Source organism: Nuphar pumila, chromosome 7, assembly GCF_984573655.1.
Source record: "Nuphar pumila chromosome 7, dmNupPumi1.hap1.1, whole genome shotgun sequence".
NCBI classification, from domain to species: Eukaryota; Viridiplantae; Streptophyta; class Magnoliopsida; order Nymphaeales; family Nymphaeaceae; genus Nuphar; species Nuphar pumila.
In genome coordinates, this window is record NC_143255.1 from 124,024,629 (window position 1) to 124,096,717 (window position 72,089).

The following is a 72,089-nucleotide window of genomic DNA, read 5'->3' on the forward strand; positions in this document are numbered from 1 at the left end:
TTGTGTTGGGAAGTTGCAGGTTCAAAACCCAATGGTATAATTGTATAACTGGTATGGTCTGCCCAACCCCAGCTTGCCTTTCAATATATATATATATATATATATATATATATATATATATATATATATATATATATATATATATATATATATATATATATATATGGGTGGGACAATGTTAGACTTCGGTTAATAACGAAAATGTCCTTACATGATCCATGATGCACAAAGGATTCGGGTTTGGTGGCAATCGGATCCGAACCTGGCGGTTTTACTTTCGGTAAGGGGAAGGTGGGAAAACATGAAAACATCCTCGATAGTGGTCGAACTCAGAGTCAAAATCTGACATTTTTCAGATATGGACACTCAAATAAGTTGGAAGATTTTGATTGCGTATTTGGATTCAATTCAAAATTGCTTAAGAAATTTGTTTCTTAGAATGGATTCAGATCAGTATTTTATGTTTTAAGCCTTCTTCTATCATAAACCCATGGGGTTTGGTGCAGTGGAAGGGGCGTTGTACACTAGATCTGTGGTCAGGATTTCATTCCCATTAAGGGAAGGCGAAGATAAGCAAGTGAGAAGCGTATAATACTGGGAGCACGTTTCTCACAAATACAAAACTGAGTTTTTTCACGTTAAACGTGATGCTTCCCGCTTTAAAAGCGAGCTTTCTCTCCTGAGAAAACGTTTTCCCGTGGTAACTATGGTCCACCACCTTCTCACCGACCCACACACACGTGCCAGCTTGCATTAGCTTTTTTTTTTTTTTTTGAAGAGTGGGCCCCCAAAAAGGTGCCAGCAAAGGCGTTCCTTCCTCGTGGCTTCATCATATCATACCACGTGGAACTATCTAGGTCGCCCACGAGACGACGTGCAAAGCAAAAAAAAATCATCCGAAACTACCCTCCAACTCTTCAGCCAATCAAACATTGCCACGTTTCACGTGGGCCAAACATTTTAAAAAATCGAAAAAAAAAACTTAAGAAAAAAAAAAGGTCAGAAGTCGCCGTCAACCAACTCGCCCCTGATGAGCTGTCAAATACCTCCAGCTCATGCCACGTGGCAAAGTGGCTCGCTATTTCCACTTAAATCTCGACACGTGTTCAACGCACCGCCCAATTCGTGGCCCCACTTGTTGGTTTCTGACGACCTACGTGTCCCCTGGCATACGACTACGACCTAATCCACTCGAAGACGTGTCAATGACGGGGGGAGACGTGTCATGTTTATGACACGTATCATACTAACCCCATCCCGATCGACGAGTCCCGATATGCCACGTCGTCGCAACGCCAGACTTTCAATTTATCTCTATAAAATCAAGATATTTTTTAAAACATCGCTGATAGATAGAGTCCTCTTCCCACCCTAACTCTATAATTAGCTGCATTATTAAAGGACTAATCTTAATTAACAACGCAATCTTCAACGTGGCGCTCTTCCTTTTACACCCACACAACCACGTGGCACGTCTCGGCTTTTTAGATACGGTTACTGATAAATTCGTCTCGTGTCACTTGTCACCTTTCCTGTTCTTTTCTTTTTTTCCCAAATTCATTTTTCTTCTGTTCTTGTGGACAGACAGACCATGGTGGTGGTGGTGGAAGATGAACAAAAGCGTTGATTTTTTTTCCTCCATATTTTGTCTCCGATTTTTTTTGTCCTTTTTTACTTTTAAGGTTTTAGGGTTGGAGATGGGGGAGACCGTTGGGGAAGAAGAAGAAGCGGTGGAGCTGAGACTGGGGCTGTCGATCGGTGGCGGCTTCACGAGATCGGCGGCGGCAGAGGAGGAGGGAAAGGACGCGGCGCCGGATTCCTGCGGCGGCGGCGTGTACGGAATGAACAGGGAGGAGGCGGAGGAGTTGCTGGAGCAGCGGCGGAGGAAGGAGATGCACGCGCTCCGGCGGCAGGCGGCCCGGCGGAAGCGCGAGGAGAAGCGCGGCCTCCTCAAGCCAAGGGACGCCAAGAGGGCCAGAGGCGAAGGCGCGGTGGCGGAGGAGGAAGATCGACGGGATTCCGCTGCGGCGGTGGCCGGAGACGACAAGAAGAGCGAGGCGGGGAACGGCGGCTTCCCTCCGATTCCGTTCATGCAGTATGTGGTTCAGAACGGGGACAAGGTTCAGTATATTCCGGTGACCCCCGGCGGAGCTTTTCCTTATGTGGTGCCTTACTGGCCTGCTTCAGCTTCGCCTCCTATTCTTGCCCGCGATTCAGCGGCCGGCCGGAGCGCGAACGCCGCACTGTTTCAGCCGGTCCCCTGCAGATCGTTTCCGTCGGAAGAGGCTGCTAATAAGCACCCGAGGCCGCAGTCGTCGCCTGGTTCGGGTTGGAGCAGTTCGTCCCCCGTTTCCGGAGGTGAATTTTGGGGATTCCTTCGATTTCGCGTCGATTTCTTCCATGATTTTAAGGGAAAAAAAACTCAAACTTCTTTTTCTTGTTTCTTTCTTTTCTCCTATGGCAGGAGGTAGCAGCAGCGAGTCGAGAAGCCGGAGCCAATCGAGCCATCCTCCATCGGAGCAATGCAGGCAGGGGAGCGTTTCATCTCAGGCCCAAACCGAACCCATCGACAAGGCCGAGGGAAACGCCGCCACTACGGCGAAATCGAAGCGACCACCTGCCGCAGCGGCGGAGAACGACGAAAGATTTGCTTCTGGTGGTAGCGAGAAGGCGTGTGCGACAGCAATGCCGGCGGAGAACGACGAAAGGGTTGCTTCTGGTGGTGGCGAGAAGGCGGGTGTGGCAGCAATGCCGGCGGCGGTGGAGAAGGGGACGAAGACGCCGAGCCTGCCGCAGATGCCCTGCGTATCGACCACGGGGGATGGGCCGAACGGAAAGACGATCACTGGGTTCCTGTATAGGTACACCAAGAGCGAGGTTAGCATCATGTGCACCTGCCATGGGACGTCGTTCTCGCCGGCCGAGTTCATCAAGCACGCCGGCGGCACCGATACCGACCACCCCCTGCGCCACATAATCGTGGTTCCCTCCTCTGCCGGGTGACTTTACTCTGTTTTTCTCTTCTTTCTCCTTTTTTGGTTTCTTGTTTCTACTTCTTTTGCTCAGCAATAGTTATCTTATGGTTGGGAGCTCTCTCTCTCTCTCTCTCTCTCTCTCTCTCTCTCTCTCTCTCTCTCTCTCTCTCTCTCTCTCTCGGTGTGTGGATTTGGGGGAAGGGAGTGTTGTCTCGGTGGGGGTCGTTCGGTCTTGGTGTTTTTTAGGCGGGATATAAACAACTGTAAATAAATGGTAATTTCCCGAGTTTATGGTTTAGTTTTTTTGGTGTAATAGTTTATTCTTTTTTAGTTTTTAGTGATTGTGGTGCTCTTTTCTTGGGATAGGATTGAGTGACATTAAGTTTCTCTATCATCAACATTCAACAATATCCAGTTTTAGATTGGTTTACTAAGGATACAATTTGATGGTTTTGGTTGGGCTTCTTTGTGACTATCATCCTGATAGGTGGCAAGGATTTGTTATAGTTCTGCTGCCATTGTTAAGAGCTTCTGGTCTTGGTTTTGCTTTTACAATTTCATTAAACAGGTGTTCAGCAGACACAAGAGCACTGTCAGGAGTTCTTCTTTCATGGTGGGTTGTCTTCGGGCGAGTAAAAGTTAGTTCACCGTATCATGAAAAGGCCCAGTTTTAGTTTTCACTGGTTTCCTCTTTTCTCTTGTGGCCTTCCTAATGCAGCAAGGCCATGAAAGGACTGACGGTGATTATCACCGGAAAGTTGGACGGGAAATTATACGGAGATTTCGCTGACTGACGTTAATTAGTACCCTTGTCAGTGAGGAAGATTAGTTTTAGATCTCTTTGGTAAATTTATGCTTCTTCATAATGGAGAAGAGTAGGCTACTTTTTAGCCCTATCTTCTTTTTCGTTTCTGCTAACACGAAAACCCCACTAGAAGCTCTCTCTTACGTGGGTTGTGTTCATAGGGCTTCAGTTATCCGATATCCAATTGATGATGATGATGATGATGATGATGATGATGATGATGATGTTAGAGAGAGAGAGAGAGAGAGTTAATCTTGCACATCTTTTAATCCACAGTCTTCTCACTTATTACATTAACCTTTCATGTCTTTTAATCCACAATCTTCTCACGTATCATATCAAATACGCAACACAGATAGAGAGAGGGGTCTTTGTTAACGTTGCACATCTTTTAATACCTAATCCTATCGCATTTTAACATCAATCTGTATGAGAGAGAAAGAGTGAACACCTTGCTAACTTTGCACATCTTTTGATTCATGTTCTTCCTACACTTGCACCAAAATACCATCTTGAATGCTCCCATTGTTCACACCAAAAATACCTTCATCAATGAAAGAGAGAGAGCCTTGTTAACTGTGCACAATGACCACCTACTAACTCAGTCATGTGCACGATGGCCACATAGCCTTAGGGCGTCTATTCACAAGATCATGTTGCACTTGGTTGAACGAGTGTCCTAAAGTGCGATGAACTTACAGAGAGAGAGAGAGAGAGAGATTTAATAAGGGTGAATTTTACATTAGTCGATCATTACCGATGATTAAACTAAGACAGATACGGTGGCTAGGCCTTTGGGTGACTGAAAAGAAAATTAAGCATTTGAATTATGAGATTTTTTGGCGATGAATTTGAATTACTTCAGATAAATGGGTATGTTTTCGTAAATAATCTAATATTATGAAAAGACAGGAGGTTCGTTGGTGTACTAGAGCAGCAAAATTGACGTGCTACCATGTATCACACATGATGCAAGAATGGAAAAGTTGACATAAACCATAATGTCACATGATATCAAGCAAGCTTAACTAGCTTGTATTACATGTCTGGAATCCTAAATAACGTCTATAAAGAAGAATCATCAGTTTGAGTTAGAGCAATCATGATATATACATAATACATTGATGCAACTTTTGTTGGTAGCATTTATTCTAAGATGTCTTTGGTGAAGCATGTAAGGTGTGCAGCAATTAACAGAGTATAGAAGGACATATAGGGAAAAAAAATTGCCACCTCTTTGCACCTGGCAGCAAGTAACTCCTGGGCTGCTGCTTCAAAAGCAACTTGGTGGTCAGACAACCATTTTCATTATCATCTCCAGATGCAGCAGCAGAGCTACGGCCTACAGTGAACCTTGATGGATATGGAGTGATGTACCGCATGGTGCAAGAGTGCTTGTCTAGTCACACAATGCCTGTCATAAATGGTTCACTGCAACCCTGTCTAAGTAGGACCCCTATAAATATTTAAAGTCATGCTGATAATAGAAATTAATGAAGCTGCAATGTTGGGCACTTTTTGCTGTACTTATGTTAGGCTTTGGTTAATAACCCCATAGCTATCTAATACACCTCCTTTCTTAACACAGGCAATAGTTCAAAGCGGTAAAAACAGGCATGAAATTTGCCAATTAACCACAATGTCATGTATATTGCCAATATTTTGAAAAGTACTTCATTTTGTTCAATATTTTCAAAAGTCGATCTAGTACCTAGGGATTTTGATATTTTCAAAAACTCCTTGCTATTTTTTAAAGAACCAGAGTTTATTGAGATATTAATGTGATTAAGCACTTTATTTATCTTTTTGTTATATTGTTAAGTTGTCAGGCAGCAAACAATGATTTTGTGAGGTTAGGCATTTATTTTATGAGCATATTGTATGACAAAAAATTATATGTTTCTTGAAATGCCCTACAAATTTTCAAAACCACAAATGTTCAACTTCGTTATGATCATTTTACCGTTTGCACGAGCAAACTTCAAGTTAGGTTCGAGCAATATGTCACTATGCTCCCAAGAAATATGCAATTTTTTCTCAAATATGTGAATTTCCTACTAAATATGTGGTTTTCTCTCAAATATATGAATTCCTTTCTAAATATGTGATTTTTTTAAAATATACAATATTTCTAAATATGCAATTTTCTTTCTAAATATGTGATTTTTTTTCAAATATGTGAATTTATTCTTAAATATTACACAAGTGAATCTCTTGAGGTTAGCATGATATGTCGTTATACTCTTCTGAAATATATGATTTTTTTCTTAAATATGAAAATGGGATATGCAATTCTTTTTTAAATATGTAATTTTTCTCTCAAATATGTTAAATATGTGATTTTTTTCTCAAATATGTAATTTTTTTTTTAATATTTGATTTTCCTCACAAATATGTAGATTTTCTCCTAAATATGTGTTATTTCTCCTAAGGATAAATGAATAAAAAACAAATAAGATGCAAACAAAGTCTTCTCACACAAAATGTAAGCCTAATTTGTTGTAAGTTATCAAATTTTCTTAGAAAAGTCCACCAGTTGGTATATTTTCCAACAAGTGATTCTAGTTATATCTCCTAAGCTAAAGCAAGTAAATAAAACATCAAATTCTATATAGGGTATCTACCTATAATACAAGAAATAATCACAAAAAATACTATATTTTTTTAGCAAGGATTTTGAAGAAAAGATAAAAGTGGTTTTCATGAGAAACTAACTTATATACGATTTTGAACTAAGAAAAAGAAAGATTTTGAAAAAACTCCAAAAAAAAATTCAAATAGCCTTTTCAACGGTATCTTACACGTTAAAAAGCAGCAAACGGGCATTGAGATACAACCTCAACAATATTCTTAAAATAAAAGAAAAACAAGTGTTAGGGTACTTGTTCCAATTGTTTTAAGTTATTTTCAAGCCATCAACTTCAAAAATCTAGAAAAACAATAAAAATAACATTAAAAATCAAAAAGTCAGTTTTCCAAGGCCACCAAAGATCGACGAGAAATGACTTTTGAAAGACAGACATTCTGATTGTTAATGTCTACGGAACAAATTTGTCTCGCATTTTTTACTCAGAAATAAAGACCATGCAAGAAAAATTTTATCCAACTTTTAAGAAAATTTGATAAATTCCAACAAGTTAAGCTTACATTTTGTGTAAGACCTTGTTTGCATCACAATTGCTTTTTCTTTATTTATCCTTAAAAAAATTATATATTTGAAAAAAAAACATTTAAGAAGAAATTAGCATATTTAGTTTAAATCATATAATTAAGAATATTGCATATTTATGAAAAAATTCACACATTTTGAAAGAAAATCGCAGATTTAGGAAAAAATTTGCATGTGGAGAAAAAATCATATTTAAGAAGAAATTCACAAATTTGAGAAAAAATCATATATTTAAGCATATTGCATATTTAAGAGAAAATTTATATATTTAAAAAAATCACATATTTAAGAAGAAATTCACATATTTATAAAAAATATATATATATTTAAGAAAAATTTTGCATATTTATGAAAAAATTCACATATTTAAGAAAAAATTCACATATTTGAGAGAAAATTCACATATTTTTGAAGGGTAAAATGATCCTAAAAAGTCAGACTTGCGAATTTGGACATAAGGAATTTCAAAAATTATAAGACATTTTGAAAAACATGTCATTTTTGTCGTACAGTATGGTCATGTCATTTTTCATTTATTTTAAGGCTTGGGCCTCAAGGGCTTCTCATTGCAGAAATTTCCTTGGTGGTCAATAGGAATTGGATATGCAATGACTTGTTCCCCGGAAAACCAAGATTTTTCAAAGTACCCTGGGATTTTTCCTTTGCCGATATTTTATGAAGAGAGATTGTGACAATGATTCAAAGCCATAGATTAAGACGAATTTAATAAAATATTAAATGCTTAAGAATGCTTGTCTGTACAAGGTGCTGGTATATCTTTTGCATTCTACAAAGATCCTAGAGGTTGGGTATTCTGTCCTGCCTCCCGTGGAGCATTGTTCTAGGAATCCATTACAAGCTTGAAAGCATTCATCATATAAAAATGACAGGGTATAGAAAGGCCAGAATATCCAGTGTGATTTCCAAACAAAGGGAAGAAGAAAGTTATAGCTATGAAGAAAGCCCAACAATCAAACTTCACACATATTGGTGCGATCTCTATGAGACACTGTGACAGAGACTACCCACCTTCCTCTTCTTTTTGCTTTACAAAGCTAGTTTGTTTTTCCTTGGTATTTTGGACCATGCAGGATAGCATTAACATATGCAGGCATAGGCAAAAATAAGAACTGCAGCAACAAGAAAACAGCACCCAAAGGGAAACTATAGAAAACAATACAAGAGAAAAAAGAAAATTCACAGCAATTGGCTCTATCCCCTCAATGACAGAAATTTTGCTTTAAATTCCCAGTCTTTTTAGGGTGTCAATGCAGTCTTTGAACCCAACATAGTAGCAGAAGATCCAATATACAAAATCGCTGTCACTTTGTAATCTGGAGCTAGGAGGCCTCCTCTATCACCAGGTTTTCGAGTCCATCGCTAATAATTTAGTGGAAGGGAGCAAACAAAACCTCTCACAGGAAGTGGCCTTTCCTTTTGCTCGCTCGTAGGGGCCACCGACATGCCTTCAGCCAATCCTTATGTAATCTGATCTCAGGCGCATTCTAGCTAAGCACTTCACTTTATATCTTGATGCCACATTACAAAAGGAACCAGAACAAGGTAGGAACCTTTACAGGGCACTGGAGCGTCCATCTAGGGCAGACAACTTATCATGGAAAAGTTTATTTGAACATCTCCATAGTCTTTGAGCAAGTTCTTTATTATATGACAGTGCAGATGACTCAATTGTCCTACCATTTCCACCGAAGAAATACTGCCCCGAAGCATCCTACTTGACGAAAATGTTGCAGATCCATCAGCGTATATTAATGACCAACATGCAATAGGATCACAATTGGTTAATTTAAAATTAGATAGCATCTACAAAATAGGGCCCTCCAAAACACGAAATGAAGTCATTTCTACAGTATGCTATGATGCATGTTACCTCGTCCATGCAGGAATTCTAAGATGTCTTCCAGAAAGACATTTAAGCTCTGTTTGGGACCCGGATTTGAGAGGGAACTGGGGATCTACCGAATCCTCTATAATACCAGATTTGGGAGATGAGAGGCCAACTCACCCTTCCTGACTTCCCCTCACCCCTCATCTTCCTCCCAACCCAGGCTCCCATACAGAGCCTTAATAGTGTGTTGATGATGTCAGTGGGGTGCAACACTAGTTTAATCTGCCCAAAGGGAGGTATCCTTACCCTCATTAAAATGGACTATCCACAAATTATTCCTGGATTATCTTAAAATGAAGAGAAACTGGGCCAGATGTTATGGCTAGACTAATAGAGTTAGCGACTAGAGACACTACCTTAATCAAGGGTCGGGGGATATACGCTAGATACCCATTAATAATATTATATCCAAGAAATAGCAGCAGGATTAAAAAAAATCTTGCATCAAACTTTTCAGTCCAGCAAACAATGATTATGGCTTGTGATCAGAATCAGAAAATGATGGTTAATTATGACCTATGCATAGCAAATATTTCAGCTCGTTGATATCATACTGCTTAACACAGTCATGATTTATAATGCACATCTCAAAAAAAACAATGCCAAACTTACAGGAGGTGCCAGAGCTGCATCAATAATGGAGCTGATCCCCATTTCAGGCGACTGCAGAAGGCCAGCAAATTCTAGGACTCTGTAAGCCATTTGAGAAATGTGTAACGGAACTTCACGCATGATGCCAGTTTTCACTACTCCAGGATCTGCAGCCCTAACAAATGAGCCCATTAAAAGCCTTCAATTAGTGGGTTGTGATGTGAACCTTAATAATTACCAAACAGAAATTATATGAAAGAACTAGACCAAGAATAGAGAAGTTTGTGAAAACATACGTTACTGAGACATGATGTGATGGATCGGAGAGGCAAAGTTGCCGATGAAGCTCATAAGAGAACATAAGCAAGCATACTGAGAGTTTACAGCAAGAGTTAACATTAGTCATCATGCATGGATATATTTTATACAATAAAATTTGCAAGTAATGCCAACTTACACTTCGAATATTCATATATGCGAGCAAATGGGTAGCCTTTTGAACAATGGAAAGCTTGCAAATCCCCAGTAACCAATGTTTCCTCACTGACATGTACATCCGATACTACAGAACAGAGCAGTGAAAAAACTTATCATAATGGTGCATGATGTTAGAAATTTATGCAATTCTCCATTTCTTCTTTCATTTTTATGCTAGCGGCAGTGCCCAAATGGGCTTCAAACCCAAGAATCCGCAGCTAACAAACTGCCACCTTAATGTCTAGTCATTAGATCCAATGGGACAATTTGTGGAAAGCTATAGTTAAGAAATGATTAACAGAACCTTCTATGAATCTAAACTTTGATTTTATTTAAAAGCATGAGTAGATGACAAGGATACAACACATTTCCATTTTGCTGTTATTTTTATGGAATACATAATGGCAGGGTTGAAAGCTTGCTCACTGAATCGATGGGTAAACGATGTCACGTTAACTATTCGAGAAGGCTGATAACTGTTTCTGAGCAGTGGTAGAAGGAGATTGGTAAGTGAAAAGGCCCCAAAATAGTTTGTTCCAATCATCCTGGCCACACAAAAAATGACGGTAATTGTAAAGCTTATATGACAGTCGGACAGAAAAGACTACAAATGCATTAGTGAAAAAAGTAAATTAGACTATGACTGCATGGTACCTAGAGTGAGTTGCTTAATGCAAATTTCATACATCAACCATGTAGTCAGACTAAAAAGTTGGATCATTAACAACATCAAAGTGCAAAACAAGAAGAAATGGCAGAAGGTAAGCCATACTTTTACCTTTCTAGCAAATCTTTTTCAATATAATGAGAGAGATTAGGCCAAGCGCATGATACAAATAAAGAACGAGAATGAACAAGCACCGGAGACACAACAAGAGAATATAAAATTGCATATTAACTTCATCATTCTCATCGAACGCTAGTATGACAGCATTATTTTTAAAGTTGGAGTAAGATACAATAATATAACAAGAATCTTATTTGAAACTGCTTAATGCTCTTGTAAGAGCAAGCCCAGTGGTAAGGGTGGTGTGTGTGTGTGTATAGATAGATAAAAACCATGAACCCTCACACCTCGTGAATCAGGTTCTCCATCACTACAAATGAACAAAGAAAGAGACAAGTAGACAGCGATTGTAATTAAACTAGATGCAGTTAATGGACTGAAAATCTGATAACATGTCTTCTTCGCATAAATCAGTCACCATTTAAAAACAAGTGATAAGAAAAATTATAAAAATAAATTAAAATAATGAAAAGTATTGTGACGATATCAAAATAATAAACATTGTTCATTTTGGAATTTTATCTTGGAGTTTTATATGATAAAAAGACCTTAAATGCAATAAATTGATAATATGGTGATATTCAGTAAATATGACGCATGCTAAAGAAAAATCGAACCCAATGCCTAAATTGTATGCATTTGTTTGTGAGCTAAACATGAAATGTGTAGAGTCGCCAATAGGCTGGCCTGGTGCAGCCAGTAAAATGGATGGGTGTGTTAGAAAATAGTACATATATGTATATATATAAATACGTATTTAAAGTACATACGTATATATTTGTAATCTTTTATAAATAAGATGCTTTCAAAAACATTGTCCAATGAAATTCTCTTTAAAAAATTATTCAAATATGAACCTGACTATCAAAGACTGAGAATCTTTGGTTGCAAATGTTATGTTTTAAATGATAAAGGAGATAAATTGTACTCTAAGGCTATTCTCTGTGCTTTCATTGGTTATTCTGAAACACAAAAAGGATTTAAATGTTATGATATAAAAAATGATAAACTTCTCATCTCAAGGAATGTTAATTTTGTTGAAAATGAGAGTGGATTTGAAGGAAACATGTCGCAAGACGTGAATTCTGATTACTCATTCTTGTTTAAACTATTGTCTAATAATGAAAATATTTGTGTAGAACCTCTTATTGAGAATATAACAACAGCGGAACCAATAGTATACACTAGAAGGAATCAAAATACAACCAATGAACATGAAAATCAAAGTAATCATGAAGTATTAGAAATATCATCAGAACAAACGACTATTTGTAGATCTGAACAAACATCAAGGATCTCAAATAAATTTGTATCTTATGACTCATTCTCACCTAAACATAGAGCGTGTCTTATAGCTATTTATTCTTACTTTGAACCCTCATGTTACAATGAAGCCAAAAATTTACCCGAGTAGATAAAAGCTATGCATATAGAATTAGATGCTCTTAAAGAAGCTAATACTTGAGAAATTCTAAATTTACCCATCAGAAAGAAGACCATAGGTTGTAAATGGGTTTTTAAGGTAAAAACCAAAAGTGATGGATCCTTGAAAAGACATAAAGTCAGGCTAGTTGCCAAAATATATTCTCAAGAATACGGAGTTGATTACGAAAAAACTTTTGCTTCTGTTGTCAGGATGACCACAGTTCGAATGTTTGTAGCTATTTCAGCTATTAAAAAATAAAATATATTTCAAATGGATGTTAAAAGGGCTTTTTTGAATGAAAATCTTAATGAGGACTTATACATGGATGTTCCACTAGGATTGATAATTTCTTCAGGAAGAGTGCTTAAATTAAAAAAGGTGGTTTGATACTTTTTAACAATGTTATCAAAAGATATAGTTTTAAACCATGCTATACTGATACAGCTTTATTTACCAAGAATTCTCCTGCAGGGATTATAATTTTACTTTTGTATGTTGATGATATGTTGATTACAAGTAGTGACGAAGAAGGAATCAAGAAAGTAAAACACTTTTTAAAAAAATTCTTTGAAATGAGAGATCTTGGGTTTCTAACATACTTTCGTGGTATAGAAGTATCCTACTCTAACAGAGGATACATATTGTCACAAACAAAGTTTGCTTCAGATATTATTGACAGGTCAGAACTATCAGATGATAAAGTTGTTGACACACTAGAGATTGTTGGAATGAAGATACGAGTCAATGATGAAGTTCCCTTGGACAGCCCAAATCCCTTCAGAGAGCTCGTGGGATCCTTTATGTTGTAATGAGATATTGCGGAAATATAAAGAGTGCATACAAGCACATACAACAATGAATAAAAGAGAAAATATCACAAGTCCACGAAGGGACAATACAAGCACAAGCCTTTAAGAAGGCAACAATATACAAAGCCTCTTATTGAAAAGAGAGAGGAGCTCTCCAAGATGATAATACACAAGGGGATCACCCCTATTTATACAAGAGAAGGAGGAGGAAAAAGGAGGGCCAAAGGGCCTCAAAAGGAGAGCCAAAAGGGGGCTCCCATAGAGTCGTTGGGAGCCCCCAACGGTCACACTCCAACGACTTCTATGTTGGAGCCCCTTTAGGTCCTCAAAAATAATAAAAAATAAATAAAAAAAATAAAAAGTAAAAATTACATTTGTTCAAAAAAGAAAAAATAGTTGTTTTCTAAAACAACTGTGAAATTACAAAAATACCCCTATTGGGTATTGATGTAATAAACAGAATTTATATATATATATATATATATATATATATATATATATATATATATATATATATATATATATATATATATATATATATATATATAATAGGTACATTTTAACACCCCCCCTCAAACTTTACGGGGGAAGGACGGAAAGTTTGCCGAGAAGAAACATGAACCGAGGAGCCGGAAGAGCTTTAGTGAAGAAGTCTGCCAATTGATATTCTGAAGTGACATATGGCAGAGCAATAGTTCCTCGTAAAAATTCGTCACGAACATAGTGGCAATCCATTTCGATATGTTTCGTACGTTCATGAAAAGTATGATTGCTTGCAATATAGATGGCACTCTTATTGTCGCAACACAGCTTTGAGGCTTCAGTAATATCAACTCCCATATATTTAAGCAAACTGTGAAGCCATACAAGTTCCATTGTTGTGGTTGCCATTGCCCGGTACTCAGCTTCAGTGGATGATAGTGAAACTTTCTGCTGCTTCTTGCATCGCCAGGCAATCAATGAGTCCCCTAAAAAGACACAAAAACCAGTAGTTGAGACTCGATCATTGGGATTACCTCCCCAATCTGCATCAGTATAAGCAAGAAGATTCAAAGGGGAAGAGGAGGATAGAAATAGCCCTTTATTGATGGTATTCCGAATGTAGCGGATGATTCGGAGAACCGCACTCATATGCACGGTTGTAGGAGCATGCTGAAATTGACTGACTGAGTGAACCGCATGAGTGATATCTGGTCTGGTGATGGTTAAATATGTAAGAGACCCAATGAGTTGTCTGTACGGTGTAGGATCTTCCAGAAGAACCCCATCCTCTAACCGCAACTTGGCATTAATAACCTCGGGAGTCTCTACCTTCTTATCATCAGAAATCCCAGACTTAGAACATATATCTGCAGCAAGCTTCATTTGTGACAAAATATATCCTCTAGGAGAATATGCAACCTCAATTCCAAGAAAATATCTGAGAAAACCTAAATCAGACATATCAAAATTATCTTTTAACATATTTTTAACATTAATAATACTACTTTGATCATTTCCAGTGATAATCATATCATCAACATAAAGCAACAAAATTACGATACTAGAACCTGCATTTTTAACAAAAAGAGCAGTGTCAGTATAACAAGAATGAAATCCTAATTTTATCATGATATCACTAAAACGATCATACCAAGCCTTAGGAGCTTGTTTAAGACCATATAATGCCTTTAAAAGCCGAAGTGTTTGACCTTGCTTAATATTTATTCTGGGTGGTGGATCCATATAAACTTCTTCACTTAAACTTCCATTTAAAAAAGCATTTTTTACGTCAAGTTGATAAATAGGCCATTTTTTGGTTGATGCGACAGCTATTAAGGTTCTGACACTTGTCATACGAGCTACGGGGGCGAATGTTTCTTCGTAATCAATACCATATTCTTGGGAGTATCCTTTAGCAACCAATCTTGCTTTATATCGTTCCAAAGAGCCATCGCTTTTAGTTTTAACTTTGAAGACCCAACGACAACCAATAGGTTTTTTGTGTGAGGGTAGATCAACTATTTCCCAAGTATTGGCCTTTTTTAAAGCATTTAGTTCAACTTGCATTGCTTCAACCCAATGAGGTATAGATTTAGCTTGATTATAGTGAGTTGGTTCAAAATAAGAGTGTAGAGTTATCAAACATGCCCGATAGTTGGGAGTTAAAGAGTCATAGGAGACAAACCTATTTGGGGGTATTGATATTCTAGAAGAATGCCTAACTTGTGGTTCCTCAATTGATTCGGAAATTTGAGAGTATTTTTCGAGGGCACTAATAGGTTTTTCTTGATTTCTTCTTGAGTAAACATTGATATTGGCATTGCTATCATGGACATTTGTATTTGAATTACTATCATTTGAGAGTGTTATGTCAAGAGGGGATACCTCGTGAGTGTCATCTATGTTTTCAAGAGAATCTTCTTGTATGTCATCAATAAGATCATATAAGAATACATAATCGATTTCATTTGTTTTTTCTATTTTATCAAAACCGTTTTCTTCTTCGAGAAATGTTACATCTTTTGAAACATACAGTTTATCATTCTTAAAATCATAACATCTATACCCTTTTTGATTTTCACCATATCCAAAAAATACACATTCAATTGCTTTGGGAGATAACTTATCCCTTTTATGTAGTAGGACAAAACATTTGCAACCAAAAATACGAAGTCGATTAAAATCGGGTGAAAACTTAAAGAGTTTCTCATAGGGAGAAGCATTTTTTAACTTAGAAGAGGGCATTCTATTGATTAGATAGGTTGAGGTAAGAACGGCTTACGCCCAAAATTTTTTTGGAATATTTCTAGACACAAGCAATGTTCTAGCGGTTTCTATAATGTGCCTATGTTTCCTTTCCGCTAGGCCATTTTGTTGAGGAGTCCTAGGACATGACTTTTGATGACAAATGCCATTTTGGTTTAAATAGTTTTGGAATTCGTGAGATAAGTATTCACCACCGGAATCGGATCTTAAAATAGATATGTTACTTTGAAATTGATTTTGAACCTTTTTATGAAAATCTTTAAAGAAAGTAAATACTTCCGACTTATGACTAAGGAAATAAATCCAAACATACCGAGTAAAGTCATCAATAAACGTAACATAATATGAATAACCCCCTTTAGACATAACCGGAGAAGGACCCCAAACATCCGAATGCACCAATTCAAAAGGCCTTGATGAGAAAAAAGATCTAGTTGGAAAAGGAATAGACTTCATTTTTCCAAAAATGCAATCTTTGCAATTAATTTCTTTTTCCTTACAAAATTTGTTTCCAAAAGGAAAGAGATACATTTTGGAATAACTTGGATGACCAAGTCTTTTATGCCAAGTTTCCATATTTTTTTCTTGGACATAAGAACAAAAAAAGTTTGTAGGGAGATCAAGATGGTCCATATAATAGAGGTCTCCCTTTCTATGGCCTTGCCCAATCCGCTTCCCGGACCGGAGATCCTGCACAAAGCAACCATTAGATGAGAAAGATATTTCACATCCATGGTCGGCAATTTGAGAAACCGAAAAAAGGTTTAAATTTAATTTGGGAACAACTCTTACTTTTGGAACACAAAAATTTTGAGAATCTTTAAAGGAGCCAATACTTGAAATTTTCAAAAAGGTTTCATCGGCCGTTGAGACACAAGAGTCCTTTGAATTGATGCAAACATCACTAAGTGCATTCTCATGAGGGGTCATATGAAAAGAAGCTCCGGAATCAAGGATCCAAGAATACGTACCGGGTGATGATGTTGAAGCAATGGCCGCACCCGATGTGGAGGAAGAAACTTTAAGCATTTGTTGGAGAGCCATAGATATTTGTCCAAGAGTTTCTTTAATGTCATTGTTTTTGCCTTCATCTTCTTTGGAGGTGGTTTCTTCAAGAGAGGCTACTTTAGGCTTGAAGGCTCCCATAAGCTTTGGACAAACGGGTCTAATGTGACCCGGCTCATTGCAATAATGACAAACAATCATTTTTCTTCCTCCATTGTAGTTCCCTTGTTTCCCAAAATGAGGAGGCTTATAGGTTCTAACATTGTTACCCGGTTTGGATACGGCAAGGACTTCATCAACATGCTTACTCATGCCAAGCCTTGTCTCCTCTTGAGTGATTTCGGCAATAGCATCCTCAATAGGAGGAAAAATAGATCTATGGAGAAGTGAGGATCTCACTTGCTCAAATTCGGGGCATAGCCCAAAAAGAAATTGAAACAATCGCTCTTGTTCCATTTGTTTTTGTCTTAAATCAACATCTTCCATAGAAACCCACTTTGGCTCTAAAAGAGCCAATTCATCCCATAGTGGGTTAAGGGCACTATAGTAGTCTTGAATGCTAGAATCACCTTGCTTGGTGGTTCTAACTTTTTCTTGCAAGAAGTAAGCTCTTGCAAGATCCTTTTGGGTATACATACCCCTCATAAAGGACCAAGCCTCATTGGCTCTACGAAATTTAGCTATATTAGCACATACCTTAAGCTCCACATTGTTCATAAACCACGCAAGGATTTTTGCGTGATTGCTTTCCCAATCTTCTACTTCCTTTTGATGATTTTCAATGGCCTTGAGACGAGCATCTCCCTCAAGAGCTTTTTCTTGATCTTCTTCCATTTTTGTGAGCATGAGCTTAGGTTCCGGAACGGTCCCCATGACATAACCCCAAAGCTTCTTCCCTTTGAGATTATTCTCCATTGCCGATGCCCACATCATATAGTTCTTTCCATTGAGTTTGAAAGAAAGATCAATCTTTGTCTCCATGATGTTGCCAAGAAGTGAGAAGATGTCCACCAAAATAAGAGATACACGAACCACACTTTTCCTTCAAGAATCGAGTGGCTCTGATACCATGTAATGAGATATTGCGAAAATATAAAGAGTGCATACAAGCACATACAACAATGAATAAAAGAGAAAATATCACAAGTCCACGAAGGGACAATACAAGCACAAGCCTTTAAGAAGGAAACAATATACAAAGCCTCTTATTGAAAAGAGAGAGGAGCTCTCCAAGATGATAATACACAAGGGGATCACCCCTATTTATACAAGAGAAGGAGGAGGAAAAAGGAGGGCCAAAGGGCCTCAAAAGGAGAGCCAAAAGGGGGCTCCCATAGAGTCGTTGGGAGCCCCCAACGGTCACATTTGTGACCGTTGGGGGCTCCAACGACTTCTATGTTGGAGCCCCTTTAGGTCCTCAAAAATAATAAAAAAGAAATAAAAAAAATAAAAAGTAAAAATTACATTTGTTCAAAAAAGAAAAAATAGTTGTTTTCTAAAACAACTGTGAAATTACAAAAATACCCCTATTGGGTATTGATGTAATAAACAGAATTTATATATATATATATATATATATATATATATATATATATATATATATATATATATATACATAATAGGTACATTTTAACATATGTATCTAAGTATTATAAGACCTAACATAGCTCATGTTGTACATATAGCCAGTCAATTTCAACATGCTCTAACATCAGCTCATATGAGTGCAGTCATGAGAATCATTAAATATGTCAGAAGTATAATAAATAAGGGAGTTTTTATATCTTCTTCTTTCTCCTTAGATCTTATTGCATACTCTGATATTGATTGAGGAGAAGATCCAAATAATAGACGCTCAACAATTGGTTTTTGTGTGTTTTTAGGTGAATCATTGATTTCATGGAAATGCAAGAAACAACAAAAAGTGTCACTATCATCTATAGAAGCGGAATATAGAGCAATGACAACTACTACTATGAAAATCGTATGGCTCAAACAACTAATTTCAGATATGGGAATTCACCTTCAGAATCTTACAAGATTATGTTGTGATAACAAGAGCTCCATATACATTGCTCGAAATCATACATTCCATGAAAGAACTAAGCATATAGAGATGGATTATCATTTTGTTCGTGAAGAATATTTAAAGAAGACTATTGAACTTCCTTATGTAACATCAGAATATCAACTTGCGAATTTCTTCATCAAGGCACTGTGCTCACCAAGATCAGCTTTTTACTTGACAAACTTTCGATGATTTCACCATAAGTTTGAGGGAGAGTGTTAGAAAATAGTACATATATGTATATATATATAAATACGTATTTAAAGTACATACGTATATATTTGTAATCTTTTTTTTACTTCTTACTTTATTTTTTTGTTTCTTTTTACTTTGTATTTTCTGTCAATTAATGACAGACTTTGCAGCTGCACAGACACAGTATGCTAAAGCATTAGAGACGTTAGTCTGCTAATGACAGATTGTGCAGTTGCACAATCTGCTAAAGACAGATTGTGCAGCTGCATAGTCTACTAATGAATTTGAGTCGTTGGGACTGTACCCAACGACTACCTCTCTATTGGCTTCCTCTATAAATAAGGGCTTCAGCCCATTGTAAACTTCACTTATGAAAAGGGTTTTTACCATGGTTGCCAGTTGAGGAAGCGATACGGGAAGCGGGAGCGGAAAGCGAGGCACTTTCAAAATTTTAGGAAGCGGGAAGCGTGAGACCACTTAGGAGCGACTTGTGAATCGTCTCAGAAGCGAACCAGAAGCGACCTAGGAAGCAAGGGGGAAGCGAAAAAAATAAAAAAAAAATAAAAAATTAAAAAAAATTAAAAAAAATAGGGGAAGCATGATGGGAAGTGTGCTTCCCATTAAAGGGAAGCGTGCTTCCTATAAAAAGGAAGCACGCTTCGGGGAAGCGCACTTCTCCTTTTACCTAGGCGCTTCCGATAACTCTGGTTTTTACTCCCTTATATTCATTAATAAAATAGTGCATTTGAAGCACTTTGCTCACGTGTGTGGTGGTGTGGTGTGAATACTTGAATGCTACTTTGTGCTAGCATATGTTTATGAATGTCTGAAGCATCAAGTTAGTTGGAAACTTGATTGCATGTTAGGCTCTTTACATGGCCAGGTGGTGGGCATGCTGGAACTAAGCATGGTCCAGTTCCAGTCCAGGCTCAAAAGCATAGCCCAATCCTAGCCCATACAGGCCCAGCTGCCAGATCCAATAGCCACACTGATGAGCTCACTGGCCTGGCATGGCCCATAAGATGGATGGGCTGACACACTGTATGATTGGCCGCAGCATAGCCAAACCCAGCCTGCCAAAAGGCTAGCTGAGGAGTAAGCTAATCAGAGGTTGACAAAACAAATGTAAACAAAACAGTGTGAGTCTTATGCAAGATTAAAGGCCAACTAACCAAAGGTACTCATGCATTCTTGGACAGGCAGGGCCTCAAAATAAACACATTTTTGGCTGAATTACATCAGACACTTATTGAAATAATTTCCCAAGTCAATCAGACCCATGGTCAAGGCATGAAATAAGGTTAAGATTGAAGCAAACTGCTTTCTTATACTGGCTTAATTCTCAAGCCTTTTTGAAATAATAGTTATTTGGAATAATAATTCTTTTAGATGACTTCTATTCTTGATCTGATAGTTCCTAGTGGACTTATAAAAGATCTTATACTGATTAAATACATTAGCTCACTTCTCAAATCATTTCAGAAACTCCCAAAAGTTAGTGTTCTTATAAATCATATACCAGCAGAAACTGGAAATACCACTGGGTTTTCCTTTAATATCATAGGGTTGCACTGTAGTAGCTAAATTCTCACATATTTTTACTACAGATACTACCAGGAGGGGTTGAATGAGATAGATGGATGGTTAGGTCATATTATCATAACCGGCGGATCTCAGGTTTGCCCCCCTATCGTTGGAGCGTTCCCTACTGAGCAACGCGTTGTACTCTATAGGCCCGGAGGCAGTGATAAATGGGCAAGGGTTGCGAGGTCGTCGCCCAGAAGCGACGCGTCACACCGGCGCTCGGGTGTGGTGTCAAATAGGCAAGGGTTCCCACACTTTGTTGGACGGGTGGGGGTAAAGAAGATAGTTCAAGACCATAAAATTAGGTTAGCCACTTGGAACATAGGGTCTTTAACTGGTAAGTTGGTAGAGTTAGTAGATGTTATGTGTAGGAGAAAGATGGATATTTTATGTCTACAAGAGACCAAATGGGTAGGTGAGAAAGCAAAAGTGATAGAACCTTGGGGATATAAGATTTGGTATACAAGAATAAATAGGAATAGGAATGGAGTAGGGATTGTTATTAGTCATGAGTTTATAGATAACGTAGTTGAGGTCCGTAAGAAGGGTGATAGGATTTTACTTATTAAATTAGTATTAGGTACGGATATTATTAATATTATTAGTGTTTATGCACCTCAAATAGGTTTAGATGATTTCATTAAGCGTCAATTTTGGAAAGATTTAGATGGAGTAGTACAAGGGATATCTTATGGAGAAAAGTTTTTCATCGGCGGTGACCTTAATGGACATGTAGGCATTAGTAGGGATGAATTTGAGAGTATCCATGGAGGCTATGGTATAGAAGAAAGAAACGAAAGTGGAGAAAGGATTTTAGATTTTGGTTTGTCCTATGATATGATCTTAGCAAACACTTGGTTTAGGAAGAGGGAGTCTCACCTACTAACATTTAAAAGTGGGGTTAATACGAGTCAGTAGATTTTTTTCTACTTAGAAAGAGAGATAGGAGTTATTGCATCGATTGTAAGGTTATACCGAGAGAAAGTGTAGCTACACAACATAGAGTTTTAATTTTAGATCTTAGAATTAGAAAATGCCGCAAAAGGGATAGACGTAAGATAGATCCTAGAATTAAGTGGTGGACACTGAAAGGAGCTAAACAAGGAATGTTTGTAGAGCAGGTAGTTAAGGAAGTTGATTGATGTCTCGAGGAGGATTCAGAATTAATGTAGAATAAGATAGTGGGTGGCATGAGAAAGGTGGCTAAGGAGGTATTGGGTGAGTCTAAAGGCGGTGCACCGCTAGGTAAGGATACATCATGGTGGAACGAGGATGTCAAATTAGCTATTAAGGTTAAAAGAGAGTGTTATAGAAATCTAAGAGTCGTGATAATGAGAATTTGGAGAAGAAGAAAGCTAAAAAAGTAGTTCGAAACGCGAGGGATAAGGTATATAAGGAGGTTTATGACAAGTTGGATACCAAAGAGGGCGAGAAGGATATTTATAGGCTTGCAAAGATGAGAGATAGAAAATCGAGGAATCTGGGTATGGTTAGATGTATCAAAGATGAAACGCAAAGGGTTTTAGTCAAAGATAAGGAGATTAAGGAGAGATGAAAAGATTATTTTGATAAGCTATTTAATGGAAGTCATGCTTAGGATCTTGGAGACTTCTCCATTCCTTTTCATGAGATGAATCGTGACTTCATACGCAAGATTCAAAAGAAAGAAATTGCAGAGACTTTGAAGAAAATGAAATCAAGAAGGGCAGTTGGTCCAGATGGTATACCTATCGAGGCTTGAAAATGTTTGGGTGGGAAAGGTTTAGAATGGTTGACAAATCTTTTTAACAAGATTTGGCGAACAAATAAGATGCCTAATGAGTGGAGGAAGAGTACTTTGGTGCCTCTATATAAGAATAAGGGTGATATACAATATTGCACAAACTATCGTGGTATAAAACCCATGAGTCATACTATGAAACTTTGGGAGAGGGTGATTGAGTATAGGTTGAGGAAGGTTGTCATGATATCGGAGAATCAATTTGGTTTTATGCCTGGAAAATCAACTATGGAAGTTATACATCTTCTTAGACAACTTATTGAGAGATATAGAGAGAGGAACAAAGATTTGCATATCGTTTTTATTGATTTGGAGAAGGCACACAATAGAGTACCTAGGGATGTTCTCTGGTAGACAATGATGAAGAAAGGTGTTTCTCTCAAGTATATTAGTATAATTAAATATATGTACGAAGGAGTAGTAACCAATGTCCGAACTTGTGGAGGGGTGACAACCATTTTTTCTATAATGGTTGGGTTACATCAAGGATTTGCATTAAGCTCTTTCCTATTTGCTATAGTGATGGATGAGCTTACGAGATCAATTCAAGAAAATATGTCGTGGTGTATGTTGTTTGTTGTGATTGATGAGTCTAGAGCTAGGGTTAATGCTAAGTTAGAATTACGGAGACAGACATTGGAAGCAAGAGGTTTTAAGTTGAGTAAGAGTAAGACAGAATATATGGAATGTCGGTTTAGTAGCAACGAAGTAGTGATGGGAGTGTAGTGAAGCTTGGTGAGCAAGAAATTTCAAATATTTGGGATCTATCATTCAAAAGTATGGAGAAATTGATAGAAATGTAAATCATAGGATAAAGGTTGGGTGGATGAAATGGAAAAGTGCAACTGGAGTGTTGTGCGATCGTAGAATGCCATTGCGGTTGAAGGAAAAGTTTTATAGGACGACAATTAGGCCCGCTTTACTATATGATACCGAATGTTGGGCTGCCAAGAGACATCATATTCAAAAAATGAGTGTAGCTGAGATGCATATGCTTAGATGGATGTGTGGAAATACAATAAAAGATAAGATTTGAAACGAGGAGATTCGTAAGAAGGTAGGTGTTGCATCCATTGAAAATAAGATGTGAGAGAATCGTTTAGGGTGGTTTGGACATATTCGGCGAAGGCCTAATGATGCTCCAGTTAGAAGGATGGAGAAATGGAAAAATATATTAGTTAAAAGAGGTTGGGGTAGGCCTAAAAAAACTTGGATGGAGATGATAGGAAAGGATATGAATGCTTTGAACCTCACCGAGGACATGGCATTAGATAGAAATGATTGGAGGAGAAGGATTCATGTGGAAGACCAGAATAATTTTCTTTTTTGGTTCATATCGCCGACCCCAATTGTTTTGGGATGAAGGCGTAGTTGTTGTTGTAGTTTCACAGAAACAACTTCAGGTCTATTTATCAACGAATGAAAAGTCATGGCAATATCATAAAATGAAATAGTTGACAATACGCGAGTCAGGTGATAAAGAAAGTTGGAGCAAGCTACCTAGGCAGAAATTAGATTATGTATTAGAGGCGATTGCTAAAGTCAGAAAGTTGCCTAGGCCCCTCAACCTGCAATTAGGATATCCAAGTTGGAGACACCAATAGTTTGCCTAAGCCACTAATGTTGATTAGGCAAGCAAAGGTACTGCACATAGACTAATGCTCAATATAGGTGCATTCCACTTTCTCATGTACTGAAGAATGGTGAATCAGTTAGCAGTAAGTTCTAGTTTATGGATACCGATTACTGACCACACAGTAAGAAAACCTAACAAAAAGCCATTAAACAATACAAACATATTTTGATGACAAATTAAAAAATTACCGATCATATCCATCAATCGTGTATGCCTGTGATGTTGCAAGAATCCCTGCATTATTGATCAGAAGCTGGATGGAAGGATGGAGACCAGAATCTAGAAGCCACTGTTGAACACTATCTCTAAACTTTAGCATTGAATCCAAAGATGTACAATCGACCTCAAATGCTTTCAGAAGAATATCCCTATTCTGTCTAAGCTCTGCAACAGCCTATTTTTGAAGAAATGCACTGTCAGGATGGGAGCAACAATGAAGAACGCAATGAATGGACACCAAATGCCCACTTTGAAATGCTTCAGAGTTCAGACTAGTGTCTGGTACTTTTACCTTAGATAACAATTGAGAAGAACGTCCAGCTGTAAAGGAAACAATATCAGACAACTTAGAAATAAACATACTTGCAAAATAATTTTGAAATGATAAAGAAGGCAGATGCAAAACCAACATCTAATCTCCTTCGGAGTATTAACTTAAATATGGATCAGAATAGGACCCAACATGTGAAAAAGCAATCCAACAAGCTGGCATGGAAAGCATCACATGCAGGTTCTCTTGAAAACCAAAATCACATTTATGCTGAGCAGCTTAGAGCTATACCAGCATCATTTTGGCTGTTCTGCATAAATATGATCCTAAAACTTCCACATGGAAGCAAACTGGAAATTTGTTAAATGTTCTCATGGTACCTTATAGAAATAGAAAAAGTTCTTTTACTTCACAAAATGGAATGTCATTCACAAACAGGGTATAAGGTTAGACACCTTATGCACAAGTCTTACTATACCAGAAAGGTATTACCGTATTAGACTTGGGTTACAAAAGACAAGCATAAAGATAAACGCGTAAATTCCTTAAATTACACCCTGAAGTAAAAGCAAATACTGCCTAAGAAGAAATGGATGGTGTCTACAATGTGTAACATTCAAGAATTATTAACAGCCCTTAGGTAAAAGAAAATATGGTTTTGCAGCAGACATTGAAATTTATGAAAGATATCATCATCATCAAGCCCAGAGTTACAGTCGAGGAAGCGGGAGCGGGAAGCGAGGCACTTTCAAAATTTTAGGAAGCGGGGAAGCGTGGGACCACTTAGAAGAAAATTCCGAACCGTCTCGGAAGCGAATCGGAAGCGAGGGGGAAGCGAAAAAATGAAAAAAATGGGGAAGTGTGGGGGAAGCGCGCTTCCCAAAAAAGGGGGACGCTTCCCCTCACGCTTCGGAAGCGCGACGTTTTGCGCTTCGGGGAAGCGCGCTTCCCCTTTTGCCTAGGCACTTCCGGTAACTCAGATCAAGCCTTATCCCAACATTGAAATTTATGAAAGATATAAAGGGAAAAAATGGAAGATTGGGGTATCAACAATGTGTATTCAACCCTAGAAAAAGATTTTGTACGCCTCATCACCAATAATTGAGCGAATGTCCTACATCAATGCAAGAACACTCCAAGAATCTGACAAGGGAACATTCCATTTATGAACATTCCATCTATTTGAGTAAAATTTCCATTAAAACATCACTATCCCTACCAACATATTAATCCATTTAAAAAGGATGATAATAATGGGTATTTCAATGTGAGTCTTTCCACCACTTAAATGTATTGGATGTTGTATACTTGTATCTAAGCAAGAAAAAGGGAACAATCAGAATCTCAGACAGTATAAATAAATATATTTATGAAAATTTAAGAGGACAGAGTAGGAACACCAATAACATCATTATATGAATATAAAACTTTATGCAATATTAAAATACCCGCAGATCCATACCTATAATGACATAGTAGCCTTGATTTAAAAAATATTTCACAGCTGCTGCACCCAAACCAGATGTAGCCTGCATGATTCAAGACATGTGCAGCCTGAATTTAATATAACTGCCAAGAAGAATAAAATGGATCCTTACAGCAAACATTCAAATGAACTTGGTGCTCACTTGAACATGCACAGCAGGACTCTCAACAAAAGATAATACTAAGCATAAAAAGCTGCCAGGTTGTTATCAAGAATTCCAGGTCTGTCACCATGGTGGGCTTGGGTGACTACCATAATATAATATTTACGCAAAAAAATCAAGAAGTTAATCAAAATGCAACCACAATAAAAGGAAGCTCACATATTTTTCTTCATCTATTTCATTTCAAATATCTTAGGGCTCATTTAGGGGCATGTCAAATGAAATTTGAACTTTGAGCTTTGGACTTGGATTTAGGCTTGGGTTTGGGTTTAGGTTTAGGTTTAGGTTTAGGTTACGGTTTCAATTCGATTTTGCTTGGTTTGGTCATGGTCATCCATAGACTTTGACGTATCTTTTTGGCTCTTGGGACGTTTTTATCCCCAAGACTAAGACCAACCTATTGTATGAGCTTTGATCATCCGATCTTAGACCAAGACCCAATCAGCCTACCTGTTGGAACCCTTTGACCTTGACTTGAACCTGTCCAACATCCTTCTGTGTGTCGCTTTTAATGGTCCAATATCTCTGTAGCGTCCCATTTATTCTTGCTCGTTTGTTAGTTGACCACATCTAATTTCTTGGACATTCTTGACCTCGATAAGGTTATTTTGGACCCATTGACTTCGTTATTATTCTTTGACTACGCATGGCCCTACTTGGTCATTTGGCTCTTAATGACTAGCCGTTGAGACATTTATTCCAGGTCGTTGGGTTGAGGGCTATACATACCCCAAACCAGTCTCATTCTTCTCTATCAGCTCTCAAGCTCTCGCCTCTCCCACGAGTTCTCTTCTTTTGAGTTCTCTAGCTCCTTCGAGCCTTTGAGCTCTCTCTCTCTCTCTCTCTCTCTCTCTCTCTCTCTCTCTCTCTCTCTCTCTCTCTCTCTCTCTCTCTCTCTCTAGCAGCTTAGTGCTATCCCTCTCTCTCGCTAGCACCTTAGTGATATCCCTCTCTCTCTATAGCAGCTTAGTATTATCCTTCTCTCTTTAGCATCCCCCAGCCTTGACTTAGTCAAGGGTCATTAAAGTTGAGCCTAGGGAGTGCCCAGTCCTAGTCGAGTCAAGAGACTATTCAAGGTGATCTATGTCGAGTTGTTCGGTCTCACTTAGTGTAGGGCATGGGTCGACCTTCTCGAATAGGTGAAAGCTCAGTTGTATATTGGGAGCAAAGTTGCACGAATACTCGTTACACCAAGGATTTGATCCTAAGTGAAGTACCTATAGCTTGAAAGATAGCTCATCTAATGCGTGCTTTAGAGCGCACCTAGTTCAAGCTTAGTTGTCATCCCCACCGAGTTAATTTTCCAACAATAATTGCATCAAGCATTTAAGTAGTAAGACCCATCCCAAGATGAGTGCTTTCTTATTCCTACTTCCTCAGAGCCTTTGATAGCACAATTGAAAACATCGATGGGTTCTCTGTCCTTGCGGGAATCCTTAGTAAGGTCACAGTACGACAAGTTGTTTATCATCATAATAGGTGTCAAGTGGAAGCGCATTGATGTATGTAGTTGAGGCATCCTACCAGATTGAGAGAAGGGAACCTTATTCCTACATGATCCAATCAATTTAATTAGGCACAATTAAGATATACCAGATTCCACCAAGTATACAAATGGAACCTAACCATACATGTCCTCCAATTATATCTTCTACATCATCCACACTAACAATCCATCATTTTCCCCAAAGGGAGACTTTAGCAAATAACCAAATAAAATACTTGAGCTAAAGGTTAAGTTGGCAATTCTTCTTACATCTCCCCCACCAGGGGCCTAAGTATCATAAATGCTCTCAAAATAAAGAACCTTGAACACTAGGAGAAAAGTGCATAGTCCTAACAAGATTAAGTTAATACCTAAAATTGTGGTCATTTTATTTTTATTTGTTCATACATAACCGAAGAATGCAAAAGATTCTTCAAGAGTCTCAGGTCCAAGAAGCACATGATAATACCATCAAAACCTAGTATTATGCAGGAAATTAAGTGAAGTACTCCAATACAAAGTATGGAAAGGTGTCTACAACTTTCCCGATAGGACCCACCCTCCAACTTAGAGTAGCTAGATGGGGAAGTAAAATCAATCCGTGTTCATACATAGGCTTCTTGCCACTTCAAATAGGTTCATCACTGAGGTACAACAGTGAGAAATCACAACTTTAGTTTAGCATTTTTTAGTTTTTGTGGTGATGTAATCGAACTACTATATATGAAAATATCGCAATTAATAAAAAATTTGTCATTATACAGTAAAAGTAGAATTTCTTTATCAAAGCCAAGTTTTGATTAGTAATCAAGGTTTTTATTTTCTTCTTAAAGTATGTTCATGGCATGCCAAATTCTTCATGCAGGAAATACTTTCAATGTGGATCTTTGGAATATGGCTAGTTATTGCAGGAATTTTGGGAAGTGGAGTCAAATATAGAAGAAGTGAGCTTTGAAGAATTTGGTTGTATCAAATTTTACACATTAAAGCCTTTTCTTGTGATTACTCAAGTTTCCTTTGCATCATCTTTTCACTCAGTTGATTTTCTTTGGGTTTTATTGTTGAATGTTTTGAAAAAAAGGGTGTTTTTTGACTCACAACTCCAATGACTATTTTGAGTAAGTCCTTTGTTTACACACCTTTATATTTCCTCCTCCATGTAGAATATCATGATCAGAACAAAGGCAAACATGTTTGTGACCCTCCCTTACAAGCTGCAGAGAGACTCCAACTTTTTCCATCAGCTTTTGCTATTCTTTCTAGATGTAGAAAGAGCCTTATTATAAGCCATATTGTCAAAAGTGCCAGACGATGCCTGGCCCACCCTAGGCACCTAGGTGTACCTAGGCGGCAACTAGGCATCAACTAAAAAACCATATAAAACTAATAAATTTGAAACGAAAATCTAAAAAATTATACAAAAACCTACTAAATGAAGTATAATAGTTCAAACAATTAGAAATTCACAATTTTCTTTTAAGCTGGAGCACACCCACCCCTCTGAAAAACCTGCACACGCCTAGAAACTAGGCAAGTGAAAAGAACCAAAGTCTTGTTAAAGCTCTAGCATGTTAAAGCAAAAGTCGGCATTCTTGCCAAAACCTATATAAAAAACAAAAAATAAATGTTAAGAGGCATTTCTGTTAACATTGGCTGCCACGCTCTCTAAAAATGAGCCTTAGCATTAATACCATCTTTCAGCAGTTATTTGTTAAAGTACTGATTTCTGGATTGTTGGTTTCTGTATATTAAATTTGATCTTCAAACATGCACAAAATTGACAAATATTTTCATTCAACTAAAGCTCATAAAAATAACAATGTAGGTTCCTTCTCCATGGACTTGAAAGGGAAAAACATCAGCACAAAGGAGGAGAAAAGAAAAAGTTATCCCTAGGTTACTTTTCCATGCCTTCACAACAATCAATCGCTAACAAAGCAAAACTCAGATGCTTAAGATAAAAGGAGATATTCCAAACATTAAATGAAGCTCCCAGTCCAGTCAATCAAGAGAAATATGCAAAACCATTAACTCAGACCAATCACAACAACAAAACGATAACCAACAAGGCCAAAGGTCATCATCAATAAACTCAGAGCACATAGAGAAAAGAAGCTAACTGAAACAAGAAACATGAAGTTTCCCCATCAACTAGAAAGGCAGTATAATCAGTTGCCCATTTTCTGCCCTCGATACCCATATGAAACCACCTTTGACCAAATATTAGAACATGGGCACTCGATATTTGTTCAATCAACTATTCAATGAGAAAATTGGCAATCATGGGCATTCGAAAACAGCTCAATTCAGCACTTTTTAAGTGGATTTACGTATATGGGTAATCAGATTTCAGATTGCATTTGAATTTTTTGCCACAATCCCATGCACACGGTACGGTTAATATCTATAAGAAGCATCCTAAGGATTGGTTTCTGTTCACTTCTACGCTTAAACTAGATTTTCTATATCTACCAGCATAATGGTCAAATAAGACAACAAAGAAAGAAAATGAGGGCTTACACCAGTGATGATGCAAACTGGCCTGGTTGAGGTGTCAGGGCGGCAACTAGGGTAAATGATGGTCTTCCCACAAAGGCCGTCGATGAAGAGCTTGAGGTAAGAAACCAAGAGAGAGAGAGTCCACAATAGAGACATTCTCAAGAAATCTCGTGAGAAGATGAAGTTTAAGGCCACGCGGTCCAACATCTCTCTCTCTCTCTCTCTAAACAAGCTAGGTCTCTGTTTCTGGGGCAGTTTTTCCTTGTAAATATCAAAAAAAAAACTCTTCAGAGAGAATCCGGCCCAGTAGTACTGTCTCGGAAAATTTTCAATTACGCCCAACTTCTACCTTTAGTTACAGAAGGCAGACATTTCTTTTCTAAATTTTCTGATACAAGCCTAAGTTTCTGTTTTGAAAAAGTCAAATAAGGACCTGATGTGACCAATTATTACCACAGAAATAAATCTCGCTATCAGGATTTTCTTGGCAAAGGTGGATCCTGCGATAAATTTTTAAAAAAATATTTGTCAAATATTGGTATATTTAAATTTCATATTTATATAAGATAATATATAAAATATAATAAAAACATGAAATAGAAAAAATATATACAAAATGTAGATATCATATGAATAACGTGATACAAATCTGATATTTCAACATGTGTGATATTTTGAAAATGCTGCATTTTTTTATTTATATTGCATGTTTGAAAATCTTTTGATAAAATCACGAGTTTTTTTTAAATAGGGTAATACTTTTCACTATGATTATTACCCTCAACCCAATGTTATCAGTATCGGCCAATACTCATCGTATCGGCACAAAGTTGATCTGCTTCACCCTGAATTGGCTATCTTTTAATAAATATAAAAAAATACTAAAAAATAAAATTTTTAATATTTGTTTAATGATTTTAACATGTGTCACTTTATGATTGACACATAACATTTTTTATTATTTTCTTACCGAGTCACCGATACAGAACGATTCATTTGAGTATCAGTATCGGGCCGATACAGCTGATAGGTGGCCAAACGATTCAAGGCCGGATACCGGATACTGCTGACAACATTGCCTGAACCACTTAACCAGAAATAAATTATATAAAATAATGAAAATACCATTCACCCCTTATCTTTCTTCAATGTCCCAATCACCTGTTTTCAGTAAAGGTATAATAAAAAGTACACAAAACTTTAAAAGCTTCCCACCATCTGGATTAAGTGAGGCTAGGGGTGGCAATCGGGTCGGGTTGGCGTGTCAGCATACCTCAACCTGAACCCGACCCGTTTATTAAACGGGTCGGCTGTGGCAAACACCAACCCGAACCATTTAATAAACGGGTAACCCGACATGACCCGCCAACCCATTTAATAAATGGGTTGGGTCGGGAAAACAGGTTAGCGGGTAGCGGGCGGGTTGGTGGGTTGACCCGCCCGCCTAACCCGTTTATTAAACGGGTCAGCTGGGTTGGCGGGTTGGCATACCCCCAACCCGAACCCGACCCGTTTAATAAACGGGTTAGGCGGGTCTACCCGTTTATTAAACGGGTTGGCTTAAGCCCAACCCGAACCCTCCTAAGAGGCGGGTTGGCGGGTCGTGTCAGGTTTTGCCACCGGCCCGGCCGGGCTCAGATTTGAAGAGAAGCCCATTAGCCCAACGTTTCAATGTGAAGCGGGTCAGGTCAGGTCCGGTCTGGCTTGGCCTAATCCTAAAATGCATAAATGTTTGACAGAAATTATGGGTTAAAGCCAGAATAACAAGTTCCTATGCAACTAATTAGGTAAACAGCAATAATTAACAAATAACAAGTTTGCATGCAATTAATTAGGTAAATAATAATAGTTATTCAAGTTACTATGTAATAGTTCATTTTTAAAAAAATTATATTATTAAAAAAATAATAAATAACTCGGGCCCATTGGACGAGCTTGAGCCCGACCCACATATATATATAACGGGCTGGGTTTTAACCCGGTACCTAACGTGCTCGGGCCTAAAATCATGGCCCAAACCCACCTCATGGCGGGCCGGGTCGGCTTGGTCCATCGGGCGGCCCGTTGCCCACGAGACTCCTACTGGGCACATTTTGAAAAACATTAGGTGTAGATTTAGGATTTAAGGCAGGCTGGTAGCTGATATGAAATATCAGGTAAAATGTGGGTCGGAATCAGTTGTGTCCGCAAGAAAGAATGAGAAAGCTCTGAACGGAAATTCTAAACAAGAGGATATGAAAAAATCTCTTCTCAAAAAACAAAAAGAGAAAAAAAATGATATGAAAAAATTTCATATTTTGGCATGATTTCATCAGTGATTCAGTCGTATATATGAAAAGTTCTTCCACTCAAAGGGATGGAGAAGTTGGTGCGAAAATTTTTATACCCATCTATCCTATTATATGAGCATCCAGTTTTATAGAAAAGGATTGCCACTTCCTAACGCTACTTTAAGGCATGTTTGTTTTATGCAATTTACATGAGAAAATACTGAGCTGGCAACACTGATATAATCCTTTTCCACCATGAATGAAACAAAATCAAATCATCATAATAGGAAAGTGCCATGCTGGTACAACTGGGTCTCAGTTTCCTATCACCTACCACTTTTTATGTATAATTCCTTTCATACCTCTGCCACAGTGGCGGAGCCAGGGGTGGGCATGGGTGGGCGGTCGCCCACCCTAGAATTAGAAACCGAGTCGAAATATGATACGACTCGGGTCTTCTTCTTCATTCTGCACGATTTGGTGGTTGCATTCTTTCCTTGCGAATGCTTGTCGAAGAAGATCAGAGCAGGGTGGTGCAGGAGTGGAGATCAAGCCTCCCTGCGATACAGAGTACCCTATGGCCTATGGCACCCAGACGCAGGAGACGGTGGACATGGGATGGAGCCATCCGAGGGAGTTGCTCCACCTCATGCTGTGGCGAGGACCGTCCCCTCCGAGAGGGAGCTGAGGAGGCACCTCAGTTGGAAGACCTTCGGCTTGCTGCTGAATCACCACCGAGAAGGAGGTGGCTCAACTACCGAAACAGGCTTTCGATCTCGATCTATGATCTTCACCACCACGGAGGCTTCGAGCCATTGCGCCACCGCTCCGCCACTGCTCTGCCATAAATTTTTAGGAATATATGTCAATTGCCATGTAAATCCTTTATATGGGAACGAAACAAACAAGGCTTAGTTATGTTAGAAAGTGGGAAAATATAGGAAAATCAGGCACAAATTGTGAAAACAAATCGTATCATGTTGTTCAAAACAACAAATTTTCTTATGAAACTTTTTACATTTTTGCATGATTTTTCACATCCTTGGTGCTGTAATTTTTCTCAACCATACTATAACTCTGTTTTTCATATGACAAGAAAATTCAATTTTACGATGAAAATTTTGCCACTTCCAAACGCAGATAACAAGGAACAAATCATAACCCAAATTGTCCCAATTAGTAAATGGGCTTTGATGAATTGAACGACCAAGCAATGTTGTTAAGTTCGGTTCAGTAAGTAAATGGACTTTTCAAAAAAAAACAAACGATAAAACCATTCCAAATCGAATCAAATGGGATTGTTTTTTTGAGTGGTCCATTTCAAAGTTGATTTTTTTTATTTAATTTGAGTTTTTTACAAATATTATAAAATACGTAAATGAACTGATTAAGGGAAGAATCTCTTGATTTAGGCTAATTTCAGCTGGGCTTTGAAGAGGCCAAATCAACCCCGTATCGTCTCGACGATTTGATTTGAATCAGGCAATTCAGACTGGTTTTAACAACACTGCGACCAAGCTCAAGGCAACTCCATGTCACGCCATAACATGATCCGGAGTCAGTCTGGTCCAAGCTAGAAGTTGTTATATTCGTTCACTTGGGCAGTGCCTACTTGTGACTAACAGACTTACATGACATGAACCACCGAGGTGGTATCCCATGTGGTAAGAGGGGTCCTGTGTCAAGCTGAAGGCTCAGGATCGAATCCCTCTGCCACATAGGGCGGCTGTTGTTCTGGTAGGGGTCCGCCTAACCCCAGCTTGCCATTCAAAAAAAAAAAACAGACTAACATGACACTGGATCAGGTACTCTCAATGGACCAGGGCCACTGGCCAGATCCACTAGAAACAGTAAACCAGGCCAGACTTGGGTCTGGGTGAAAAAGGGTTCAATGGGGCCTGGCCCAAGCCCAGCGGTGTTGCCCATATACATGGACTCCCTGGCTCAACCTGAACCTGATAAGGAGTCAGGTCAGGGTTCAGGCGTGGTACATGCAGGCTCTAACGGGCAACAAGAGTTGTGTTTCTAATATGCCTTCATTTGTAAGCTGACTTATTCTTCCCAATGACCAAGATAGGGGATCTGGGTAAGACGGATCCAAACCTGGGAATGGGACCTTTTTCTGATCCTGCTATCACAAACCAACCAACCATATGTGTAGGAAGGCATCATTGGAGAATGCACCTTGTATAACCCTTTGATCTGAACCAACTGATGACGGGCCGGACTTTATGATTTTAACTTCATTTAAAATCTTGTTTTAGCTGAAGGCCTAGGATCAAATCCCTCTGGCGCATGGAGGGCTACTGTTACTTTATCAAGTAAACCTTGATGGCCGTATCATCAACCCAGAGTTTTACCTTGCAGGGAGGGGCCCGGGCCCGTTAAGTGACCTGGTTCGAAGTGAGGGTCTTCCTTCATCATAAAAAAAAAAAATCATGTTTTTGCATGAAATGTCCTAAACACTGTATAGATAAGCCACATCTAAGTCCCTTCCCTTATTTAATGACGACATTACAAGGGACGAGACCATGAAAACCCCAGCTAGTAGACAAAGCAGGTAAATTTGTAATCAATCACCATCTTTTTTATGGCAATCCTTATCATCCCCATTTATATTTTTTCCCTTTTATTTGTCTAAAAGTTGAAAGTTGAAACCATTTAGGCTGTCGGCAAGATAACCGTAGGTATAGCAGGCTGAGCCAGTGTGACCAGGTCTTTGTGCCAGGTGTGATTTCTTAGAGTTATAAATTCAAAAAAAAAAAAAGTAAAAGAAAAAAATACAAAATTTTATGCAGGGCAGAGAAAAGGATAGCACTTTGGTTATAAAGGAACCGAAGATGCTTTTTCCAACTTTACAATATTACCCTGGATCTTAGATAAAGAATAATAACAAATACAATGACCATGCTTGCCCAGACTTCATATCAATCACCAAGATTACAAGATATCTTAATAATTCTTTCCACGATTGGAGAGGATGTCCATACCTTCATGGCGTCGGTCGCAAGAACTAGAAGTTGATCAAGGGGGAAAAAACAAAACTCAAGGCCAGTCATCAAGAGATTGTTAAGAATAGAGAAAAACAAGTCATGCTAATAGGTCAAAGAATGGAAAAATGGTCATGCCAATAGATATTAAAAATTATAAGAATGTATTTGTAGTTCTACAACCAACCATTAGAACAGTACCCGCACTTAAATTCCCTTCTCTGCTAGCTACACAAAATGGGGATGCCAAAAAACAAAAACAAGAAAAATTACCATTCTATGAAACTATCCTAATTACCCAAGATATTATACCCGAGTAATGCAAAATGAAGAGAGGATAAACGAAGGTTCAAGATATGATCAACGCTTAGCCATCATATGCTACAGAGTACAACACACCAAGTTCAAATCAAATCGCCCTGAAAATTCAACCACCGGACAGGCTAGGCTTTGGGTCCACCTGCCGCAATCTCCTACAATGTTCGAATTGTCCCAAGAGTCACTCAATTCCATTACCCTAAAGATGTCCCAAAATAGGCCCTTCAATTGTACTTTCTCAAGCAGGTGCTGGCACTCGAGGAGAAACAGCCTTCACAGATGAATTCATACTCAATCCACCAGCTCGGTTCGCTCGGCCACCTCCATTCCCTGTATGCTCAACCCTCTGGTATCCGCCCTCACCACCACGGTTTGCTGAGCCTCCACGACCGCCCCTGTTTGCAAACTCTGGTAGGTAGTTGAAGTCCCCCCTGCCATAGCCCCTCCCACCACCATAGTTACCACGCCCTCCTCTTGCCCCATCGTTGCGGAATCCACCCCTACCACTTGGAAAGCGGACTCTGGCAACTGCACCATGAATATAAGCCTTGTCAGTGATCTGGCCTAAAGCATTAACATACAGGAGTTACTAACGAGCTATGATACCTGTGGATGGTGCTACCTACGATACCTGTAGATGGTACTACCTATGATACTTGTGGATGGTATTGTTGGACGGGTAAGATACCTGTGAATGGTACTACCTACAATACCTGTATGATGCCTGTGGATGGTACCATCGGTCGTGTATGATACTTGTGGATGCTACTTCCTACGATACCTGTGGATGGTACCATCCATCGGGTATTGGAACCAGTGCTCCAGATCAACACATGTACCAACTGGTAGGCCCTACCAGTACTGATCTGGATTGTCCAGGCGATGCAATACATCAGATGCCATGCCAATAATGCATGATATCATGAATCTTAAGTGTTGCCATTCATCAAAAACCAAATGGCATTCAATGCAATCAGACTGCCTGGACACAGCAAGCAAAGCTGTTTTTGAGTGCAGGCACTCGACATTTTTTTAAGTTGACCCACCTAGCCAATTGTGTGGAGCCCTGTAAGTACTCAAAGCAGCCTCGAGGGGGGGGGGGGGGAACGGAAAAGGATCCCAATAATGTAAGACTATAACCATGTACAAGAACAAGAAATGCCTTGTTGGTCTTAAAAAGTGAAAGTGAATGTTTAACACTACAGACGACTTCCTCTAAAAAGACAAACATCAATGGATTGATTAGCATATCCGCCCCAATTTGTCTGGAACAGACCTATGTCCTAGAAAGAGACAGCTCAAATTGTGAGGGTACCCTCATTTTTGGACCACACGCATCAAGTACCAAAGGCCAAAGGCTCCATCACAAGCTCATAAATGAAAGTATGCATTAGACAATAATGAGAACCATGAAGCCACTCGTTATCCACTTACCTCGAGAGCTAGATGGTCTCTTCTCTTCGACATAAGCCTGACGACTGCCGATTGTTAGAGGTGAAGCCTGCAAGACAATTAAGATTAATTCTTAAGTCGGATAAACTGAAAACTTGGACAAGGTAAGACATATTCTTATATTCTGTCTTTAGTCTAAATGCACATGAATAAATTCATCAACCAATTTGAGGGAATAGGTTATACGTTCATGAATCTAACTCAATCTTCTGCTACCATAGTATAAAATTGATCAATTGTATCTAACAGCAACTCCCTTACTATAGGTTCGAAAAGAAACCTTAATTTACACATGTGCCACTAGCATTATGAATAATGTTTGACCACTCGCTCCAAAGATTAATTTAATCATTTCTTATCTTGCTTCCCTAAATAAGTTAAATATTGAACAGAAGCATATCGATAAGATCCCTCCTTGGAAAACCAATAAGAAAATAAGCAACAAAATTGGCCGAAGTGAACCATCATTAAAGCATCTGCATCTCAGGAAAGAAGTCACAAGTTCTTAACAGACCCTACCTCAATGGCCAGAAACATTATTGGGAAAAGAGAAGGGAAGAAAAGAAGAGTCGAGAAAAGAAAAAAAACATGACAAGTTCCAGCATGAATCTCTACTCCTTCAAACCATTGGCAGTACTAGCAAAAGATGAAGCCTATATCCAGAGTTGTAATCACAAGGAGATAAGAACCCAAAATTTGTTAATTCATCATGAAGAAATTTTTTATGAAACACCTCGAAAGGTAAAATCATTAAAAAACTACTGAACAGATTGGCAATAACTTGAAAAACTCGGGAAGGCTTTCTGCCTAAGGAGGACAGAAGAATTCTCATACTTGGTACATGCAGCACAAATTCCACCAACATGACCAATTGTCTCCAGAGTACTTAAAATAAATATATAATCACTATATCAATGAACTAAATAATTTGTATTTTATGCTCTTGAACGTTGCTAATAATGACACGCATAATCACACACAGTAATGACATATTGTCATCTTCCTGTCCAATGCAATGCACCTGCATATAAAGGAGAACAATCCATCTCAACAGTGGTTTGTGGTGTTCAAGCAAACCTAAAACACTAAAAAAATCAACATGATAAACAAACAGATCCAATTTTTTGAAAGCAAATATGTGCCAGCTAGTTTCTTTCTTTGTCACACCCAAAATTTTTCCATTTAAGGAACCAAAAAAAGTAGATTTTGGAATGGTTGACTATAATAAAGCATGATTTAAACAAGAAATGTGTCGCTGTGTCCCATTCCTTTAACGATCTCATCTAGACAATGATTAAAAACCAAAATCTATAACTTCAATAGTGTCCATCAACCCTTGAATGAACAATATCTAGACCAACCTGTGAAACCAAGGATAATATTGCATAAATAAGCAATAGATAACTCGCAATAAATTGCAGCTGCTATAAGCACAATCTTCTTGATGCAAATAACCCACTTCTTATCCACATATCCTTCTGAGACCTGAATTGACTCGGAGTCTCAGACTAATCACTTGGACCACAAAGACCCACTGATAAAATAGAGAAACCCTTCATTATATCAGACAATACGTCTAGACATCCTCTCAATAACTAACGATATTCATCAATGACCAACAAACAAGTCATAATACAGACAAGCTCTTAACCAAACTCTAACTGGGAACAGCTACATCCTCCCATGCATAGTTCCTGGACTAGTTTGAACATCTGAATGCATGTTTAAATCATTTCAACTTTACAAGCACCCAATAAGATATCGCTCCTTGTGCTAAGTTGTTTTCGTTCAGGACTCATCATGAAGTCAATAAAATCACAATCCTGCTCTTATTTTCTCCAAGAAGCCACCTACATTTGGAATTAGAAAATTATGCCAAACAATAAATTAGTTTCATTAAGTTCTCCGTCAGTTTAATGGTAGAAGCACAAGTTCACCCATCAATTTAAATAAATAGCATTTTCAGAGTCTGGATAAAAGAGAACAAAGATATTTTAGCATAGGTTTTTAAATGATTGTGCAGGCAAAAGTTGTGTGTGCTTTTGATGATTTCCAAACATTAGACAAGTTTTTGGGAAATGCTGCAAATCAGATGCCATGTTTAAAAATATCCTTTCTTTTTGGAGTTAAGCAAAGGAGAAAATCCAACTTCACTTGTTTGCCTTCACCATCCCTAATTAGTTCATTGCCATGATATGTCACCCAAAAAAAAAAGATTGGTATACCATGGTTGTTTTCTCAGTGTAGCAACTACCACTTGCACATCTGGGAAGATGTGTACATTCACTAAAATTACCTGTAGCAGGTTAGAGGACCTGGATTATGTTGTTTGTTCTTTCAACTGGCCGGACTTTTCCACCCTGTGAAGCTTTACATTACTATGTAAATTCCATATGTGGCAGCCAAATGTTTGTGTAGTTTATGAACTCCCCTTGTGGTGGTAATTTCTTGTTTCTTCTATCACTTATTGTAAGCTAAGTCCATTTTTAATCCGGCATTAAAGCTTTATAATTCTGTGATAATGTCTTAAAACGTGGCAAAAACATCTCAGCTATATGTAGTATTTGTTGGCAATATTGTTTGAGTGAAAAACCACACCACCCTTAAACAGTACAAATTCTACAAATAAATATTTAGACTCAGGAGAAAAGAAAAACAGGCTTGAAGAGAAAAAAAGGGCAACTTCAACAAGCAATAAAACAAAACAAATAATTCAGCAACTAGCAACCAAACCCACACATGAGTGCAGAAAAAGATCAACAGAGAAAATCATTAAGAAAGATTAAAGCTAACAAAGGGGCTATTTTTTCATAGACAATTAAAAGTTTACAAGACAACTTGAAAAAATAAAGATAGAAAAACATAAAAGTACTTTAAGTTTCAACAATGATGAGAAACCAATACACATCCCAAACCAAGGTTTCCAGACTAGAAAGTGGAAGCAGGAAACTATAAAGGAAGCATAAGCGAGAATAAGCGAGGCATTTAAAATTTATAGGAAGCGAGAAGCGACGTATCAATTTGAAAGCGCAACAGATATAAAAGGAAGCAATATGATAACTAAATAGGAACCGAACAAGAAGCAAATAAAAACTAAAATAAAATTGATTATTCTTATATTTCATGATTTTTCAGTAAAAAATATTTTTTTGTTAAAATCTAAAAATGATGGTTACCAATTTAGAAAAAAACAAATGAGAAGTAAGCGAAAACATGAAGGGAAGCACATGGAAAACATGAAAAGAAACATGAGAAAAGCATATAAGAAGCATGGATGATGCATGTGGGAAGCATAGAAGAAACATGGGGAACTGAGATTCCTATGAAGTTTCGGAAGCAAGGAATATCGAGTTTCGAAGCGAGTTTCTGGGAAGCGTGATTCCCCACCTACCTAAGAAGCTTATGGTAACTCTGTCTCAAACATTTATTTGTAAAATAAATGCATTCATGGAAGAATATAAAACTTGGCAACAAACCAAATGCCATCTAGTTCAAGAAACAAAATAAATAACAGAAAATTGAGAACATTATAAGCATTGCCCAGTCTTCACCAAGGTTGCCACACTAGGAAGCGGAAGAGGGAAACAATACAGGAAGCAGAAGCGAGAAGCGGTACATTTTCAAATGTATATGAAGCGGGAAGCAAGGAATTAAAAAAAATATAAGAATTGAATGAGAATCAAAATGAAACACAAATAAAAGCTAAAATAAAAGTGACTAATATTAAATTTCATGATTTTTTTAGTGTAGGAATTAAATTTGTAACAAAATCTATAAATGATGGCTGCCAATTTAGAGAAAGCACATGGAAGTGAGTGAGACCAGTGCGAAGAAACACACAAAAAAAAAAAACATGAAAAGTTGAGTAAGAGAACATATAAGAAGAATAGATAAAGCATGTGGAAAGCATAAGAGAAGTGTTGGGGAATCAAGGTTTGATCAAGTTTCAAACGGGAGGAGTACCGTGCTTCAGAAGCAAGTTTCCGGGAAGCGAGCTTCCCACCCATCTAAGAAGCTTTAGGTAACTCTGGTCTTCACAACATAAGAACTTTGATGAATACTTTCTTTGGAAACAGCTAAAAGAGTCTCACAAACTAATGTATACATAGTGTAGATACGGGGGTACAGCCATTTTAATGATTTTTTCTATAACAAATAGAAAAGGATACAGCATGGGAGTAAAAATGGAGTATTTGTGTGACATAGTCATAAGACCACCAAATATCACACTATTTTGGATTCATTATGTTCTCAAAGTTTTTCCAAAAAAGAATAAAAACTCCAAAATATCACAACAAACTAAGAAATAAGAAGCATCTATTTTACTTTCTAAATTTTCATCACATTAATATCACCATCATCAGTATTATCAGTCACAAGATTTTCCCAAGAACAACCACTTATGTTTAAATTCCCCAGACAACAAACTCTCATTAATACTATCACTAATATTGCTGGCCATGAGAAGTAACACAATTTCTACATGTGCCATCTGAACAAATTAATATATCCAGGACAAAACATCAAAAGCACCCTGCTCTTTAGATGACTTAAGGAATAAGAACGGAGAAAATAATGAAATAGCAAACACTAACACCCTCACCTCACCCAATGGCATATGATCAAACCAATTGCTGACAACATGAGAAAACAACCTATAAGCTGATAAACTGATTTTCAGTTTAACAAAAGCTAAAGAAAACTCGTGCAAGACTAACTAGACTCATTCATAGACAGTTGGGAATATATAAACACCATTTTCAGCATTTTAAAACTTCATGTAGATAATATAATCTGCAAGTAAAAATAGGAATTATAATGACTAGCCAGCACCTTACATAAACAGTAACTGCTGCAGAGTTTCTGAATGTTAGATCAAAATGAAATAACAAAATAGAATGAGGACAAAAAATGAAGTAGAAAGTGCATAAACAAGGATTAAAATATATCAAATATTCATGCAACTTTAATAGCACAACCATAACGTTTCCGGAATATTTACCTCAATTGCACTTTGCACAGAACTGGATGACTCAAACTCCACAAAGCCAAAACAGAATCCTTGTTGCTGCACCAAGATTAAGAAAACAGTAATAACAATAGTTAGATGAATCAATTGTAAATAAATATAATAAACACATGCCATTTATGGGTCCATACATTGTTACTCCTGACTTGAACACCACCACTCTTAATAGGACCAAACCTCTTAAACTCCTCCTCTAGTTGGGAAGGAGTAGCATTCAAGGGGAGACCCTTTATATAGATTGAATGCCCATCGGCAGCTGCAACATAATGGAACTGTTAGACAAGGAATATTGAACAGAAAACATAACATTTTAGACAAGCAATTTTCAGGACATAATGTTTGATGTAAAACCTTCAGCCTCCTGTACGCTGCTGCTTTCAGCAGCATTTGAACTCTGTGCATACACCTCAGGTGCCAGCACTGGTGATGGAGCAGGCACCACTTGTCTTTCTGGAGTTGGAGCAGCTGGCCTGGCAGGAGAAGATACTGGAGCCGATGAAGGAGCAGCATTCTCCTTCATTACCTTCACCTGCACCATGATATCATTAACAGATATGTTAATCGTATACTCTACCCTCAACTTCAGGGAGAGAATTTCAAAGGTGAAAAGTGTGTCCGGTGAAGTAGAAAACATACAATTGAAGCATAAGACTTCTTAGGAGCTTCTTCTAGAGCCGAAGAAGTTGAATCAACAGCATCCTGTGATTCAATGTGAATCTCATCAACCACCTCATCAACTACAACTTCCTCTTCCACTAAAGAATCTTCCTCATAATCAGAAGGATTGTAGACTTCCTCTGCATCATGATCTTCCTCAGACAGATGAGCAGCTTGGTCTGCCACATGATTCTCCTGAATAGGAGCAGGCTCTGCATAGGAAAAAGAATGCATTCAATATCAAATAGGGCACAAGGTGTGCTGGATAAAACAGAAGAGCTAGGATCCCATGCCTTGCTCTGGTGTCGGAGGTGCAGCACGAGCAGCTTCACTAACATCGCTCTCCACCCCAGTATTTACTTCAAGCTGTCCAACCTCTTCTACATATCTAAAGATGTCATTTAAGACATAGTACCCTTTATCTTGAGGTGCAAGAAAGAAAGACTGAGTGAAATTCCTCTTGACATTGTCTTTTGAAATCAGGTACCCAGTCACAAGCACAAGAACTCCGCCATTGAGGGAGTCCTGAGCATCCACCGTCTTTATCTCTGCTCTGAACTCACAGTAATCCATTGAGAGTATCTTATCGTTGATCGCCTGTTCTCATTTAATACACTAAAGTCAGTACCAGGACACGCATCAATGCAATCAGATAGTTCTAAAATCCATAAAAAAACAAGCAGAAATATGTCCTAATATTAACACGGTGATCAAAAATGGATTTTGGGTTCCTAATGATAGACATTACAGACAATGTTTCTAAACGCGATGCCCAAACAAACACGTACATTTTGGGATGATAGAATAAGGCCAAACACCCAAGAATTCCACTCTACAATATCAGATAAATAAACAAAGACATTGAATATCAGCATGAGCTAGCAACTTAAATGATGAAACGGAGCAATAAACAATGCAGATCTACCAAATAAAAAGACGCTCGCGGAAATTACATACCTGCATTGTGGTGATCGAACTCATCTCTCCTTGGGCATCGGGGCGGCCGAGCTTGCTCGAATCCTGGTAAAACCGAAAAACCAGCTCCGGCGATTGGTGCAGTATATGGTAGTACTGGTGCACGAAGGCATTCCCCACCTGATAATCACCCCAACATTTGAAAAACCGAAGATAAAAAAACAAGCCCTAAAACCAAGTAGCAAGCCAGAAACAACCGAGCAACGACGAAAAAATAACACATACCACTTGAGCAGTAGGGCAAGATCCAGCAGCAGCTTGCTGAGAAGCCATCTCAAAACCTAAGACAAACACCGAAACTAGATCAAAACACGAAAAAAGGAAAGGGGAAGATCACAACTAACCAAAATCAAACCCTAGAAACCCGCATCTAGGCGGAGCACAGACCCATAAAACCCTAAGAAACCAACGAATCACCGGTTCCCAGATCCAAAGGAGCAACGGCCGATCCGGAAACCCGAGAAAAAGGGCAGAAATCGCCGAAACTCGAAACGAAACACCGACGGAGAGACGATCCAAATCAAGAACGGAAGCGTGGATCGAGTAGGGAGAGAAGACGAGGGTTACCTGATCGGCGATCGAGCGAGTCGAGACGATCCGGCGCTTGCGGAAGAGATCTAGGGTTTGCTGAAGGAGTGAGGGTGGAACTGTCGCCTTCTTTCTCACCCCGTCGACGAGGGGCCGAATTTCAGAGGGAGATCGAGAGAGAGAGAGGGGCGGGAGGAAGATGAAGCGAGGGTTAAAGAAAACTAGGATCCCTTGCATTATTAGCCCTGGGTTCTTTACTAATTCCGTGAATGTCACGGATTGAATCATTGGCCCCCTTGGTTCCGAGTGGGTTCGAACCACGGCTTCGTCGCTGGTGGTGTCGTGGGCCCCACCCAGGACGGTTCTTCGTCATTAAAAAAAAGGTGTCAATGGGTCGGGTTTGCTTCAAACCTAGGTGAGACGAAACCCAGATCTGATTTGAGACGCTGGTACAAGGGTCCAGACCTGAGTCCAATAGGACTTGTTATGAGAAACCATAACCAGATCCTATAAGAATTACATGAACCAGGCCCGGACCATACACGATCAAATAATATTTTTATCTTTTTTACATTGAAATTTTGTGGATCTTAGTCGAACCTCAAGTTGGGCCCGAGTCTCGTATGAAATCTCACAAACTATGCCCGTCTCTATATATTAATTGGACACTTTGAGTCGAATTCCGGATTCTAATCAGGGCTTCTTGTTTGTTACTAAAGTCAATGGGTTGGGTTTGACTCAGAACTGACCCCTGTATCAAACCCTATAGGCTCAAGGTTTGGGGATAAATAAAGAGGTCCTATTAGAATCCGAATCAGACTCAAAGGGTCCGATTGATATATAAAGGAGTGTATAGTTAATGAAATTTCATGCTAAACATGTGCCCAAACCTAGTGAAAATATTATTTTTCAATGTAAACAAATATAAAAATAATATTATTTTAGTAAGTGTGGTCGAGGTTTGATTCGCGAAATTTTTATCCAGTCCATTATGGTTTTTCTTATGATAGATCCAATTGGATTTCTATCTGACAAATACTTGGGAGTGTCAACAGGCTAGGCATCCCAATGATTTTCTAGAGTCAATCACAGCTTTTTTGTATCCTTTTGGTGTCCTAACAATGAGTAATGGGGAGCCCAGTATAGTTCTGCAACTACTATCGTGGTTCATCCCTTCTCGTCCATGTTGTTGCTTTTGAGCCTACTCAGTATCGCTCTTCAGATGGTTCGTTCCAATGGTGTTGGGGGCGAACGATAAGGATTGAACCTGTGCGTGATGGATTCACAATCCACTGTCTGAAAGGGATGCTCCTCTCATGTTATTGCTGAAAAACTAAATTCATCTATTGTCCATTCACCCTTGTTGTACCTCACTACCGTGTTCAATGGGGGCAGGTCTTTCTTTTATGGGAGAGTATGCCAATATGATCTTAATGAGGTGCAGGGCTTTGCATATGACATTCGTTGGGCTTTCCTCTGCAGGAGCCGGTGTCCTAACGTTGTGCAGTAAACCCCTCCCACTACAAGAATTATGTAGATTAGCGACGGACGTTATCTGACGCTAATCTGTCACAAATCCATCGTTGAACTGTTTAGCGATGGATAGCGTCCATCGTAATTTCTTGGTTGCTAATTAGCAACAGAACTGATCTGCCATTACTTTCATCTCTAATTCATGATAGACTAGCAAATGTCATGATCCGTCGTTAATCCATCGCTAAATGAGCACTAATTTGGTTTTGCGACATATACATATCCGTCGCTAAAATTTAACGACGAATACGTATCCGTCGCCAATTAGTGATGGATTACATTCCATCGTAAAACATCGGCTGATTCAATTTTTTAGACACATAAATATCCATCCCTAATTCATCGCTAAATTAGCGACGAATATTATTCGATGAATATTAGCGACGGATAATATCCGTCGTAAAATTTTAAAAAAAAAAACAAATTTATTTGAAATATAAATATCGAGAAAAAAATTCTCGTTATATAATTTATATAACCTGTGTATAAAAAATAAAGTACACATAAAAAAATACATATACAAAGTAGGTGAAACAAATTTAACATAAGTTATAGGTGAAACAAATTTAACAACCCAGTATAATCTTCGTCAAGTTCTAATTAGTTACAAGTGAACATATACAAAGAGTTTCATTTAAAACAACAAGAAAGTGAAACAAATTCAACACATGAAGTTAATTCTCACCAAGATTCAGAGCATCATAATCTTCATTGTCTCGATCTGCCCCTCCATCCATGCCTCAATCGGCTCCTCTACGTTGATCATCTCCAGCATCCTAGAAGAGAACCAAAATGTTAGTATTGATAAACAAAATATAATGAAATAAAATATATGCAATGCACCTAATCTAAGGCAATCAAAGTAACATGGCTGAATGACACGTAGACTTCCAATAAAGTTGTGTTCAATCATGCTTATATGTGTTTAAAAGGCGTCAAAAAAATTATAGTGAGTCAATCATGCATATATGTGTTCTAAGGTTGTCAAAAAAAATTTATAGTGATTCAATCATGCATATATGTGTTCTAAGGTTGTAAAAAAACAATCATAGTGATTTAATCATGCATATACGTGTTCTAAGAGTGTCATAAAAATCTTTTAGTGATTCAATCATACATATATGTGTTCAAAAGTTGTCAAAAAAATTATAGTGATTCAATCATGCATATATGTATTCTAAGGTTGTCAAAAAAAAATTATAGTGATTCAATCATGCATATATGTGTTCTAAGGTTGTCAAATAAAATCCACAATCATTCAATCATACATATATGTGTTCTAAGACTGTCAGAAAAATTATATAAAGATTCAATCATGCATATATGTGTTCTAAAGGTGTCAAAAATTTTTATAGTAGTTCAATCATGCATATATGTGTTCTAAGGTTGTCAAATAAAATTTATAGTGATTCAATCATACATATATGTGGTCTAAGGTTGTCAAAAAAAATTATAGTGATTCAATCATGCATATATATCTGTTTTAAGGGTGTCATAAAAATTGTATAGTGATTCAATCATGCATATATGTGTTCTAAGGGTGTCATAAAAACTGTACATTGATTCAATCATGCATATATGTGTTCAAAAGGTGTCAAAATTTTTTATAGTGATTCAATCATGCATATATGTGTTCTAAAGTTGTCAAATAAGATTTATAGTAATTCAATCATACATACATGTGTTCTAAAGTTGTCAAAAAAAACTCATAGTGATTCAATCATTCATATATGTGTTCTAAGGTTGTAAAAAAAAATCATAGTGATTCAATCATACATATATGTATTTTAAGGATGTCATAAAATTTTTATAGTGATTCAACCATGCATATATGTACTCAAAAGGTGTCAAAAAATTTATAGTGATTCAATCATGCATATATGTGTTCTAAGGTTGTCAAAAAAATGTCAAAGTGATTTAATCATGCATATATGTGTTCTAAGGTTGTCAAATAAAATTCATAGTGATTCAATCATGCATATATCTGTTGTATGACTATCATAAAAAATGTATAGTGATTCAATCATGCATATATGTGTTATAAAGGTGTTAAAAATTTTATAGTGATTAAATCATGATATATGTGTTCTAAGGTTGTCAAATAAAATTTATAGTAATTCAATTATACATATATGTGGTCTAAGGTTGTTAAAAAAAATTATAGTGATTTAATCATTTATATATGTGTTTTAAGGCTGTCAAAAAAAATATAGTAATTCAATCATGCATATATGTGTTTTCAAGCTGTCAAAAAAATTTATAGTGATTCAATCATGCATATATGTGTTTTAAGGTTGTCAACAAAAATTGTTTAAAGATTCAATCATGCATATATGTGTTCTAAAGGTGCCAAAAAAATTTATAGTGATTCAATCATGCATGTATGTGTTCTAAGGTTGTAAAATAAGATTTATAGTGATTCAATCATACATATATGTATTCTAAGGTTGTCAAAAAAAAAACATAGTGCTTCAATCATGCATATATGTGTTATAAGATTGTAAAAAATATATGTTTTCTAAGGGTGTTATAAAAATTTTTTAGTGAATCAATCATGCATATATGTGTTCTAAGGCTGTCAAAAAAAAATCATAGTGATTCAATCATGCATATATGTGTTTTAAGGCTGTCAAAAAAAATCATAGTAATTCAATCATGCATATATGTGTTTTAAGACTGTCAAAAAATCTGTATAAACTTTCAATCATATATATATGTGTTCTAAAGGTGTCAAAGAAAATTATAGTGATTCAATCATGCATATATGTATTCTAAGGTTGTCAAATAAAATTTATAGCGATTCAATCATACATATATGTGGTCTAAGGTTATAAAAAAAATCATAATGATTCAATCATGCATATAAGTGTTCTAAGGTTGTTAAAAAAATCATAGTGATTCAATCATGCATATATATGTTATAAGGGTGTCATAAAAATTGTATAGTGATTAAATCATGCATATATGTGTTCTAAGGTTGTCGAATAAGATCTATAATGATTCAATCATACATATATGTGTTCTAAGGTTGTCAAAAAAAATTCATAGTGATTATATCATGCATATATGTGTTCTAAGGTTGTCAAAAAAAATCATAGTGATTCAATCATGTATATATGTGTTTTAAGGGTGTCATAATTTTTTCATAGTGAATCAATCATGAATATATGTGTTCAAAAGGTGTCAAAAAATATTATAGTGATTCAATCATACATATATGTGGTCTAAGGTTGTCAAAAAAAATTTATAGTGATACAATCATGCATATAAGTGTTCTAAGGTTGTAAAAAAAAATCATAGTGATTCAATCATGCATATATGTGTTCTAAGGGTGTCATAAAAATTATATAGTGATTCAATCATGCATATATGTGTTCTAAAGGTGTCAAAATTTATAGTAATTCAATCATGTATATATGTGTTTTAAGGTTGTCAAATAAGATTTATAGTGATTCAATCATACATATATGTGTTCTAAGGTTGTCAAAAAAAATTCATAGTGATTTAATCATGCATATATGTGTTCTAAGATTGTCAAATAAGTTTTATAGTGATTTAATCATGCATATATGTGTTATAAGGTTGTCAAAAAAATCATAGTGATTCAATCATGCATATATGTGTTCTAAGGTTTTAAAAAAAAAATCATACTGATTCAATCATTTATATATGTGCTCTAAGGTTGTAAAAAAAAATCATAGTGATTCAATCTTGCATATATGTGTTTTAAGGTTGTCAATTTTTTTTTATAGTGATTCAATCATGCATACATGTGTTCTAATGCTATCAATAAAATTTCATAGTGATTCAATCATGCATATACATATTGAAATCTAATGACATGAAACTAATGACATGAAACTTTATACCTGACAGGCACCAAAACTCATGTTGAAGGCAGACGAAGTTTCCTTATCTCAAAAAAAGTTGCACAACTTATTATAGACAAGGTTGAGAATGACTTTATGTAAAAAGTCATGCATTGTGTCTTAAAAAAGGTGGCGGACATCATCCCAATAAATAGCAGGGTCAATCGGATGCTGTGAGTTGATGCTGATGGAAGAACTCTGAGAGCTCTAGCTGGAGGAGGCAACGACTGGTGTGGTGTTCATATTACTCTCAAATCCGAACACACGACCTTTTTTGAGTTCACCGGTTGCAGTTACCCATGTTGCAGGATCAAAAGGCGGATGCTGAGTGGAGTCATCATCATATCACTCTACCATCTATTGTTCGTATGACTCCTACAAAGTAATGATTACAGTATGAATTAATAATTAAGAATTATATTTTTTATGATAATATAATTCATGGTAATTTGTATATTATAATATTTATTAATATAATAAATACATATCATTGTCGCTCTCACCTTCTCTGATATGAACTCTCTCATGCTCTTACGTTTATATGTTTCAACAAACACATCCTTGTAAGGCACAATGTCTCTTTTTTCAGCTTCCTGCATGGTTAAATGATAAAAAAACCAATTACAAAGTATGCAGAAATACTTATAAATTTGATTATATATATATATATATATTGATGAGTTACTATTTTCTTCTAGTGGCTCCCAAAAGTCCTAGAACCACCTGTGTGTAGATGGGCATCGAGCATCTTCGTTCAATTTTGTGCAGCTTTTGCTGAGCGATTTTGAAATTCATGACTCGCTCACTTGTCTTACATTGCATCCCAATAATCTGACCTGATAGTAGAAGGGTCATGATCCTTCCACTGCAGTAGATCATCTATCCCATCAGTTGCTTTTATTGTTGCAATCTTCATATTGTGAAGCATGTCGGCAAATTGACTAACAGTTACCTTCTGCCACACTAGCCTCGCGTCCTGCTCCTCCTTCGCAGTTGCGAAGCGATTCAAAGCCTACAAATAATTTCAGAAAGTTAGTACACATGACTATAACAAAAAATTAAATATGAAACACATTAGCTATGATAAATGATTATATACCATGAATGAGGACCATAATCTATCTAACACCTCCTTTGGATACTCTTTTTATTAAGCGATTGGTCCTGAAAGATGGTGAACTAGTGACTTTTTAATTTCTTGAATCACTTCTTGTGGCTCAAACCTCGCGCTGCATATGATTTGGTACACATTAACAATCGACTATCGATATATACTATTTATAAGTTAAGTATTGGACAAGTGACAATGAAATACTTACGGTCGATTATCGATATACACTATTTCTATGAGTCATCGTGTGTCAGACTGAGAAGACCCAGCATCCGACTTTGTCTCGTAATGTGTATGAGTAGCTGGTGTAGGTGGGTCACGTGCAGGCGAAACATCATCTATAGAACAATGAGATAGAAATTTACACAATGCACATTTAAACTATTCAAGTATATAATTATTTAAATGATATACCTATCGAGACATTACGTGAAGATAAAGGCTGAGACTGACTATCACTGAGCTGGAATTCTATAAAGGCAATTAACAAGTGGCAATTTTTATATCAACATATAAGCAAAATATAATGTATGCCTATATTTAAACATAACATAAAGATATCTACCTAATATTGTCCCACGACCTCCACTAGGTCCTCGGCAACTGAGTGCTCAACCACTGTGACCTCCATAAACCATATTCTAACAAATAAAAATGTTATTTGGATTAGTTATATAACTCTTGATCTTAGAATAAACATGACATATGCAAGAAATATAATGTTTTAAAGGTCCTACATAAATCAGTTATATAACTATGCATGAACTGTGCATGTACATGCTAAGTATGCATGGAATGTGACATGATATGCAATATAATATTAAAATAGCTAGTGCATATGAGAAAGTGATGTGGTATGTATTACAAGATTTATTTTACTATCTTGAGTATGCTTCATCATCACTTGTTTGACTTTCATATTTTTCTTCCTCCTCGTCCTCTTCATCCTCTTCGTCATCTTTTTCTTTGGGCGGTCATCTGCTTGGTATATCATTTGAATCACATTCTTCCATACATGTGCTATCGGACAATGGAGATGTGACATGCAGACCATATGTGATATCATAACTATAAGAGAAGTCATACATATCATCTAATTGATAGTAATCACCCTTTTCAACAATCTTGTCTTCTTATAACTGATCATACTCGGGGTATAGTTTAGACTTCACCTTGCAAACTGCCCACCATTCATTTCTATCTGAGTTTTTTGTATTTGGATATGAAGTATAGTAAACTTGTTGAGCTTGCGATGCTAATATGAATGATTCATATATTCCGAAGCTTGATTTATGATTCACCTCCACAATGCTGGAGGCTTTGTCGACTCTTATTGGTGTGGGATCAAACCAATGACACTTGAATAAAGTTACCGTGTTATATATACATAAGTAAGTCAACTCCATTATTTCTTTAATAACACTATAGTAGTCAAGTTCATTTTCACCGTAACTGCTACCCTTGACACACGTGCTACTATTCATTGTTTACTAGTTTACACGTGAAGGTCTGATGAGTACGATCAAAGTGCTTCTAAGCTTCTGCGTCAATAGGATGTGTGATCTTATCTTCATCATGTCAAACTTTATTTGCATGTAATCTCATGTATTTAGTTGTCCTCAAAGACATATATAGTCATTGCAATATAGGGGTGAGAGGGAAGTAGTAGAGTGACTTGTATGACACTTTTTTTGACTTTGTGCTAGCATTGTCTCTTGTCTTTGGCTTAAACCGAGGATGCCCATATAACGAACATGGTCTGCTATTTTTTTGATCTTTGAAATACAATATCAGTGATTTGGACAGGCATCTATCTTTTGATACCCCATACCTAGAGCGTTGACCATAACCTTCGCACGGTAGAAATTTTATGGCAATTTCTCATCTTTAGGCAATATACTCTTCACAATAGAGCACAAACGGTTAAAACATGATTGACTCAAATTATACTCTGACTTCAAATTCAGTAGTTGAAGAATCGTAGACAAGATGATGTGACTCTCGCAACCATTCCACAGTGGCTCATAAGCATCTCTAAGTAAGTCATAAAATCTACTAGCTACATTGTTTGTTGCTTCTTCCTCTACCCCAGTTGGTATATCACTAGGACCCATAATAGAATTCAATTATGGTCATACGACAACAAATATCAAATCTACATATGAATTATCGTGCACCATATCCACCTGTGTATCAAAATTGTTCTAAAATTCTTCACTATGAAGTGTTCAATTCTGATAACCACTGACAAAACCCTTCCCGTATAGGTGATGTCTAATGCTAAGAGGTTTTACAAATCAATTATTCTTACACATCATGCAAGGGCACTTGATCCGATCGGTGGGATCCATTGTATTGGCATTTGCCGTTGCAAATTCAATAAAACTATCAACACCATCAATATATTTAAGCAACACCTCATTATCAATTATCCTACAATACATTCATTCATGGTTTGCAGCTATTTTGTCCTATGATGTTACGGATATTATCTTAATCAATTAAAAGAGAATCATAATAATGCTATGGTGAAGAAAATATCTAATTTATCATGCATTGATGGTGGATGTAATGATTTGATATATATATATATATATATATATATATATATATATATATATATATATATCACATGATACGTCCATTTTAATTATAAAGTAGGTTCCATTTTTTCAAGCTAATGAAAATGAAATGATTGATTTCTCTGTATTGGTTTGCTATAATTTGCATATTGTAGGTCATAAAGTCTTCATTTTGCTTGTTGATTGTGTTGAGTTGGTTAACACTTTGTTGTGGTTTACAAATTTGTTAGAAATTCTTGTTTCGTGATTGTTGGTGAGCAATTTTTTTGTTTCAGTTACTGCGTAATTTTTCTTCTCGTCTCTACCATAAACATGCTTAACATAAAATGCAATTTCATGAACTATTATGCATGCATTGATAATTCAATATTTTTATGTGTAACACCATCATATCATATTTACATACATCACAAGAATATTTAGAAAGATGAAATCACATTCACGAACACAATACATTCATTTTAAACATATTTTTATGATACAATTTCATATGGAATGCATAATCAAATCGAAAATAACTTTCAAGCATGGATAATCATGTCAAACATTGCAATATATTATAATCATTCATATCACAACAATGTCAAACATGCACCTGCAGGAAACACACTCCGATATCTCGCTAACTACAACCATGATTGGCATGGTCTCCGAACTACAAAAATAAAAGCACTTCTATTCTTATATATTAAAATCATGCTCAACATGATCTCCAAACTCTACAAAATAGTCCTATATATTCACAACTAAGTGAGTGTATGAGCAGAAAAGTGTTGCATCCAAGAAAGTAAATAACACGTGATGCGCTTGTATCACTTACTCATCACGGGTATTTATCCGATTTGCATGCATTTGCATTTGCATTTTTCTTGTTTCTTTTTGCATAGAATTTAAAGCTACATGCAATGCTTAGCAATAAGAATCACACATTTTACTCTGCTACGCACCTGCAATGCACATTTATATAGGCAATGACGTCTGGCAAGTTGAGCCTTCTGATGGTGTCGTATTGATATTCGACAAGCAGAGAAACTGATGGCGAGGGTGGTCAGCGATGACACAGAACCGTCACCATGCACCAAAAGCAGGAAAGACAGTGAGGGTTGCAACGGTGGCGCAAAGAGAAATGAGGGAAGAAGGAAGGAGAAAGGAAGGGAAGGCTAGTGAAGGCCTATAATGGTGGTGCCCTTTAGCAAGCAGGGTGTCAAATGCAGACGGGGAAGGGGAGAAGGCATCACGGTGGGTCACGATGGTGGCGGTCTCCAGTCGATGCTCAGACGGAGAGGAGACACTGAAATGACAGAGGAAAGAAAAGGGGAGAAGAAGAAAAGGAGAAATAGAAACAGAGGGGGAGACAATGGTGGTCATGGCAGCGACACGACCCCGGTTGATCGACAAATGGGGAAGGAAGGAGGAGGAGGTCACGATAGTGACAATCGCGTTGGTCTTCGGCAGGCACCCAAACTGACACTTCACGACGGTGTCTCACCCGACTTCTGACATCAGCGGTGGAGGGTTTTAGAAGAGAGGGAATCGCCGGAATGGTGAGGCAATGTCACAGGTTCCGACAATGACATGGCTCGCAACTGAGGTACCCTTAGGTCGGCTCTTGAATGGAGAAGGAACGAAGGAGAAAGGAGGTAAGAAGAGGGGTCGGTTGGGGGTGTCAACGACGACGCTGCTCTGGCAAGGTCGCAAACGGGGAAAGACAAAAGAGAAGAGGGAGGAGGTGGCATCGCAGACAGGGCTCTCGGTGGCAGCACACGACGACGAGACAGATGGAGTGAGGGAAGGAGGAGGTGAAGGAGAGAACTTGGCCGACGACTGCGTGCGAGGGATGAAACAGAAAGGAAAAGAAAGGGGCTCACGCACTAGTTGGTCGTATCAAAACATAGCGACAAAAATATTCTGTCTTAAATGCCATCGTAAATTAGCAATGGAGTAGCTACAGAAAAATTTTGTCGCTCATCCGTCGTGAAGTTATGACAGAGTTTGAGACAAAATATTTTCGTCACTAATTAGCGATGGATTTTGAGACAGATTTTTTTGTCGCTGATTTCGCAACTAATTCCAATTTTAGGGACGACTAGTTTTCTCTAGTTAATCCATCGCAAATTTGCGATGAATTATTTTCGTCGCTAATTAACATTTTTCTTGTAGTGTCCAACTGAAGGGCCTGTGGTTAGGGATGGTAGTGGACTAGGGGACAACGAGGCTCCGCCTTGCCTCACCCTATTTGGACCAGGGATGAAGGGCATGAAACGGGGATGAAGGTTAAAATCTATCCTCATGCGGGGATGGAGGCGGGGATGGACTTACGCTTTTTCTCGCCTCGTCCCGTCCCTGTCCCCGTTCCAATCCCCGCCCTGTCCCCAATCCTTTAAGTGATGACTATAAACTAAGGGGAAATGGGGCCCCGCTTCGCCTCTCCCCCATTTGAATCGTGGATGGAGGACATGAAACGGGGATGGAGGCAGAGATGGAGGTTAAAATCCATCCCTGTGCAGGGATGGAGGTTCAGATTTTAAAACGGGGCGGGGGTGGAGACTTTGTCCCCTACCCCGGTCCACTGCCATCCCTACCTGTGGTAGGTGGTCCCGTAGAGCTTTTGGAGGGTTTGGGAAAGCCTCCTATGGAGCATCCAGGAACAAAAAGATTCAATTGGACAATGAATTCCTTTTGGGAAAGAAGGGTAAAGTTGTGACATATCTTTAAGGATCAAGTAATTCAATTCCTACTGCCCCACCAATAACTGGTTGTTGTTTATATCAGTAGGGAGGAAAGACACTAGTATTCCTCTCATCCCTGGGCTAGGCATTCCCCCGTAAACTTTCTCAACTGTTTGTAGAGATTGGGTTGGTGTTCAGTCTACCCTACAAGACCGGAAATCAAATAATCTGGTTCATTGTCTTTCTTCATTCAAGTGATATAGTTGATCGATAAAGCTCTCCATTTCGGTTGGACATCCACCATGATCAAATTCAACAGTTGGCTAGCTTTTCAGTGTGCGACTAACAACTCAGTGACTTTTTTTTTCTTGTTATTTTTCTTGGTTGGTGCTCGCTGCTCTTTGCGACACTATACCAGATGAGACAACACTAATAGAAATGAAAGAGCATTAGTGGCGAGTAAAGCAACCCCACGAGACTCTATTTGATTATGCGATCTACTCTATGAGTCGTCAGCGAAAGAGTCTTCTTCTAACTAGGAGAGTAAGCAAGCTACCGGAAGTGAATCGCTCCCCCTTTCACTCGCTCCTCACTACTAATGCAACGGGTTAACCTTGACTTTCAGGGCTTCGCTACGGTTTAACAAGCTTTCACCTTCCTGCCAAGCAATATTTTCCCACTAGGTACAAGGTTTGGGTTGGATTGCACATCCCCCCGACCTTGAGAGAACAACTATAGCATATCTATCTAAACACAATCCAATTAAGAAATTTCAGCGGAATTGTCATCAATCTTTTAGTAGTGTGGGAGGGTTAGGTTTATTTCTTGTACTTGAGTATTGATTGTTATCCTTCCATCAATCTTTCTCTATCGGATACCACCCCCCACCGAACACTACTTTCTGCGTTCACTCCCACCTACCTCATTTTCCCTACAACCTGTCGGAATAAATAGGTAGAGCTATCAAAAAGAAAAGTCTACGACGATTCAACGACAGACTCCTATTCCCTTCTTCGGTAGATGAAGCACAAGACGTTGTTAGTCGATTCTTTGGATTTCAACTTTTTTTGTCAGATTGGTCTCAAAAAGCCCTCCTCTCCATACAAGAAAAAGTAGATACAAAACCTCCTATCATTATAATATTTCTTTTACCTAGTTTTGTCTTCGCTAGGAAAATCTGAGACTTCCATAGGCTATTCACTCTCCAAGACAATACAATTGGGTGTCTACTTTGATTTGCAATAATTTCTAAAGAATTTCTATAACCACATAGCGCAACGATGATAGTCATGGGAAATGATGATAGTTGGTAAGCGAGTAGTGGTAAGCTCGTTTGGTAGCCAATCCTAGTCACTCGTTACAGTCCGCATAAGTAGAAAATAACTACAGAAATGTCAGATTAGCTGTCATAAATGGGAAAAAGGACTAAATTCCCAATCAGAATTGCAATCGAAAAAAGAGAAATTGCATACATTCTATGTTTACGAGGGGAAGGTGCAGAGCCGCAACACTCGACAGAGAAGACGCTATTGAGTGTTGCCACAATGGCCAACGTGTTGGATCCATTTTGGCCGCCTACGACACTCAAGTAGGCGACAACTCCTACTTCCATGGGGGGTACAACCGGTGTATCGGCTTCCCAATCACCCTTCAATCCAATCTCTAGGGATACAAGATCTCGGGCTCCGAGAGCAACAAGCAACAACCGAAGGGATTAATTTATTAATTCTAAAGTCGAGCCTATCGCTGACTCAAAGATCACGTTCGGAGGACCGACATAAGCAAGAGGTGGTGGATCACAACTACCTAGCATCATGACGTTTTTAAGAAACTACATTAGTCTTAAGCTCGTGAAGTCGGAGCTACCACATAGATGTCTAAGTTGTCATCTCGTTAAACCATTGTTAGAATAGAAACCAAACCCTATAGGCTTTGTCCCGACCCCAGTTCCCATTAAGACCTGCAATTTTTCAATATAAAAATGATAAAAAATATGGTTTTACCAGTTATGGTCCAGGTCTGATTCATATAATTCTTATCGAGTTTGGGTATGGTTTTTCTTATAGTAGACCCGATTAAACCTGGGTCTGGACCTGATACCACACCCAAAAATAAGGTCCAATTCTAGTACCACATGTGTTCGAACCAAACCCGACCTGCCATTTAAAATCAAATCTGGATTTTGACCTACTTGGATTCAAACCAAGCCCGACCTATCGACACCCCTACTTCGTGCCTCGTGGTTAAGTCACAACAGTTAAAAAACAGCAATTTATCGCCTGTCAAAAACTTCAGATATTTTAATATGTTCGTTTTCCTTAAATGAAATCAAGTGAATGAATATATTTAAGATTTTTTTTTTAAATATGAGGAGGAATAAAGAACAAATCGAGCGTGAATTTTTTTCTTAAGATATTTTGATAAAAAAAACACACCGCAATAAAATTGGAGTACCGTTTAGAGCTTTAGATGCTAAATCATGATATTTCAAAAAATATCACAAATTTTATCAACATTTTCGTGTTTCCTCGAACTACCATTTTTTTTCTAGAATATTCAAAAATATTTTGATGTTGACAATTGACAATATGAGTCGATTTTGGTATTGTGATGCTGGTATGAGCTCCCAATAGACTCTAAGGCTTTGTTTGGGAGCTGGTAACTCGAGAGTTGAGTATTTAATTATTTTAAGTTTGGTAACTCATAATGGGAGTTGAGGATTTGATTTAAGTTTGGTAGTTGTTTGGGATAATGACATTGGGAAGATACACTGTGAAAATAAGAAAGGAGGCGAGGCCATCTTTAGCCTTGTAGTTTCTCTACAATGGGGGCTCCGCATGGTTGGTAGGATGGAGTTTATGCATTTGGCAAAGTGGTGTCCGACAAATCCTAAGGTAACAACTATAGTTTAAAACTCGTCGGGTCAATTCAGTGACTCAGTTGTTTCAAAAATAAGTATAAGCTTGTTTTGTACAAAAACTGGGCTGGGTCATTGAGTTGACCGAGTCATGAACTAGTCAGCCGGGCGAGACATGCATATATATATACATATATGATATATAAGATATAAATTAAATATTATGTATATTATATATAAAATTTTAGTTATGCATATATTAATAAAATCATACATTAAATATATTATAAAAAATATCATATAATGTATATTATATATAATATACATTATATGATATTTGCTGCAGTCAGGGATGGGCTAGGACTGGGCTGGGCTACAAAAATGGATAAAAATCTATTTCATATGGAATCAGGGCTGGGATAGGACTGGGCTTTTAAAAAATATATATATTTTAACTGTACCGGGAGGCAGGACTGGGCTACAGCCCAGTTCTGCTACACACACACAGCTCCGCCTATGTGCTAAGTCAAGAGAAAACTTGATTCTCATTGTCCAAGATAGGGATGGATACGAACCTAACCGAGCCACCTTCAAATCTCCATTGGTAAAACCCTCGAGTCCATGCACTTCTCCATAGTAGTTTTAGTCTTGCATCAGAGGAGAGAGGAGGTACATCCTAAGCTATGTCACATGAACATGGATACCAATGCTGTGAAAAGTGTTGATCCATAACCAACTGCTCCACAAAGCGAGGCATAAATCTCAAAACATATTTTTCTTAATTTAAAAAATATCTAAAATTAAACATAAATAAATAGAAAAAAAATATTGTCTTGATGAAGCAACAAACAACAAGAAACTGAAAATCTAAAAAAATATGAAAATATATGGGAATAATATGTAAAAATAACATTAATGAAGCAACTTGATATAACTAAGTAAATAACAAATAAAATATGAAAATCCAATGAAAAAATAAGTAACAAAATGATAACAACCAAAAATCCTCAACATCATCATATAATGCATATCAGCATTAACAATCAAAAGTTAATGTAACTACTTTCTTTTTGAAAATTATGATATTCTGAAGTGAACATCATAATTTTAAGAAAAAAAAGTGGGTATAAAATACTCACAATAAGTGCAATTTTGATGTTAAATACAATAAATTGTAACTTTTAATATATATATATATATATATATATATACATATAAAACTAGTGTCACAAATACCAACACTAGTACATTTATTTTGCACACATAACAGGTCACTGACAATAAGATGAAACAAAAGCACAAATTGAAAATAGCCAAACACTTACACTAGAAAAATAGAACAAAAAAAGGTGCACATTGAAAAAGAAAAAGGAAAATGATAAAAAACAAACTTCAGATTATAACATCCTAGCCCCAAGGATTATATAAAAAAACAAAAAAATGAACATGAAAGTACGTATAAGCATATATGCAGGCATACAAAGAGTTTCTCACAAGAATACAACATACATAAGATTCTTCAAAACCATCATCAGACTCCACAAACTATCCATAATCTTAGACCCTCTTTTTTCTTGTTCTGCCTTGTTATGTCCCATAGTTTGAAGTGTTTTATGACATATTTGAACTGTTAGATGTGTTTAACATGCTCAATTTAGTGGGAATCAAGTTTTGGATCATGTTTTTTTGATAAAAAAATATACTTTTGTGAACTGAAAAAAATTGAAGACTTCATAGCTATTGATTTTGGATCACCAGAAAAAACAGTAACAGGTCAGATTTCTGTGACCCAAAAGCGGGTTCTCACTAAACAAAACCTGTAGATTACATTTATGGTGTCAGATGTGAGAAAAAAAAATACCAAAAACTATAATTTTTGAAGTGGCTTAACGGGGCAGAACAACAAGCCCATTACTCTCTCTCTCTCTCTCTCTCTCTCTCTCTCTCTATATATATATATATATATATATATATATATATATATATGTTATCTAATAGCTACTCATATTTATGTTGTGGAAAGTATCAGGATGAGTGAGATACATGAAAGATATGCACTGGCAAAACAAGCACTTGATTATCATAATAAATTTGTGGGAAGAAGTTATTGTTGGAAGGTCATAAAGGTAAAAATGTTATGTATTAAGGGCCCATTTGCTAAGACACCTTCTTGCATAGAATTGATTCGTAGGAGAACCAAATATCACGTCATTACAATCGTGAGATCTTGATTTCCCATAGTTACATCAGGGAATGAGACAAAGCTGAAAAGGATTCCCAGCTTAGACATACAGTACAGGCTGCCTTTTGATTGGTGACTTTCTCTCCTTTTCCAAAGATGATGATTCTCCTTTAAAGTGGTGGCAAACATATGCGTATCATATCGATTTTCTGCCTATCCGTATAGATACCGACAACATTGGGTCAGTGGCGTAGGGTTTTTTTCTTTGCCTAGTGAAAACGATTTTAGCCAACTGTGGTAATACTGACATATTCATAGTTTTAAACTTTGTTTTTTTTTATATATATAGGCAAGCTGGGGTTTGGCTAACCCCACCAGTTATACAATGTACCATAGGGTTTTGAACTTGCAATGTCCCAACACAAGGTGACATGCACTAACTGCTCTTACGGATCTTCAGGGCATTTTTTATGACAAACTTCTTTGCCGGAGTGGGAAATCACTGGATGGGGTAACTTATGCCCAAGCCCTTATGGAGCCCCCACAACTGCACACCTGAAAAGAAGGGGTCAGCACCTTATCCCCAAGCCCGCTACCACTCGGCCGACCCAGGCAGTCATGATCCACAGGGCATTCAAATGAACCCTTAAAGCATTGAACCATTTTATGGTTTCATGGTTTGGCAAAACAAAAACAAAAAAATTAAAGTTCCTGAATCAGATCTCTTATGGGTTGTTTATTTCCTTTTCAATTTATGTGATAACTATGATATTTGCTTGCTATTGTATTGTTTAATCATTGAATGCGTATTTTTTATAAGTTTGATTGATTTGTATATTTTTCTTTTTTTTTGGTTTTTTTATTTTATGATTTTATTTTATTTTTAAATCAAAATTTAAAGGACCAACTCAAAGTGATTCGAATTGGTCTGTTTCTGGTCAAATTTCTGAATGTTTTTGAAAAATGGTTTGGTTCAAAAACCGAGTCTGACAACATTGGTTTGGACACATTTTGACTCGGACTCCTCGGTCTCAAGTCCAGTCAACAGAGCAAAAGACTCTCCATGCTCGCGGACTTGTCAAATAAAGTCAAAAAGTTTTTTTTAAGGGTTATTTACAAAACCATATAAAAAAATTCTTATAATCCTAATACATACCCTAAAAGATTCCTTAACTCAATTGCCAACCTCATTTATTTTATGGTTAACCAAAAACATAGTTGCATTTCTTATTTATGCTAAACTTATGTTTTTTTATAGGCAAGGTGAGTTTAGGCTGATACCCACCGGTTATACAATCATATCATTGGGATTTGAACTTATGACGTCCCAACACAAGGTGAGAGACTATTTTATTTGTTAGATATTTCATGTGGGCCTATATATGTAATTGATCACACATTATAAATTATCTAAGGTGGAGGCTCATATCAAGTGATCTTATAAAGTGTATCTTCATATGTCAATTTTTAATTTTATGATGAGCTAAATTAAAAATAATACTATATGATGGTTACAATTAGGTTACGGTCCCTGTAACTATATATAATTGTTGTTTTCTTTTGCCTCCCCATCAAGAAATAAAAATGTCTCTCTATCTCATTAGGTTTAGAGAAGAATAAAATGTCACCTATAGAGGTTTTGAAAGATCTAACCCATCAAGATCTACCGATGCAACAATGAATTCGGTTATGCTTTCGCTTTATGTTTTATTTGTTTATTTTTTATCTTTTCAATTATTAAGCATGAACAAATTTAGTGATAAAAAAATATATTTTTTCTAATCAGAAATCCAATAATTAGTATCAAAGCCTCTTGTTCTTGTTAAATCGTTGAAATATTTGATTTTGCCATCATTCTTTTTTGTTGGGTCACTGAAATCCCATCAGATTCGGTTTTCTCTTTTGACTGTCAACATTAGGGGTCGTTATTAATAAAAAACTTTTTCTTTTATTTTTCATTGTAGCTGACGGTGTAGTTTAGGGCTTTGCTGAGACCGACAACCAACCGCAGGGGTGGCGTGCCACTTCGGTGGCCGCAGGCTACCAGACGACATCCGGTCTTTGGCGCAGGCACCATCGGGTGCTTGCACAGGAAACAAGGAAGAGGGGAGGACCAAATGATCCTCCCCAACCTCATCAGTTTTGGTGAGGGTCGAATGCCCCCCTTTTTCGTTTGGCGTCAGGGCACAAGCAAAGGAGGGCAGAACGACCCTCTTCACACCATTTTGTTGTGTCCAGACAGAGGTAGGGCCTATCCGACCCTCCCTCTGTACTTTCAGTTGATCGGGGGGATTGCTGGATGAAGGAGGGGTTGATCGGCCCTTCCCCCTTGGATTTGGATGATCAGGGGGTGTCGGCTAGCCCTCGGCTGGTCACCCTCGTCGGACGCCGATCAATGTTCGATGGTGGTGGTTTGGGGCCTTCAGTTCGCTCCAGCCACCGCCGAGTGACTAGGGTTCGACGGTCAGCCTAGTTCGGTCCCCATCTGGTTTGTAGGGACCAACATGGGTCGGGTGTGGTCTGACCCACACCCGGTCAGGTCTGACCTACAGATTAGATCTGACCCGCATCGGGTCAGGTCTAACCTGACCCACAAGTCGGTTTGGTCTGACCCGACCCGATGGGCCAAACCCCTTTGCATATGCTATGGACTAATAAAAAATGTAAGAATTTTTTTTTATTTTATTGGGTCTAGGCCATTAAGTATGCATTTTGGGTCCCTTTAGAGAGTTGACTTTGAATATATTTTTGACCTTATTTAAATTATAACTTTATTTTATTTTTATTCATATGCATGTAACCACATATTATATTTAAACTATGATATTCTTTTTAGAATAAGTGTTTAATATTCTAAAATGAGTTGATTGAAACAACATGTTACTAAAGTATCATCTCTTGTGAAGACTGACTTGTTTAGAATATTAAGATATTTGTATATTTGAGATTCATGCGAATAATGATCGCCCTAAATGAATATTACTATTTGGTCGAGCTCAAATATACTTTCAATAATAAATATGAGATGATTACCAAGTTTTTCATGTGAGCAATGAGTCAGTTCAAAGAAAAACTTATTGTTTGACAGGATTAATTATCTATGTTTGATTACTGTAATAAGAGTACCACTTACAAATTGATATTTCTGTCCAAAGATTAAATGTAATGTCAATGCATGCGAATATATATATTAATTGTGAGCTTGTTGTGATTTGTTTTGTTTTTTATTTAGTAAATTCTTTTGCCTTTACAATATCTGCAAATATCAATTCAATCCCTATTTTGAATGACTCAAACTTCAAAAATTAGAAAGATAACGTTATAATTGTTCTCGAGTGTATGGATTTGGATCTTGCATTTCGAAAGGATCAACCCATTGCTCTCACATGTAGAAGTTTCACTGTGGATAAAAGGAACTATGAGAAGTGAGATCGATCCAATCGCATGAGTTTTATGATCATGAAACATGTAATTTTGAAAACCTTTAAGGGCACTATGTCTTAAGAGGTTAATGCCAAGAAGTTCCTTGAGAAAATTGAAAAGCGTTTTGTTAAAAACGAAAAGGCTGAGACAAGCACTCTCCTTTCGAGTATTGTTTCGATGAGGTATAAAGGTAAAGAGAATATAAGGGAGTACATTGTGAAAATGTTTTATCTTGCTTCAAAACTAAAGGCACTAAGGTTAGAGTTGTCTGAAGACTTACTCGTGCATTTAGTTTTGATATCTCTTCCTTCACAATATAGTCAATTAAAGGTCAATTGTAACTACCAAAAGGATAAATGAACTCTAAATGAGCCCATTTCATATTGTGTGCAAGAAGAGAAAATGATAAAATAAGAAAAGACAAAAAATGCTCACTTGGCGGTTACCTCTAAAGACAAATTTAAGAAAAGAAAAAAAGATAAGGAAGCTATAATGGACCCTTCATCATAAAAGAAACATTCAGATCCACAGTTCAATTGTTTCTTTTGTAAGAGCGATGGTCACATAAAAAAATTTGTACCAAATATTATGCTTGGTGTGAAAAAAAAATGTACCTCCTTACTTTGGTTTGTTCTTAGGTTAATTTAACTTCTGTACCCAAACACACTTAGTGGATAAATTCTGGTGCTACCACTCACATAAGTATGTCTATGTAGGGTTGCCTAAGTTGTTGAATACCAATTAATGTTGAAAGATTCATCTATGTGGGCGATAACAATTCAGTTCAAGTTGAGGCAATATGGACTTTTAGGTTATTATTAAAGACTGATTGTTATTTGCATTTGAAAGAAACATATATTGTACCGTCATTTAGACAAAATTTGGTTTCTATTTTTGTATTAGACAAATTTGGTTATTCTTGTTTATTTAAAATAGTCAGTTTAAGTTGTTGCTTAATTCAAATCTTGTTGAAAATGATTTTTTATTTGTGGTCGATAACCTATATTTGCTTAATATTGTTGCCCCATATTATGAAACTTTGCATTCAAGTTTATGTGGTACAAAATAAAAATTAGCCAAAGAGAATTTTGCTTCATTATGGCACAAGCGTTTAGGTCATATTTCTAAACAAAGAATTGAAAGGCTTGTGACAAGTGAAATTCTTGATTCCTTTGATTTTACCGGCTTTTAGGTTTGTTTTAAGTGTATAAAAGAAAAATGAATAAACATAAGAAAAATAGGTGTCAACAGAAGAAAAGAAGTCTTAGAACTTATTCATATGGATATTTGTGGGTCATTCCCTATGACTTTTTGGAATGATCAATAATATTTTATTATGTTCATAGCCGACTATTCACGTTATGGGTACCTATATTTGATTCATGAAAAGTCTCAGCCACTGGATGTGTTCAAATCATTTAAGATTGAAGATGAAACTCAACTTGACAAAAAGATTAAAGCCGTCAGATCTGACCGTAGTGGTGAATACTATGGTACATATGATGGATCAGGTGAACAAGATCCAGGGACAATTGCTAAATTCTTAAAGGAATATGGTATTGTCCCACAGTATACCATACCAGACACTTCTATCACGAATGTTGTTGTTGAGAGACGAAACATGACCTTAAAAGATATGGTGAGAAGTATGATTTCCCATCCTACTTTATCAGAATCCTTCTGGAAAGATGCACTAAAAACTTCAGCTTATGTACTGAAGAGAGTACCAGCTAAAGCAGTAACCAAACCCCCATATGAAATGTGGACAAACAAAAAGTATAGTATGAAGTATTTTTATATTTGGGGATGTCCGACTGAGGCAAGGCCATATAGGCCACATGAAAAAAAACTAGACTCAATAACGGTTAGCTGCTATTTTGCTGGATATTCTGAAAGATCTAGGAGTTATAAATTTTATGACCTTGTGAATAAGTTTTTTTTTTTAGACAAAAAATATTTGTTTCTTTGAGGATGTTGAGTTTGAAGGAGGTGATAAGGTAAGAGATATTATTTTTAAAGAATAATTGATTTCTCTTTCTACAATTGTTATTGACAATGATTAGATTTCAATTTTTGACATTGTTCAAACAAATTCAGAATAAGGCAATGTTCAAGATCTCTCTATTCAAAATCAAGTTTTTACTCATGGAGTACAAACTCAACAACTTCAAGTAACTCAAGAACAAGTGTCATTAAGGAAATATACTAGAGAGAGGAGAAGGGCAATTTCAGATGATTATATTATTTTTCTCTAAGAACATGAGGGTGATACTGGCTTAAAGGAAGATGATCTAATCAACTTCCAACAAGCTATACAGAGTTCTAACTCTCAAAAGTGAATTGATGCCATGCATGAAGAGTTTAGATCCATGAAAGACATTGAGGGTGTGAAATTCATTGGTTGCAAATGGATATTTAAAACCAAGAGAGATTTAAAGGGTGATGTGGAAAGATATAAGGCACGTCTTCTTGTAAAAGAGTTTACTCAACATATAGTCATTGACTATACAAATACTTTCTCTCCAGTTTCTAGGAAAGACTCTTTCAGAATAATTATGGCACTTGTGGCTCATTTTGATTTGGAGCAGCATCAGATGAATGTAAAGACTACATTTCTTAATGGTGATGATTGATCTTTTTGCAATGGTATTTTTAAAACATAATTTTCAATAAAAGCTTTGGAAAATCGTCAACAAAAAATATAAAAACCGACTTTCTACTTTCGTGGCGAGTACGGGTCGAATCCTCAGAGAATGAGATAATATTCTAATTATATCTAAAAAGAATCAATTTATTAATATTGCAAATATTTACAATGAAATGAACAACTACAATTAAGGTACAAACTAAAAAAATAGAAATTAACTAAAACAAATCATAAACTAAGTTACTCAAGCCTTCTTCAGATCACAAGGGCATTTCTATCATTTCACCAATTCAAGCTTTCTCATACTTGACAAAATTAACATTTAACTTGCAACTTGCTTGTCAACCTAAAACACATAAAATAACAAGTCAGTAAACAAAACTACAATAATTAATTCAAAAATTACCCTAAAACTAATTCTAAAAATACTCAAAAAACTAAATTAAAAAATAAGTTAAATTATAAATGCGAATTAACTAACTAATTTATATTAAATCTAACTAAGCTAACTACTATAACTACACTAACTATTATCAGGAAAGTACAAAGAATTATAAAGAATTAATTAATTATAAAAAAATAATTAATTAAAAAATAATTAATTAAAAAAATATTTGTTTTGCCCTCACTGAAGTGCAAAATTGAATTTTTGATAGGTTTTCAAAGATAGACAGTTTGGAGGGGCAAACGAAATCCAAAATTGTTGAAATTTGCTCTGCTCTATTTCTGACACGTACAAAAATCTGACAGATTTTACAAAACTAAAAGATTCATCCGGAAGCTCCGGATATAAGTGTTTCAAAACTAAGAAAATCCTGGAAATTGCCTGTCCCAAAATTTAAAATCCCAAAAGACCTATTTTTGGAAAACACTTAAAATTGTGACCAAATCAGCTCCGATTGGGTTGTTTTTTTGCTCTGCAGACAGTCAACACATGAATGAAGAGAACAAAACTGATTTTTTAGAAAAATTTGGAAAAAATGTACATAAAATGTTGAGTGCAATATGCAGCAATTTCTTGTTCAAAAATTCAATTCATTTCATTGGAAAACTATTCAATCCATGCACTGTTGGCTTATGCAAAACAGACCTAGCAGACCTACTGGAACTAAACAACAGTAAATAAAATCTAATTAGACTAAAGAAATTAAATGTACAAGTCATGCATTAACTTGACTTAAGCATATACACGAAAAAAAATCTATACTAATTTGACTAATTAGTTAATTAAGCATACACCAACTAGCATACATACTAAGCAAGAAATTAATACAACTTAAAATAACAAGAGTGAACTAACATGAAGTATTTAACCTAAAATAGATTATCTAACTTACTTAAATGTGAAATCGAATTTAAAACTAAGACACTTTACTTAAATCTAAGAACTAATTTGAAATTAACTTAATTAGGGCACAAGGAGGAGATTTTTTAATATGATTTGAGACTCACACCCCCTACTGGACCCCACTAGGACTCAATATAGCCTACTAAAAACAAAATATTAAATTGAACTAATAATTACAAGAGAAATTAAATAAATTCCTAAACTTAAGCTAAGAAACAAACACGGCAAGGTTGAAAACGGTTCCTATGCTAAAGACCTCTTAAATGACTTGACAAAATTAATACTAATCTAATTAAAGCAATTACAACATAATATAGAAACTATCTTAAGGTGTTAAATTGGAAATTAGTCTAACATGGAGGACAACACCAATTAATTACCTAAAATAACACTAACCGATTTTATGAAATACAAAACCTAAATACACTAACTCTATGAAACATGGAAACTATGCTACGTAAGTCAAACTAAGGATCTACCCTAGAAATTGGAATTGGAGAGTAACTAGGACTTACAAAAAAATTCAATTACTTACTTAAATAATCCTACACGATTCTTGAAAATCTAATACAAAGTCAAAACTTACTAAAAATTATGACATGCAAAATTACCTATGCTAACCTACTAAAACTTAATATTTACCAAAAATGACACAAAGAATCCAACTCTATTAATTAACCTAGCAATTCAAATTATGCAAGTTACCTAAAGCTACACAAGCACTTAAAAGAATTCCTAAATTATACTACGGTTTTTTATAGGGACCCTACTTAAATCAAGCAAGTGAAAGCTGAAAAGAAATTTTAAATCCTTCAAATGCAAAATCTAACCTCAGCCCTAAAATGGAAATCACATTAAACTTAAGAGAATATCATTCACCTACCTAAAATAATGTTACACAAGTTCCCTAAAATCCTATGTAAAAGGCAACACCTACCAACAGATTGCAAAAAGAGTCTATACTCTAACCTAATATACACTTTACTAAAAAATATATGGACCTAAGTCTGACCTAATTTAATCTAATCTAATAACATTAAAGACTACACTAAAGATTAAGAAAAATTAGTCTACTCGATGAACTAAACAAATAAACTATTATGGCTAACATTTTAACTATGTTAATTCTAATTTATGTAGCCACCAAATAAAATTAGTATCTACATTAATCTACTGTTAAAAATGAGATTTGATAAATAAAATCAACTTAACTACTGATATGAAGATTAGTGTTAACCTAATGACTCTCCTAACCTAATTAACCCTAATCGACGGCTGCAAAATTATACACTAACCGAACCAGCTGAAGCTAGATCCGATCAGATCTGTTAAAAAATTACAAATACAGAATATAACTGACTAATAAAAAGATTAGAATAATTAAATAATCTATACTATGTACATGATCCAATGAATTAGCCAATTTTTTTTTGAAGATGGAATTTTTCTTTATGCAATAGGCTAATTTGTGATTCACAAACTAAACTGATTCTTGCTCACACAAGAACCTTATCAGAAAGAGAATTTTAGATAAACAATAAGCATATTAGGACTGACCCGACACCCTAAAAGAGCTAACCCATGACTGGACAAACAACTTGACATACACGGGTTGACTCGATCTATCTAGAAGAAGAGAGTAGAAAAGACAAACCTCAAAGGGGTTGTTCGACGAATGGAGGGGAAGGAAGAGCGGTTGATGGAGATGGTCTGCATACCCAACACGTCCTTCAATGAGTTGTAGTCCATTTTTGCCTTGCTGCACACACTTGGAAGCCGAATTAAGAGAGGATTCAAAGAAGAGAGGAAGAAGGTCGTGTGGAGAGAGGCACAACCAGCCCACGTTGGTGTAGATGACACACCAACGAGGCAAGCTCCCACATAGTCTGCAACACCTACAGAAGATAAAACACAATACCTCAAAGAATACAAAAACAAAGCTTGAAATTAAGAAGAAGAGAAGACACACACACGAAGGGAGGGGCATGTGAGAGAGGGAGAGAGAGAGAAGAGAGAGAGAGTTGAGCGTATTTTCCAAAACATCAGCCTAGGTTTTTTAGAAACTCTTTATACTCCCTAAGTTAAACCTAATTCTAAAAACCACCTAAAACAAAAGTTACTTTTAACTAAATGCTAAACTATGTGTTATTTGAAACTAACTACCTAATTGAATTAGAAAGAGGAGGTTTTCAGAAAATATTTTTAAAAAATACTTTGGGTCATGTGGGTTTATGGATATATACGGTTTAGATCCAGTTCAAGATTCAAATTTAAGCTCTTGGGTCGGATCTGGATCCGTTTTGCCTCGAAAATCAATCCAAAACATTAAAAATGTATTATTTTTCTCAATTTAACTCTGATTCGAGTGAAATTCAAATTGTAGCCTCTTTATGCCTAAATATATCAATACATGAGTTTTAAATCCTGAAAACATGTAAAAATGCATGAATATCCTATAAAAATGATGTGCATTTTATACATCATTAGGTGACATCGATAAGACAATATATCTAGTACAACTAGAATATTTTGTCTCAAACGATGCAAAGAAAATTGTTTGCAAATTAAAAAAATCTATCTACGGGATTAAGCATGCTTCTAGTCAATGGTATCATAAATTTTATTAAGTTGTCATCTCATTTGATTTTGAGATGAATGTGGTTGATGAATGTAAATACCATAAATTCAGTAGGGGTAAATTCATTTTCTTGGTTTTATATGTCGATGACATACTACTTGCTAGTAATGATATAGGCTTATTGCATGAAACCAAGAAATTTCTGACAAAAAAAATTAAAATAAAAGATCTTGGTGGCACCACTTTTATATTAGGAATTCAAATACATTGAAATCGTTCTTGAGGTATTCTTAGATTATCGCAAAAGTGCTATATCGAAAGGATTCTTGACAGATTTGGCATGAAGAATTGTAAACCGGGTGACACCACTGTTGCTAAGGGAGTCAAGTTTAGTCTCGCTCAGTGCCCCAAACACCAGTTTCAAGTTAAAGATATGAAAAAGATTCTTTATGCATTTGCTACAGGGAGTCTTATGTATGCTTAAGTGTGTACATGTCTGGATATAGCATACATTGTTGGGATGTTAGGTAGATATCTCAGTAACCCAGGTATAAATAATTGGAAAGCAGCTAAACGGGTTATGCAGTACCTACAGAGGACAAATGATTACATGCTCACATACAGAAAGTCAAATCAGTTAGAGATCATTGGGTATTTTGATTCTGACTTTGCTAGATGGCAATATAGTCGCATATCCATGCCAGGTTATGTTTATCTGTTGGCTGGAGGAGCTATCTCTTAGAGGAGTGCTAAGCATACATTCATTGCATCTTCTACTATGGCAATAGAGTTCGTAGCCTGTTATAAGGCATCCAATCATGAAATATAGTTATGTAATTTTGTTACTGAGCTACGGATTTTAGATAACATTAAAAGATCATTAAAGTTGTTTTGTGATAATAATTCAGCAGTACTATATTCCAACAATGACAGGAGCTCGTTAAAGTCAAAACATATAGATATTAAGTTTTTTGTTGTTAAAG

General features: G+C 36.8%; 3 protein-coding genes across 3 annotated transcripts; 1 reads left to right on the plus strand and 2 right to left on the minus strand.

The window, feature by feature from the left end:
- The first annotated feature begins 1,593 nt into the window (after positions 1–1,593).
- LOC149833313 (uncharacterized) lies at positions 1,594–3,093 on the plus strand. The gene is made up of 2 exons (XM_090012791.1): positions 1,594–2,358; positions 2,465–3,093. The coding sequence occupies exons 1-2, from the start codon at positions 1,611–1,613 to the stop codon at positions 3,001–3,003; spliced, it is 1,287 nt and encodes a 428-aa protein (XP_089868917.1). The 5' UTR covers positions 1,594–1,610; the 3' UTR covers positions 3,004–3,093.
- Positions 3,094–8,173: 5,080 nt separating this feature from the next.
- LOC149833314 (uncharacterized) lies at positions 8,174–30,305 on the minus strand. The gene is made up of 9 exons (XM_090015045.1): positions 30,110–30,305; positions 25,917–25,983; positions 24,476–24,504; positions 24,153–24,358; positions 10,353–10,471; positions 9,907–10,011; positions 9,746–9,821; positions 9,471–9,624; positions 8,174–8,681 (listed from the first exon to the last, which is right to left on the minus strand). Exons 1-9 carry the CDS (start codon positions 30,293–30,295, stop codon positions 8,523–8,525), a joined length of 1,101 nt encoding a protein of 366 aa, XP_089871171.1. The 5' UTR covers positions 30,296–30,305; the 3' UTR covers positions 8,174–8,522.
- Positions 30,306–35,469: 5,164 nt separating this feature from the next.
- LOC149833315 (nuclear transport factor 2-like) lies at positions 35,470–44,491 on the minus strand. Its single transcript, XM_090015047.1, has 10 exons — positions 44,347–44,491; positions 44,005–44,060; positions 43,762–43,899; positions 43,098–43,401; positions 42,784–43,016; positions 42,499–42,676; positions 42,279–42,403; positions 42,121–42,186; positions 37,101–37,167; positions 35,470–36,194 (listed from the first exon to the last, which is right to left on the minus strand). The coding sequence occupies exons 2-10, from the start codon at positions 44,050–44,052 to the stop codon at positions 35,905–35,907; spliced, it is 1,449 nt and encodes a 482-aa protein (XP_089871173.1). The 5' UTR covers positions 44,053–44,060; positions 44,347–44,491; the 3' UTR covers positions 35,470–35,904.
- Positions 44,492–72,089: the final 27,598 nt, after the last annotated feature.

Coding starts and splice junctions, on each gene's coding strand:
- LOC149833313 (XM_090012791.1), top strand. CDS start 1,611: ATGAACAAAAGCGTTGATTTTTTTTCCTCCATATTTTGTCTCCGATTT. Junction 2,359..2,464: donor TTCGTCCCCCGTTTCCGGAG/GTGAATTTTGGG, acceptor CTCCTATGGCAG/GAGGTAGCAGCAGCGAGTCG.
- LOC149833314 (XM_090015045.1), bottom strand. CDS start 30,295: ATGTTGGACCGCGTGGCCTTAAACTTCATCTTCTCACGAGATTTCTTG. Junction 24,359..24,475: donor CTTCTCAATTGTTATCTAAG/GTAAAAGTACCA, acceptor CTTCAAAAATAG/GCTGTTGCAGAGCTTAGACA. Junction 8,682..9,470: donor ATGCAGCTCTGGCACCTCCT/GTAAGTTTGGCA, acceptor TTCGTCAAGTAG/GATGCTTCGGGGCAGTATTT.
- LOC149833315 (XM_090015047.1), bottom strand. CDS start 44,052: ATGGCTTCTCAGCAAGCTGCTGCTGGATCTTGCCCTACTGCTCAAGTG. Junction 42,677..42,783: donor AGAAGTCTTATGCTTCAATT/GTATGTTTTCTA, acceptor ATCATGGTGCAG/GTGAAGGTAATGAAGGAGAA. Junction 42,404..42,498: donor CAGCGTACAGGAGGCTGAAG/GTTTTACATCAA, acceptor ATTATGTTGCAG/CTGCCGATGGGCATTCAATC.